The sequence below is a fragment of the Hydra viridissima genome, unplaced genomic scaffold (genome assembly GCF_058129835.1).
Source record: "Hydra viridissima isolate aposymbiotic clone 2 unplaced genomic scaffold, HvirCarnegie_v1 scaffold_6, whole genome shotgun sequence".
Classification (NCBI taxonomy): Eukaryota; Metazoa; Cnidaria; class Hydrozoa; order Anthoathecata; family Hydridae; genus Hydra; species Hydra viridissima.
The window spans coordinates 17,363,298-17,423,343 of NW_028324305.1; the positions used below are offsets into that span (position 1 = coordinate 17,363,298).

The 60,046-nt window shown below is 29.3% G+C and overlaps 5 protein-coding genes, 3 long non-coding RNA genes, 1 other non-coding gene and 1 pseudogene across 15 annotated transcripts in view; 6 read left to right on the top strand and 4 right to left on the bottom strand.

Moving 5' to 3' along the window:
• The window catches only part of LOC145189854 (uncharacterized), a 1,327-nt gene extending 190 nt beyond the window's left edge, over positions 1-1,137 (bottom strand). Inside the window, exons 1-2 of the mRNA XM_080066539.2 lie at positions 1,049-1,137; positions 1-797 (exon numbers count right to left, since the gene is read on the bottom strand). The exon at positions 1-797 is cut by the window's left edge and continues 190 nt beyond it. Of these exons, the coding sequence (XP_079922665.2) occupies positions 1-766 (766 nt within the window). The 5' untranslated portion in view covers positions 767-797; positions 1,049-1,137. The remainder of the gene's footprint in view (positions 798-1,048) is intronic.
• The window catches only part of LOC145189853 (uncharacterized), a 23,068-nt gene extending 12,954 nt beyond the window's left edge, over positions 1-10,114 (top strand). For 2 of the 5 annotated variants that reach the window (XM_090090206.1, XM_090090207.1), the window contains 7 exons: positions 2,659-2,823; positions 2,911-3,013; positions 8,501-8,556; positions 8,657-8,821; positions 8,906-8,975; positions 9,370-9,532; positions 9,615-10,114. In XM_090090206.1, the coding sequence (XP_089946332.1) occupies positions 2,659-2,823; positions 2,911-3,013; positions 8,501-8,556; positions 8,657-8,821; positions 8,906-8,975; positions 9,370-9,532; positions 9,615-9,752 (860 nt within the window). In that variant the 3' untranslated portion in view covers positions 9,753-10,114. Of the gene's footprint in view, positions 1-1,180; positions 1,293-2,165; positions 2,322-2,658; positions 2,824-2,910; positions 3,014-8,500; positions 8,557-8,656; positions 8,822-8,905; positions 8,976-9,369; positions 9,533-9,614 lie in introns of those variants that run through there. The other 3 variants (XR_016453298.1, XM_090090208.1, XM_090090209.1) reach the window with 3 other exon arrangements.
• Positions 10,115-10,820: 706 nt separating this feature from the next.
• On the bottom strand, positions 10,821-19,192 carry LOC149887315 (uncharacterized). 2 transcript variants are annotated; one of them, XR_016453386.1, is made up of 2 exons: positions 19,063-19,192; positions 10,821-12,860 (listed from the first exon to the last, which is right to left on the bottom strand). It is a non-coding gene; the product is annotated as an uncharacterized LOC149887315 (long non-coding RNA). The 2 variants fall into 2 exon arrangements; XR_016453385.1 differs by lacking the exon at positions 19,063-19,192 and adding an exon at positions 13,583-13,673 and having other exon boundaries at positions 11,388-12,860.
• On the top strand, positions 13,324-17,327 carry LOC145189865 (uncharacterized). The gene is made up of 5 exons (XM_080066551.2): positions 13,324-13,915; positions 14,101-14,182; positions 14,460-14,486; positions 14,621-15,916; positions 15,989-17,327. Exons 2-5 carry the CDS (start codon positions 14,137-14,139, stop codon positions 16,924-16,926), a joined length of 2,307 nt encoding a protein of 768 aa, XP_079922677.2. The 5' UTR covers positions 13,324-13,915; positions 14,101-14,136; the 3' UTR covers positions 16,927-17,327.
• Positions 19,193-19,646: 454 nt separating the features above from the next.
• LOC145190299 (uncharacterized) lies at positions 19,647-22,320 on the top strand. The gene is made up of 3 exons (XM_090090588.1): positions 19,647-20,414; positions 20,563-20,948; positions 21,602-22,320. Exons 1-3 carry the CDS (start codon positions 20,274-20,276, stop codon positions 21,654-21,656), a joined length of 582 nt encoding a protein of 193 aa, XP_089946714.1. The 5' UTR covers positions 19,647-20,273; the 3' UTR covers positions 21,657-22,320.
• A 3,142-nt stretch (positions 22,321-25,462) lies between these two features.
• Positions 25,463-42,648, top strand: LOC149887316 (fibroblast growth factor receptor 3-like). The gene is made up of 13 exons (XM_090090687.1): positions 25,463-25,794; positions 33,173-33,535; positions 33,783-34,082; positions 34,392-34,706; positions 34,823-35,110; positions 39,084-39,262; positions 39,443-39,650; positions 39,733-40,034; positions 40,276-40,398; positions 40,522-40,595; positions 41,054-41,191; positions 41,383-41,488; positions 41,610-42,648. The coding sequence occupies exons 1-13, from the start codon at positions 25,716-25,718 to the stop codon at positions 41,988-41,990; spliced, it is 2,856 nt and encodes a 951-aa protein (XP_089946813.1). The 5' UTR covers positions 25,463-25,715; the 3' UTR covers positions 41,991-42,648.
• A 2,074-nt stretch (positions 42,649-44,722) lies between these two features.
• Trnaq-cug (transfer RNA glutamine (anticodon CUG)) lies at positions 44,723-44,794 on the bottom strand. Its single transcript has one exon. It is a non-coding gene; the product is annotated as a tRNA-Gln (tRNA).
• A 469-nt stretch (positions 44,795-45,263) lies between these two features.
• LOC149887317 (uncharacterized) lies at positions 45,264-51,432 on the bottom strand. The gene is made up of 3 exons (XR_016453706.1): positions 51,310-51,432; positions 50,972-51,063; positions 45,264-45,969 (listed from the first exon to the last, which is right to left on the bottom strand). It is a non-coding gene; the product is annotated as an uncharacterized LOC149887317 (long non-coding RNA).
• LOC145190198 (uncharacterized) lies at positions 46,389-49,020 on the top strand (annotated as a pseudogene). The gene is made up of 2 exons (XR_016453427.1): positions 46,389-46,747; positions 46,856-49,020. The product of XR_016453427.1 is annotated as an uncharacterized LOC145190198 (transcript).
• A 4,105-nt stretch (positions 51,433-55,537) lies between the features above and the next one.
• Positions 55,538-58,318, top strand: LOC149887318 (uncharacterized). Its single transcript, XR_016453508.1, has 2 exons — positions 55,538-57,901; positions 58,081-58,318. It is a non-coding gene; the product is annotated as an uncharacterized LOC149887318 (long non-coding RNA).
• Positions 58,319-60,046: the final 1,728 nt, after the last annotated feature.

Genomic DNA, 60,046 nt, shown 5'->3' on the forward strand with positions numbered 1-60,046 from the left:
GTTTCTTAATACTTTCAAAAAAGCGCTCCATTTTTTCTTCATGAATCTTGGCCTTAAGGAAATCATATTCATCACTGGAGCTGTTTCTAAGTGAACTCTTTCTCCAATTGTATAACTTTTCTGCAGTGTTTCTGATTTTCTTATTTTCGCTCAAATCATTTTCGTCATTTGTATCATTATTTTGAATGCTGCTTTTTTTCACGATTATATTTCTTTTTTTTGCTTGATTAAATAACTTTGGTAGTGAACTGTCACTTTTGCTTTTTGTTAGTGTTTTTTCGCCATCTAAATTCTCCAAAACTCTATTGTGAGTTGGTTGTTGCAATTCTTCAGCAAGCTGACTTTTATTGTAAGGGCCTACTTCATTGGGCAAACTGCAGGTAGTGAATACTGGCGTCTTAGTAATCCGGTTTTGACTGATTTGTGGTATTAACAGTTGTGTCGAAATGCATCTTCTAAGATGTATAGGAGATCTGACAAGTGTCTTCATAGAATCGTATTTTGTTTCTAAGTATGATTGTTTTTCATAACTATTTGACAATACTGGTATGTTCCCCATAGACTTCATTTTTTCTCTCCTTAAGTAAAGTTGTTCATTTTTTTTGCCTATCTCTTTTGCAAATTTTTGTTGAAATTTTAGGGCTAGGTGCCTTTGGGCATTCTCTGTATTTCTTAAGAAATCTTGTCTTTGTTTCTCGTACGCAGTAACAAGAACATTTAAACGGATTTCTTCTTGGATGTTAAACCTTTCAGCTCGATCTTCCATTTTTTTTTTCTTGTTTTTTATTGTTATTTATCTTAAGAAAAAAATTGTATAAAATATTTGCATATTACTTTTACTTACAAAAAATGCTAACATAAAAGTTTAAAAAATTTTCTATCAGAAATAATTAAAAATATTTTTAAATTTTAAACTTGCTAAAATGTAATAAAAGAGTGAAGTTGTGAATACGATATGATTGATAATATCACCAAATAAAAATTTTAATTGTCTATTTTATCAAATGTCAATTCTTTTACAATTAAAAGTTCTAAAATGAAAAACCACCTGGCATTCTGTAATTAATAAGTGTATATGTAAGTCTCCCAAACTTTTTTTTTCCGCCGCTGTAAATTTTGATGCAACTCCATTTAGTATGTGCAGCTTTATATTTCTTCATCTTTATCCTCATTAATATAGTTTAAACATCTGAAGATTAGCCGCCTTGTTTACCGACAAGTTTCAACATGGTTTAAATATCAAAGCTTTATTTTTATACTTATATATACTTAAGGTTAAGAAAACACGTCAGAAAACCATGGATATTAAAAGTAATTTTTGAAAGTATGTATTGTCCATTATGAAAACAAATATAGTGTTTGTTTGTTTGTCAAAAAACATTTCAACAGTTTTTTTTTTTATATTATCGTTTTTTTTTTTTACAACAAGACCCAAGAGTTAACTTTAAAGTTTTAATTTCTAAAGTAAATTGAAACGATGTGAAATAGTTTTTCAATGAAGTTCTTTCAATTGTTGTTTATTGTGGTTTGATAAAAAGATTAAAGATTATACCCGTTATGTTAATGATCTTTTCATTGAATGGTTTCATTGAATGGTTGACACTTAAATGCTCCTTAGTGACCTTTTTGATGATTGGTCGGTCGCGTAACTTGTTTTTGCTTAACTTAGTTTTAACTCGTACGACATCTTACCATTACAAAGATGACGGTATAAGAAAAAGTCATGTTTAATTTGTGAGAAAGCGTTGTTTTTTTTTGTAGGATTTTAAAGCAAGCGTTTTGAGCAAAATTAGACTCGTAATTAGAAAAATGATAGTAATTCAATAATTATGTTAAAAAGCTTTTTGAAAAGAAAAAAATCTCTCAGCAGAATACAGGATGTAGATGAATGAGAAAAAAAAATGTTTGGTTGTTGTTTTTTTTAATCCGATAATTTTAATCGAGGTTGACTCAGATAAAAATCAAATATTTTTGGAATCCTCGTCCATATTTGAGAAATTCAAAAAATTTCTGTAAATACATAACTGTTTACTGGTATTCGAGTCTTCCGTGTTGATTGACTTATTTGGAATCAATTTCTTAAATGAAGAAACACCCTTATTTGTTATTTATTAAACACCCTTTATTGTTTATATTTTTTACTAAGGGTTATCTCTTTATTATAGTTAAGCACCCTGCTCTGTCGAGCTCAACTCGACGTCGGACTTGATATTAACGCTGAGACTGTTACACCGCAAAGGGTTTAATCATTCAAAAAGATTTTTTTTACTATGACTTTATATAACATATAAGTGTTCAAAGCAGGAAAGATTTTATGTAAATAATAGAATTTTGTCTTCTATGACTTCCTATAAAATCCAGCACCAAATATTTGCTCAGTCATTTTACTGAATTACCGACATTTGCACCTCAAAATAAATGTTCGCAAACATTTCAAATCAGACCATGTTTTTAGAAGTCTGTCTTTTCGTTCTTCTTATTGACCAGCATAAAAAAAGTTGACATGTTTATAGAAATAAAAAAAATATATATATGTGGTTGACGTGATTAATAAAATAATAAAAATATGTGAGTTGCGTAACATACAGCTGCAATTTTTACAGATATACACATGAAGGCAAACACGTTGCTTTATAACAATTTGAATTTTTAACTTAGCATTAAGTTCTGAGGGTGAGCTCTTTTCTTTTGGTAAAAATGATTGTGGACAACTGGGTGCAGGTCATTTTAATGATATTGAAGAACCATATCTCATTAAACATTTGAAAGGCGTATGCATCAATAAAATATCATGTGGTTCGAGACACGTCGGCGCTGTTACTAGTAAGTAGTTGCTGGATTTTTTTTTGATACATATTTTTTAACATCTCTTAGTAAAAGTATTTTGTGCGTTTTTTGTTTTATGTTAAGTAAACGGAGATGTGTGGCTATGGGGCTCTAATGAATTCGGTCAACTTGGAACAGGTGATCAAGAAACACGCAATGTTCCCTATGAAGCACCATCTACATTTTGGTAAAACTATTGGTGATGGTTAGGATCGTAAAAACAAATTATGTTAATTTGTTGTTGGGTTTAGATTATTAGCATAAACTGATTCTTCTTAACGTAACGTAAAGTTCCGGAAAGCGTCGTAATTATTCCCAATAGGCAATTTTAGATAAAGCTCGTTCGTATGGGTTAAAAATTAGCCAAAAAAAGGTTAAAATGAAATTAAAAAAGGTTTCCCTGAAATATTGGTCACAATTACGAGTCGGCCTAAAATTTTAATTATGAATTACGAAAATGCGAAACGTCTTAAGTGATTTTGTTAGCAAATTAGAACAGATTTTAGAAAAACTATAAAAGCCACTTTGAATTATTATATAGAAATGTCATACATATTAATATTGTAACGTTTCACCCAGATTATAAAAAAATAAACTCGGTAACATTTGGCCCAAAGGAGTTTTTTGATGGCCGTTTGCAGCATTATTAAGGTGTGTTACAATAAACCTGAGTGGTAGTTGACCTTTGGTCCTGAAAACCAAAGTTTTTACAGTTCGTTCACGCTTTCTTTACTAAATAAGCAAATAGAGAAAAACTTAGAAATGTAAAATGAATAGCAAATAGAGAAAAACTTAGAAATGTAAAATGACACTGATTATATCAAAAACTGAAGTTCGAGTTTTAAGTAATTTAAGCACGTCATCTTGCCTACATGATGAAAAAATATAACGGTTGTGAGGTTTTCCTCTTCTTCCTCTTTTGATCACTTAATATATAATTAAACAGAATTTATAAACATTTATACAGGCAATCGTGTCTTAAATAGGGGGCGCGAATTCCTGGGCTGTTTCCATTCCCGGAAAGTTTCTTATAAAGAGAGTACTGATATACTTTTTTAAATTTTCATGATTGATCTCTATTTCTTATGATACTAGTAAAACTTAACTAGTTAAAGTATTTATATGTATCATAACTGAAATTTTAAAGTTATATTTGTGGCAAAAAAGTAGCTTTTTAAGAAAACTATTGCACCTAAATGACAGTTTGTCAAACTAGTTCTGAATTTCGGAAAAAAAACCCAGTTGAGCTAAATGCTCTTTTAGTGTCAACACTACAGTATTGTGAAAAAGTTAATAACCACTAAATAAAAAAAAATATTTTTTTCAAATAAGTTTAATTTTTATTCTAAAGATAAAAAAAATACTCTTTTTTTTCACATTAAATAGAACATGAGAAAAAAGAAGATTTTTTTTTTGAAAATTAATTAATAGAACCTTTAAAAATAAGGATTAAATATTATGTGTTATTTTTTTTCTTAATTTTTATTGTGAAAAAGTTAAGAAACACAAAGAATTTTTTGTGCTAAATGCGGCGGAAACGTCTTTTTTAATTTATTTTTACCTTTTTTGTTTAAATATTTTATTAATGACCTGAGTCATTACCAAAAAACCAATAAAAGTATTTAATTCCAAACAAAAAATTCTTTTATTTTGAAAAAAATGAGCAGAAAAGCTATTACCTACGAAGATCGTATAAAAGTGGTCATTTTCACCAGGAAGGTAAATCCGCTCATGAAATTGGAAAAATAATAAAGCGATCACATAGTTCGGTGCTAACAATCATCAAAAGATTCAAAGAGACGAATTCTTACGTTGATCGCCATCGTTCTGGAAGACCGCATTTGACGACACCCAATAATGATTGCCTTTTAATCAGGTTGGCGTTGAAAAATCGAACCATGCCGTCGAATGAACTTAGAAGGGAGTGGAAGCTTTCAAATGGAAGTCAAGCATCGACATCACTTGTGCGTAGGAAACTATTAGCTAACAATGCGTTATGGAAAAAAGCTGTTTTAAAACTGCGACTTACCAAACATATGTTGTTTGGTAAGTCGCGTTTTTAGAACAGCTTAAAAAAGCGAAAACAATTTTGTGAAAGCGTCAAAGAACTAAACAAAAATGGAGGACAGTAATGTTCAGTGATGAGATGAATATCGAGGTTGATAACCGAAAAAACCGAATTATGATTCGCAGGTAGTCTTCAAAAAAAGTCGGCCACCAAATAGCCCAGATCTAAATTGCATTGAAAATTTTTGGAGTTGGCTTGATAAAGAGATTGCCAAGAAAGCGCCAAGGAGCCTTGAAGTGTTACGCAATATTTTACCAGCAATACTTGGAAATGTTCCCAAACATATTTTAGAGAATTTAATAGATTCAATGCCAAATCATATAAATGAGTGCTAAAAAATTGATGGTAGAATTACGCGGTACAAGGTAAAAGTTACTGTTTTTTGTTTTCTGGTTCTTAACTTTTTCAAAATTTTTTTTTAAATAAAAATTACCTATAAAACTTTAAATACATTTTTTTTATTTGTTTAAAAGTTTTTATCATTATTATTTTTTTTTATATTGTTTGTCTATTTTCTAAAATTTATTATTATTATTATTATTATTTTTACCAGAAAAATATATTCAGTTAAATAAAAATTTAAAAATAAAAATAAATTATGATTTGTTTTTTTGGTGGTTTATAAATTTTTCACAATACTGTAGATGGAAAAATATTCAAAAAGGCATTATAAAGCATTTCCAAGTTATAAGATCTTTTGTGAGTAGCAAATTAAATTCTTTATGCCGGGGGTTGAGTTATTGCAATAAAATTCAATCTTTTTTGTTGTTTTTTTTTTTGACACACTTTTTAAATCGTTCAGCACAAGATTCAAATGGCTCATCTGTAGTATATTGCTATTTTTATCATCAACATCTACTTCTGTTACTATTTTGTCATCATCGAAAAAAATCCTATTAGATTTTTTTTTTTGCTAGGTTTACTATTGCCGTTTTAGATAACAAAGAAATTAAGTTTACTAGTGCAGCTTTAGATGGCTTATGAAGTCATCACCCAATTCATTTTGCAAGGAACTTGAATTATCTAAAAATCTTAAACCAAAAAGATTTTCCTTCTATAAGCATTTTTTTTTTTTTTTAATCACAGCATTTTTGAGATTTTTTTGCAAAAAAAAAGTATTTTCTTGAACATCAAGTTCTTTAACCATGTGACTTCAGCTGTCATTATTGTAGCTTCCCTTCTTTTAGGATCTAAGACATTTTTGCTAAATTCTCAATCACTTTAAGTTCATCATCAGACACAATCCACAATATAAAATCCACAAAAAAAATTTTTTTTCAGCAACTGCTTTTTTAGTTTTAATAAATCATGGCCAACACTGAATTGTAGGGAGTTTTTTAATCCGAAATTAGTGCTAGCTCTCGCCCAAATACATCTTTGGAATAATGCTTTAAAGTGCCTATTTTTAAAGGTGATCTTTAAAAAGCTAAAACTATTTGTCTAACCAAAAACCTTCAGGAAGATTTAGGATCTTGCTCAACAACTTCATCCTCATTGTGATCACTGAAAAGATTAGATTACTTAACTTTAACGCTTCACCGATTCACAACCTGAAAACTTATAAAATTATCTTTGACATTCGTCTCGATTCCCTCTGACATTCCCTCTGACATTCGTCTCGACTCCTTTGACACGCAGAATAGTAATGATTCTCAGAATTTTAATATATATAAATTAGACAAACAAGAGTTTTTTTCGGTTTTTTGTTAATGAAAACGCAACATCATATTACATAGCATAAAGTTAAATATATGGTCTATAAGCATAGTTCACATAAATTTTTTTTCTTCTATCTATGCCTGTACATAAACAATGACACCAAGATCTGCATTTTTGACAGCAAAACCATGGTTCTTTAGAACGAAAATAAAATTCATTAAAGTATGTTGTATCAGATAAAAACTAAAATGACACCAAGATCTGCATTTTTGACAGCAAAACCATGGTTCTTTAGAACGAAAATAAAATTCATTAAAGTATGTTGTATCAGATAAAAACTAAAATGCAATAATACATAGCGCCTAATTTTGTACATCAATAAGTCTTATGATGACATACCTAATTGCATCAGTGGACAACTATACATTAAACAAGTTTAAATTTTTATTCACTAGTTCAAGACGATCATTTGACTTAAACGATTCTTTCATTCTTTCTAAATCAAGATTAAAAAGTTCTCCATTCAAAAAAAAGATTCATGAATACTCTTATATATTTTGAATATTCATCTTTTTTTTTTTTTTTTTTTTTTCCTACTATTTCTTTGCAATAATTACATGTAAGATTCATGAGGTCTGTTTGAGCTTTTGGGAGTTAGGTACTCTTTTCCTCGAAGCAATTCACGAATTAAATCAGATTTTGTTATTCCTTTTATAAAAAATAATCTACAGCAGCAAAACGAGCCAACCCTTTCACCCGATTTTGTTCTCTTTATCGTAGAATCAAAAAATTGACTGAATGCAATATTTTTTACTTGGTGGCTCATCTTACCATTCTCTTTGCGGAGTAATATATATTTTTCTTCGATCAAACTGTAGAATCGCTTTTGCATAATAATAGTTTAGGACAGTTTTCCCATTTTGCTTCGTAGTTTTTTTGGGGGTCAAAATGATTACAATATTTGAATGCAATTTAATGTTACTTTTGTTTTTTTTTTAAAGTCGTTGCAATAAGATTTAATCAAAATTCAGAAGTTGGTTTAAAAAAAAAATCAAATGCCACTTTTTGCCAGAAAAAGCTATGAAGTTTCAAAGATTTTGCGGGAAAGTTTAAAAACTTTATCAGGATTCCTTGACACAAATATATTCCGGGATATCGGGAATTCCGGGATATCGGGAATTCTCAGTTTTAATTTTCTCGGGAATCTCCTTGGAACATCTAAAACAACAAAGAAAAAAAAAAGTCTCGACGATTTCTTAACGATTTCTTAAATATTCTTCAACATTAACGCATGTTGACAGGATGAAAAATAATTTAGCCATAAGAAAAGTTGGGTAATATTCCAAAGATAAAATGTTTTAGCAACCTGGTGCAATCAAATTTTAAGTTTCAGTTTTTGTATTTTGTATTGAGTTAAAGTGTGCTGTGCTATTTCAGCAACATTAGCAATTCAGCCAAACCTAAAACCAAAAGAAAAATGATCAAAATGGTTGTCTCTGTCAGATTTTCTAAGGGAAGCAAGATATTCATTTGGAACTTATGTACGAATTTTCATCAATGAAGTCTCGCACATAGTATTAGAGTACGTGATTAGCTTTTCTTTGTAAAACTTACGAAGAACAAACTATGCAGCTCATGTTGTATCCTGTTTGCAAGCAATTTTCTGCAATTGCTACAACTTTTTTGAGTAAATTATTTTTTCTTAATTCTGATTTTTTGGCCGATTCGTAATTGCGAACCAAAATATTATCAAAAATAAATATCATATTTTTTTACTGTAACTATGATAAATTGTTAAACTCAGAATTGTGATGCTTCCCCCAATTCTAGCTATAAACTCCACCGTGATTTAAGTCAAACGAATTGCAAATTCCTTGAATATGTTGTAAATGAAAAAAAATTTTTTTTTAAACTTCTTTTAAGTAAATTTTTTTGTGTTTCGTTAAGGAATGAAGAAATCCAAGATATCAAATGTGGTGGAAGTCACACTGTTGCTTTATCATGTATGTTTTTTAACTTTCATTTTATATATTATAGATTTTTTTTTTTTAATTTAAAAATAATCAAAAGGTTTTTATCGTGATTTTTTTTTTTTTTAAATAGGCACAGGTGTTCTTTACGTTTTTGGAAACGGTCAATCAGGTCAATTAGGCTTAACAGTGAATCAAACGTCGTCCTATTTAACCAATCCGTGCGCTTTGTCTATGCCAAATAATGCTAAGGTTGTTCGTATTGACTGTGGTATAGATCATACTGCTGCAGTTACGGGTACCTAATTTTTTTTCTTTTGTGAAAATCAATTTGGATTATTTTTTTAAAATTGATTTTTGTAATTGTTTTATCATTACATAGAATCAGGAAGTTTATATACTTGGGGAAGTGGATCTAGAGGTCGTTTGGGGCACGGCAATCATCAAGACAGGTAATTTTAAAGATAAATTAATACTGTTTGTTTATATTGCAGATAAATCATCCTTTTAAATTTTAACAATAATCTCAATGGATTGACGATTTTGTTCGAGATGCTGATCTAATAGACTTCTGATAAACATAGATTTTGTTCGAGATGCTGATTACACTTCTGATAAATAGAGATTTACAAAAGTTGGTGTTGTATATTCAAAAATTAAAATTGTTCTGTAAAAAACCTTTTATTAAAATGAGTGTTGCATGTATTTTCTTGCGAAAATCATGGGATTTGTCGGCGTATTATGTTTATCGTAGGAATCATCTGTGCATTGTATTTCTCATGGGAATCACCTGTGTATTAATTTTATTTTTCTTTGTTAAATTACTGTTTTTCTGTTACTTTTAAGGCCTGTTCCGACTCTAGTTGAATCATTAGCATACAAACAGGTGCAAAGTATTGCATGTGGAGCGTATCACACTGCAGCTTGTGTCATTCGAGCGTGGGTGCACGATCAAGAAACCAAAAGCTGCATGGCGTGCAAGCAACGCTTTACGACTGTGCGACGAAGGGTAATTCACAAAAATGATTTTTTAGTTTTATTTTCCGTAATAAAATGCTTACGAAATTGCAATAAAATATTATTTCTTTTAGCATCATTGTCGTAAATGTGGGGGGATTTTCTGTGGTACTTGTACCCAAAGAAAGTGTCCACTGCTTGAGATTGGATACAGTGAGCCTGTTCGAGTTTGTGATCGATGTTATTTTATTCTTACTGAAAGCACCCTGTGAACGTTTCTTTTCTAGGAATTGAAAACGTTTTTATAGACTTATGTAGCTACACCTCCAACATTCTTGCTGCGATTCGTTCTACATTTTTGGCTGCTTACTGTTATGCCGTTTAATACCCAGATATCTTTTCTAAGATTTCATATCTAAGATAATTATTTGGAAATCTGCGAAATCCGGTTGTGATACAAAAGCCATGTGCCAAATTGAATATTTCTACGGTGAATTAAATGACAATCTATAATTCTAATGCTGTAATACACATTTTTTCTACTACTAATTTTATAAAAAATAATAAAATATTTTGTAATTACTTTTATATTAAACTGTGAATTCTTAATCAGTAACTATTAGCTTATGTTTTTTTTAATACGTTTTTCTTGCTGTTGGGTTCAAAGGGTTCTTTTGATCGATTTTTTTTATCAGTTTTTGCATTCACATTAACCTTTTTAATGCATTTGTGTTTCTGAAGGATTTGGCCGCCTTCATACTGCCAAAAGAAAAGCCTAAAATTTTATCTACTGGTTTCTGTATGTTTTTTTGGTTTTAGTTGGTGTTTTTTTCAAAGAATCTTTGTGAGTTTAAGAGAAAACAGAATCACCACGTAATTTTGTCGTTCTCCCAGTTGTTAATTTTCCTCTTTTTCTATATTTATTCACTCTCCATACTTATTATATTGCCGTCGCCTGCTTAATTGTTGATGGGTTTGATTCCCGTAGTTCAGTACAGTAGCAGTTTCTGGCATTCTTCATTCCCGTAGTTCAGTACAGTAGCAGTTTCTGGCATTCTTCATTCCCGTAGTTCAGTACAGTAGCAGTTTCTGGCATTCTTCATTCCCGTAGTTCAGTACAGTAGCAGTTTCTGGCATTCTTCATTCCCGTAGTTCAGTACAGTAGCAGTTTCTGGCATTCTTCATTCCCGTAGTTCAGTACAGTAGCAGTTTCTGGCATTCTTCATTCCCGTAGTTCAGCACAGTAGCAGTTTCTTCATTAATGAAACCGTGCTTTTTTTTTTTTTTTTTTTTTTTTTTTTTTTTTTAATACATATATATAATTTAAATAAGCAAACACGTTTGTTTTGTTTGTCAATGTCAATCATATCAATAAGGTCAATTATTTAGTTAATTTTCACAAATACACAAGTATAGAAGAAAAAATTTGTAACATGTTTTTGTTAACAACTGATAGGGTTGCTCAAGTCGTACCATTGCTTAAGTCGTACTTCTTGAACTTTGGAGGAACTATGGATACATCTGCATAAACAATCACAACTCAAGTGTCAAAGTTCTTTGGAGAATTCTTGCCTGTTGTAAACCAACCTCGTTACAAATCCTCACCGCAACTAAGTTTATTGTAATTTTTTTATATAGTTTTCTGTGTGTGTAGTGTTTCTTGCAAGTTAATCACTGATAAAGTTGTGAAAATGTTCTTAACTGAATATAAATTCAGTGTAATTTTACGTAAAAATCTGAATGTGAAATCAGTGTAATTTACACGAAATCCTATTCATTTTATTATATGTTAGGTTATGTTTACTATAAATTAGCTTGTATCGTACCCAGATTCCTAAATCTGGGTACGATTTAAAAAAGTCCTTCTTGTTTTTACCTACTCTCAGTTGACGTTGCTTTCATTCTTCTTTTTAGGTCATAATTATGTCATAGCTGTCAAAGCGTAGTTATAGTAAATAAAAAAACAAGAAGACAGGGAAGAGGCATTAACCAAATCATCGAAAGGAGTTATTGTATTCAAAGAATCTCAAAGACAGTTTAACATCCCTAAGCCAACGTTACGGTGTCATTTTAAAGGATAAGTAAGAATGTAAAATTTGGAAGACCCAAAGGTATCACTTTAAATAAGGAAAAGGAATTGGTTGAACAAGTTGTCAATTCAGAATCAAGCTAGATAAATAAAAATTACATTGCCGCTTCAATAGAAAAAAAAAATTTTTAGGGAAAAAATGGTACTATAAATTCATGAAAAATCATCCTTGTTTATCTCTGCGAACTCTAGAAGCAACATCAACAGTTAGGACTAGGGCTTTTAACAAAGAATTAATTTACGGATTTTTTTATAAATATCAATTCATATTAGATAAATACAAGTTCACTGCTAAGTCGGTGTACTTACAAATAGTGAAAGAAGTTTGACCACAACTGGTGTATTTTGTATGAATACTGCGGGTAAATTCATTACTTCTCGGATAATATTTAAAAGTGGGCGGATGAGCGATTGCTTGAAGAAAGGAGAATTAACCGGATATTGTTTTGAATGGTTTTTATGGTTAAGTTTTAACGTTTTTTTACCGGTGTTTGGCCATGCAACAGGCATGAATTTTAATGATAATTTTCAATCTTTACCCACTACTTCGTTAAACATCTATAATCAAGAGGAGCTTCCTACAATAGTTACACAAGAAAGTAAAGAAATTCGTGAATAAGAAGCGGGCGCGCTTATTAAACCAAATAAAACAACAATTAAATGTTTTAACTTTTGTTCCAATAATAAGCTAAAGAATAGTGTTCCGTGGACACTAACTCATCAATAGAAATAAAGTCAACGAAGAATAAAGAAAACAAAAATGAGCCTGATTCAAGAAACGTTGCGATTAACAAAAATATATTGGCATAGAAAAGTAAGAGGAAGAAAAGCGATTGGTTTTTGTTTTATTTGTGGAGAAGATTTTCAGAATTTTCGAATTTCGTTAAGATAAATAACTATTTTAAAATTTTGGAAAACACGTGTTTTTCACGTGATTCTTTCTGAAGGGAGATTATCTCATGCAAACTTACCCTAGATGCAACTTGATCAAAAACGGTTCCGACTTGAACACGATCAGTTGTTGAAATAAGTTATTCGACAGCTTCAAAATAGCTTCATTTTTATGCTAAATAAACAATTTATGAGTGAGTACGATGTAAAAAAACAGCTAAATGTATATACACATATCAAACATTTTTTAAAATTGCCATTAAATTTTGTTAAAGTAACGTCTGGAGAAATGGGTACCACAATTGTAGCACAAACGGAATAGCTTTTAAATCTTTGTGTTTGATTTTTCATGTCTAAGCAAAACTCAATCTCATATTGATTTCAAGGTCATTGTAGATTCCTGAAAAAAAAAACAGCCTTTAAGCGAAAAAGCTCTCCTAAAATTCACGAAGAACCTCTACAATAATACAGAACATGGGAAAATGTTTCAAATTTATACACTTTTAATTTTTGTATTTTCCTTGTACATTTAAATGATGTCTTTTTTTAGTGGCCAGAGTTTATGTTTTTCATGTAAATTTACATGAAAAAATCACGTGCATCGTTTAACTCAGTCAGCCAAAAAAAAAAAAATTAACTATTGAGATTAATTACAATAAGAGCAATTACTTGCACTTGTATGTTCTAGAAATGCTACACGTTTATTCTATATTCTCTTTTTTAATCTTAAATCTTAGTTTTAACCATATTAAGTTTTCCTGCTTAACGTTATTTTAATTTTAATTATTTGATTCGTAAAGAAAACAGTAAAACGTAGAACTTTAATGGAAATTTATGTTGATATAATTACTCTAAATTATGTATCGGACCTTATTTTAGAGACTGGATCTGATAAAAGCTGAGAGTCAACTACTACCAAATTGGGGAATAGACTTCCATTTGTTGGTTGTTTTGCTTTGAATAGATAACAAGCTTAAACTATACATAAAGCTTACATAAAGTACCATAAGAACATGCGTTTGTTATTTTTTTATGTGGCTGTCTTCTCAATAATGTTTCAAATGTCATTTATTGAATAACTTACGGCTTTCATTTATTCGAAGTCTAAGCAAATAGCGTTACCTTAAAATTTTGAAAGAAGAAACCACACCTTGAAATGAGTTGCGCACGCTTTATAAACGCATAAGAGCAATTAAAACGATATGTTCCAGATGACTGAACAAACATAATAATAGTTGAATCGATAGATTTTGTTTTTCAAACCGCTCAAATGACGTTAGAATACAATTTTCGATGCGACTTATGCAAAGAAAAGGAAAGTTTAATATATTTCTGAATATTATAAATATTTATTATACTTTATATAAACTATTTTTATCATTAAATATAAGCTAAATTGAAAACCCATCAAAATAGCTGAATTCTGATTCTCAGAAGAACTTTGTTGGAATAAAGGTTTGTTAATCATTGTAGGAAATATTTTATAAGTGTGTAAAAAATTATAGCTTTTGGGAGAATTTTGAGTAACACCGTTTACGCGTTTTCTTTTTCGAGAAAGTCTGAGAGTAATAGACATTCTTAACTAACATCCGAATTTCTTTAATTTGTAAGCTATGATAAGGATTGTAACTGATTTTTAGTGTTTGTGTTGATGGTTTGCACGAATCATTGAGCTAATGACGTTCCGTCAACGGACCGTCTTCTTTCTTTTACTAATATCGCGTAAGTATTAGTTACTTCTTGCTTTTCTTTTTTGTTTTTGTTTTTGTTTTTTTTGTTGTTATTTTTTATTTATTTTCGTTTAAAATTTGTTTGTTTTATGTAAAACAACTGCACGATTTTTGTTCGGAGTACGTTCGCAACAGTAGTTTTTTGCTGTATGAATTTTAAGTTTACTTAGAAATGGCTTTAACCAAGTAACGGGCTTTGTTTACATTTTTGTTTGTTTGCGTATTCTAAACAAAGGTTCTTGCTGAAAAGGGTTCTTGTTCTTTTTCAGTTTTAGAAGTTTCATTGGTTAAGAGAGGTATTCTAATATTTTTTTTTTTCATAAATGCTTTTTAATTCATGTAGAGTAGTTTTTCAGGGGTTTGATATTTTTTAAAAGTAACATTTTCTATTGAAGACTGAAAAAATATTTTATGAGTGTTTTTGGTACAGGTTGTGGGAGGACAGCCCTTCATATGCGCAATTCTATACTAAAGCGACCCAAATATCACGTAATAACAGATCTCGATGAAGTATTCAAAGGAATAAGACGCTCTATTGACGATGAATGTGAAAATCAAAGTAAAGGTGAGAGTCTCATCGTAGAATCATCAGTTGGTGCATTGTCATCAAAGAGACGCACACCAGATATAACGTTAGATGAGATAAGTAACAAAGCCAAAAATGCGATGTCTTTATTTACTGCAAAGCGAGCAGGTATATTACCAAGCGAAAGCTCCCTGCTCAACGAGTTCAAATCAAACACTACAGTTTTATTAGATACAAAAAGGTTAATATCAAAAAAATTTATGCCTTCAGTGAATTCTCTATATAAAGACAATAAACATGTATCAGAAAGCACTGATTCATCGTTAAAAAGGTTTTCATTGTCCGACTCTAATAAAGAAACTGTAAATCTGAGCAATGACAACGACAAAGTTGCTACCTCTCGACAAACATCTGCTGATGTTATATCATCGAAACTTGTCGATAAAGATATACACTTAGATCATGTAAATAACAACGCGGAAACTCCTGAGCTACTTAGCAACAAAAAATTTCTTCCATCAGATTCATTAAGCCACATTTTCAAAGATGTCGATCCAAACGATAAAAGAACATCAACAAGAAAACCAAACTTAAGAACTCTAAAAAATTCTCCACTCTGGAGCTTGTCAAAACTAATTGATGATGTGAGCCTGATAACAGGAAACAAAAAGATAGGACATTCCAGCTCAATACTTGAATCATCAAAGGCTGCGGAAGAAAAAACCAAACTTAAAATCAGTTTTGCCGAGGCCTTGGATCCTAATCTTCATAAAACATTTGACAAAAAATCTGTTTCCAAAGAAAAAAAAATTGATAATTTAATTGACAGAGCGTTGCCCTCTTCCTCATCCTCCTCCTCGTCTTCCTCCTCGTCTTCCTCATCCTCCTCCTCTAAGTACTCTTTGAATAAAGATAGCACAAAAAACGGTGCTGTAAATCTCACTTCATCTGAAAAAAATAAAAATTTAACAAATGAAAAAATAAATGTGACCAAGCAGGAGCCAAAGGAAGCTCCTGATCCTTATGCGGAAATAGCAGCTGGACCAGATCGTCCGAAAATTCCAGTATTAAAAACAGATGATCAATCTTCAGATCTATCACCCATGAAAATGGAGACTATGAAGAATTTCAAACCTCTCAGTGGTCAGCATGATGTAGGAGGACTACTAGATAGTCTTACAGATAAACTCAACGCTGGAGGTAAGCATAAATTTATTTTTAGTATGTAACTGTAATATTATTTGGCGCTAATTTTATAGATTATGCTTTTAGGTGGTGATGTTGCACCAGAGCAGCCGATCACCTTACCTCAAGATATTAGTAATCAATTTGGTGATGATGGTAGCTTGCCAAAGGACCCCCAAGACCCCTCACTTATTGAAAAATCAGTAAATCCAGATATGGCCCCTTTGAAAGAAGATCCAATCATTCAAGATCAGCTTCCTAAAATCTTTTCTGAAAAAGAAAGCGCAGGGTTAGATCAGCCACAGCCTGTGTCTGAGGCTAGAATGGAACAAGCTGCTGCTGCTGTTGGTCTTGATAAGGAAGTAATGGAAAAACTAGCATCAACTGATGAAAGTTTTTCGAAAGCACTTACTGACAAAGATGGTGCTATAAATAAATTTGGTTCAATCGACCTGCTCAAAGATTCTTCAAAAAATGATGGTCAAGATATGTCCGATTTTGGAGGAGCTGATATATCTCCTGGACCAGATCCTTATTCTAATCCCGGCGGAGCTGATCAAGGTATCTCAAATGATGGAGATTCTACAATAGGTACGGAATATGAAAGGCATCCAAGTATGAATGATATAGACAATTCTGAGTTGCTAAATGGTGGTGGTGCAGGAATTACAAGCATTCCTGAACAGGGAATAAAAGAAAGTTTTAGTCAAGAGGTTGGTTACGATCAAATGGGAGTACACGGTTATGAACAAAACGAAGAAATTACAGGCAACACCCGGACCCATACTAGTAGAGACGATTCGTACCTAAACGTAGCATTAGGTGCAATGGGTGTCGCAGAAGGAGGAGCTTATATGCGCCAAGCTATCCCTCGATGGGATATGCCGTATGAAGCTAATGACCGTAACTCTTTTAGCAACAGCTATAATACCCATATGTTTAAGAAAAACGTTATTTTAAGGCCTAAACGCGACAATTACGTTTCGCCCTTCTATGATCAAGCTTCTTTTGATAATGATTGGTAATGTTAAATGGAAACAACTTAGAAGAGTAAAAACCTTTCGTTATCTTCACAATGGCTTCTTGTTGTCGTAAATCAAAAAAAATTCCAAGCATGCGCAACGGGATAAATTAGCAAGTATGAGAGCTTGAAGAAAACTTAGTATGCAAATCTTTTTACACATGATGAGATGACATGATGAGAATAAAATCGGGTTTGATTTACAAAGCTCACAAATCAAATAATAAATGTATACGAAAGAGATTAGCATTCAGTCAAGTACATAATATAAAGTGGGTTAACCATCTGCAGTGGTGGTAAAGAATCAACCGAGATTGAAGCTTGAAATCGTTGGAATCGAGCTTTTACTAGTTTTCATGATTTTAGCATTTATATTTGATGTAAATATAAAAACCGCTCGTTTTATGGCTTTGTTTTTTTTTTAAGAGCGTTCTCCACATGACAAAAAATCTCATGCAGTGAAATTTTTCTACATCAAACATGCGCAGCAGAATTGTTTGTTAAAACAAAAAAATTTCTTAACAAAAAATCGCTAAATGATAATTGAAGCTACCATTTTGACCATTTGGAAAAATACAATTAGTTTTTAAAATATGCAGAATTAATTTACTTAAAATTGAACTAATTATGCTTTTCCTTATTCGTGTCTTTTTTACATTAAAGAAACCAAGTTTATAAATTTAGAGAAAATTGATTAAAACCAACAAATTTTTTCAATTTCAAAGTTCAAAAGTCGGTGATATTTTTTAAAGAGATTGTTCTAAAGTTTTTTCTAGATATTGTTTACAATGGAGAGCACAATACTATTTATAGCATTTATTTTGGGCTTTTCTTCGTGGAAGCAGTTGAGAACCTCCTATACCAAACGAGAACTTTCAGACAAAAAAATATATTGGAGCGCCAAATTTGTAACAACATGCCTTTTTAGATTTTCCAAATTTGGCGGTCACGATTTTTTTTTTTTTTTTTTTTTTTTTTTTTGAAATAACGCGAGGTTAGAATTATTTTGTTCTATCTCCAAGTTTAAATGTTGGGAGAAAGTTTTTGATTTTTCAAAAAGTAAAAATTGTTTAAAGTTTTAGCTTTTATTTTTAAAGAAATAATAACTTATGCTTTAATCAATTTATGTTTAAGCAAATTATTTAGAAAAAAAATTATAAAATAAAGCGTATTTTAAAAGTTATTATTACTAAAATTAATAAATCATTTTCTCCCAACTTTTAAAATTGGAGATAGAACAAAATAATTCTAACCTCGCGATAATTCCGAAATAATTCATAATTTTTATGAGCTTTATATTTATGAGTATATAAAAGTATATTACAAACTGTTCTTTTTTTTGTTAAAAACAAAATTTTCTTCAATAATCTAAGAATTTATCAAAGTTTTCACAGCAAACTTGTCTGCTGTAAAATAACTGTTTAGTTCAACATGCCGAAGTTGTTAAAAAAAAACAACGCGAGAATACTTATTAAAGATTGCTTTTTTGAAAAACGTTTACGTTAAAAAATTTTCAGCTGTAAAAACCTTTGAAGATTGCATCAACACTTGCCGATCTCTTCGCAAAAAACATTCCTAATTGATTGACCATTTTAATTATCACGGGGAATTTTTTATGAATTATACCAGTTTTAAATTCTAAAATTTGGTAATAAACTTCAGACAAGTAATGTTATGCTAAAGTTGTTAACATTTTGTATGCAAATCCGAACTTACGAAAACGTATTGTGTATTTCGGAATTTACTAATATCTTCGCTCTACGAGCTGTATACGTCACAGTTTTAATATAAAGCAACAATAAATCAATAACCCTAGCACCTCCTCAACGGAAGCAATATTTCGCACAATTATTTAAGTACGCATAATTTGACCAGTAGACCTCATAATATTAAAATTCGATAGAAATATAAGAAATGTAATTTATACTTAGAAAAAACTTTTCTTATAAAGATAAATACTTACTGTTACTATTTACACACGAAATGAAGAATCGAACAAAATAGGTATAAAAAACTAAAATTCATAACGAATCACCTAATGCGACAAAATATCTAAGTTCCAATTATGTTCCTATGGGATTTATAAAAATAATTTACGACATTCTTAAAAAGCGGTACAAATTTGATTGCTGTCACAAACCTTTGACAGTTCCACACGACCGTTTTGTTAGCATTTAACAATTAACACTCAAGCGCCATTATTATAGTTATTACTTCTCTTGTTGTAGCTGTCGTAAGTGTTGTAGCTGTCCTTTACGATGCTGTTAAAAAAATTGTTTTTATCATTTTGCGTTGTTTAATTCTTTTTTTTTTTTTTTTTTTTTTTTTTTTGTTTATTGTTTTGACTTTTTGACTAATACTTTTTATAAACTACGCAATAGTTGTTTTCGTATTATTTTATAATTTGTTTATTTAATTTTGTTAACCAAAAAAAAAAGTTTCACAGCTGATGAGTTTTAAATATCTTTAGTTTGCACAATCTCTATAATCCAGCGCTGTATATTTTTAAAATCGTTTTATACAAAGCTCTCTTAATTTTAATTCGTTGTCATTTAAAAATGACTTTAATTATTCTAATTATAACCTTTTTTTTTTTTCCTCCAATCCGCTAATAAACGTAGATAAAGACGTCCTTTCAGATTAGCACTAATTAATCCAATGTTTTCTTAAGGAAACTCGCAAATAAAGATAAAAAAGGAAGATTGACATTTACATTGAAAGTCATGGCCTCCTTTGCATGCGCAAAAACGGTATACCGTTAAGTAAATAGGGCATGCACAATGCTGGTATATGCAATTATCCTCAACTTTTAAAAACTAATCCACGAAACTATGTTTGTTATGATTAATACGCCTTTGTGCTGAGTTTAACAACACCCGTCGTGCGCGTTCTTAATTTATATTGAATTTTAAGTTTTGCCCATAGCGAAAACTTGCTTTGTTGCCTAGATACGTTACCGTATCTTCTTCATACAAAAAACCTCCTGCCGATGTCTATATCTTTGCGTTCTATCAATAAAAAAAGACCGGAGAACCTTTTAAAGAAGTCTTCACAACGCTAATATAGACTTTAAGTAAACGTAAAAGATTAAAAGTTGTATAGACTGAATTAATATGGTCCCAGTGTATGTTGCCGTTATCCCTCCCATTTTGAATAAATTTTCCTTCCCCTTCTATTATAACGGACGTGTTTTTTAGTTTGCCTTGAGTTCATATAATAAAGAATGAATACAAGATAATAGAAGTTTGAAATTATTTACATTTGCGAGTAGCGCTGCGTTCGTAGACAAACGTCCGTTTTTTATATCTTGCCGAATTATAATTTTACATCTAGCCTCGAACTCTTAGTAAAATGGCAGTGGCGTTCAGAAGCTACCAGATTGCAAGCTTGGTATTTTTTTGCTACGTGGTTAAATGTGCAAGCTGGTTAGACGTTGTAAGAATATTCCCTTTGAACAAAAATGACAAAGTCAACTTTTTAATAACAAAACAGGTAAAAATAAAAAATTTGGATTTCTTGGAAGTAATTTTTTTTTTTTTTTGGCTGACCAAAAGATGTTTTTTTTTTTTTTTTTTAATTTTAAATTTTGAAAGATATTTTTCGGTACTTTTTATATTGAGTGTATTTCAATTACTTTTAGGCACCTGAATGCAGTAAAGATCGACAGTGTCTCGGAACTCAGTTTTGTAGCCGCCACGAGGCAATTTGTATAAACTGTCGCAAAGCATCCGAAATGTGTCGTCGAAATAAAATGTGTTGTCGTGGATACGAATGTGTTAGTGGTCGATGCAAAAGGGTAAAGGAACTAGCTAAAAAAGGAGCGTTTTGTAAAAAAGATAGAGATTGTGAATACGGTTTTTGTTGTATCCACCAAAAAGGACAATCGATTTGCAAACAAATGCTAGAGGATGGTGATTTATGTAACCTTCACGCTTCTGATCGCAAGCGCTATATGTCGAGCTATTGCCCATGTCCAAATGGTTACACTTGCAAACAGTCAAATATAAGTTCATCTTCTATAACAAAGTAAGAATCTTTCATACGAGTTTTTTTTTTTAATTTGAAAAATGGTTCAAGGGCAATTCTTTAGTTTAGTGACAGCCTGCTACTTCCCAGCAAACATCGAGTCTAAAAAAGAAGTCTTTTAGAAAAAACGTCTAATACGTCTAAAAGACATATTTAAGACGTCTTTTTTTTAGACTAAATGTTTGCTGGGTTTCTTAGTTATCATTTCACTTGTTATCTTATGCAACAAGTTAATTCCAAATATTTTCATCAGTTATTGAGCGAATTTTTCGAAGCTTCAGCTTGTTTAAGATGATTGCAAACGGAACTGATTACAATAATGTTAAAGCAACTCTCAAATGAATAATTGTGTTTCGTTTTCTTTGTAAAGTTTTTTGGTGTCGGAGTTTTAAAAGTACGTAACAAGCAAAATAAAGTGGTTCGAAGAACTAACGTAAAATTAATTTAAAATGTTGTAATATAAAAGAAAAATAGAAAAATAAAGTAAAGAAGATTGTTATGAAAAAGCAATAAAAAATTTAGGCATGAAAAATCTAACAAAACCTTAGTTTAATTATAAGGATTTATTTATTCTCTTTATTACATTGCTCATTATATTGTTCATTATATTGCTCTTTTTTACTATTCTTTATATTGCTCGTTGTTGTTTTTAGCATTTTAACCGATTGGCGTTCACAAAATTTCGGTCGGTGTGCAAAGATCTCCTAAAAACTGAGATTTCTTAGGGAACGAAGCAGAATTACCAACGATATGGTCAATTTGTGGAAATATGTTTAACTGAAGTTTGATTTAAACTGGTTTGGAGCATCATGATTAACGGTATCATCTCCAGCGTCAGTAAAAAGTGAACCCAAAGATAACAGATATGAATAAAGATAAATCAAATTTAATTAATAAACTGTTAGTGCTGCAGTCAAATTTTTAACAAGTTCTTTTGTTTTATACGAAATAAGACATTTTACTGCTATGAACATTATGTACAAATGGAGTATTTTACAATTATGAACATTATCATGAATTTAAAACATAAATTTGAAGCATATTTAATGTAACATTTAGCATAAAAGTTACAATAGTTTTCTTTATCTGAAATTTTATTTTTTTGCAATACTTTTTATTGTTAATAATTTCTATTTTTAAAACTATAAACACTTCTCGAATATGCCAATCGATACATTTTCGGTTTCTGTACAAAACTTTTACGATAGTTCGAAAAACTTCAGAACAACAAACAACCGAAGTGTAACAGTTATGCTCATCATCATAATAGATATTTTAATGAATTTGTAAATCTTATTGTTATTATAATTATTATTACATAACTATTATTATATTTTTTATCATTATTTTAAGTATTTTTATAATGTACTGCTGCTTTAATTGTGGCTATTTATGCTCTACTGTTTTTTTAGTAATATTTATAAAAAAATCTCACATACATTTCTAATATATCTAATATGTTTGAACTCTCATCATATCATTTTCTAATTCCCATGATAACTATTAAATCTTAATACTCGATCAAAGAAATTTCCATCACTAAGAAAACACCAATAATAAGATAATATTTATAGTAAAGCAACCTGGCACCGGATTGCCATAACGGCTTATCTCCAAAACTACCCAATTTACAAGTAGTTCTCAATCATATCTGCATTTAAGACATTATATAACCGGTTATTTCTGAAACCGTAACAAATACGAGTTTGAGAATTTATGACATTAAAGATAGCGTGTAGATGATGATAAAAACTGTATTTAAGCCTTTTTGCCCGAATTGGCGATAAAGATGGTATGGCCTCAGGTACAAAAACAATTCAATAAATAAGTTTGATAAATAGAAGTATCAGCTTCTAGAAAGTTTGAAAAAGTAGCTTAAACGTTAAAAAAAGGTTTCTGAATAATATTTAGCATGAACAAATTGGGGTGGCAAGAAAATAATTTTGTTTTTCATTGCGTTTTGTTTGTCTTTAACTCACTTTTAAAGCAAATTTTTTTACGACTGTTATTTCTGTTTAAATTTTAGTGAGTTCTTCTCAAACGTTTCTGACTTATTTGACTTCTTTTTTCCGTAAAAGGTTTCAAGCAAAAAAAAATCAGCAAAAAAAAAGGCAGCTCACATTTTTTATTGACTTAAACTCAGAAAAAAAAAAAAAAATTTTGCTCTCTAAAAGGAGTTTTAAACATTATCCAGAATCCAAAACCTAAAATAAAAAAATGCAAAGAAAATATGTCAAATCATAGATAGAATATATCATAGATATATATTAAAAAACCTCCCTTAATGCTATTCCACTCCTAAAGTAGTTAGCCATAATATCAGCTTCCCATCTTTTTTTGATACAATTCAATTCGTTTTTTTCTTGATGACGTCTCGATGGTATCGTTCACTGTACAGAACCAAATTCAGTAGAGAATTTTTCTGGGAATCCCTAAAATGTAACTTGAGAAACAGCGATACCTACAATATGAAAATAGTATTGTAGACAAAGTAACTTTGTTTTTCAATTTTTTTTATTTGTAATTTTCAGGTTTGCTTTTACCAAGAAAACTTATTAAAACGTTTTCTTGGTAAAGACAACAATTCGTTTACTTTATTATTTATTTATTATTTATTATTTATTATTTATTATTCACTACTATAAGTAATAATCAAGTAAACCTGACCTTGAAATATAAAAATTAATCCGATAAAAACAAGAGTTTGACGTTTACCGTAATAATATACAAAAATGTTCCCAATATTTACGATGTTAAATTGCACAAAACCTAAAAATAAAAGAGAAAAATTGATGTTATTTTTGAGCTTACTTTTTTACATGTGTTGTCAAACATGTCTTGGATTATAGTTTAAAAAAATAGGTCGTATTTGATTTTATAATCAATTTTCTGAGAATGAAAAAATATTCTTAGAAAATTTTAAATAAGTAGGTTTAAAATTTTCTAAGAATGTTTAAATTCTCTATGAATGTTAAAATTCTTAAAAAACCAGGCACCATAAGTTAAAGCTTCTGCTAGCAAAAAGTATAGTAAACGAAGTTGGGAGAATGTAGTAAGATAAGAAGTTACGTAGGTTTAGGTTGTCCTGTATGGTAATTTCTTTCAGGTAATTTGAGGGTTTTTCAATGAGAGGTTTTTCAATGAGAGGTTTTTCAATGAGAGGTTTTTCAATGAGAGGTTTTTCAATGAGAGGTTTTTCCAATCCATTATCATTAACTTCCTAATCCATAATGATTTAGTTCAAAAAAATTTTACCAAACTTTCGTCACTGCATTAGTAGTCCCTCTAAGTCTCAATGAAGTTTAGTAGAAGGCTTTCATAGCGTCCTTCGTAGAGACTTTCATAGCGTCCTTCGTAGAAACTTTCATAGCGTCCTTCATAGAGACTTTCATAGCGTCCTTCAATGCTTCTTGGAGGTCCTTCAAACTGCTCTTTTGCCATATAGAAATAATTAATGCAAGGCACCAATCTTGATTTAACCGATCGGCTGTTATCAAAAATTGGCTGCCTTACTTGATTTTCTAACTAGGATTATTTTTGGAGATTACTGTTCTTTGCCTACTTATCATGCAAGTTAATCCTCCCACAACACCCTTATAAAATCTAACAATCAATTTTGTCGTATTATTGTCGTTACACAAGCCGTGTTCCAAACAGTATGCCTAAATTAGCTTTTGATAATTTGCAAAACTCATTATCAATATTTTTGGAATTATATTTAATATATTTGTGGAGAAGGAAAAATTGTTATTTTCTGAAAGAAGTCAGCATACAGTCATAAGGCAGTTATTAGAGAGTGACGTGCAACGGAATTTGCTAATATCCATTATGCTCTTCAGTAAAAGCCTCATTAACGTTAAATTCTTTAGTATTTAAGAATTGGAGACCACATACGTAATAGGTTATGTCTTGCTCAATTGAAGGGTTTATGGGTTACACGGCCCTGCATATATACATTTTTTGTTTTCTCAAAACTAGGTATTCCTCTCATTTTACCTCTAGATTTACAACTCTAAATTTATATATATTCAGTATTATGTATAACTAGAGCGATATATATATATATGAGGTGGTGAGAGTCAAAGTGATATAACTCCATTTAAACGTTAATTTTATTATTACCTGTAAAAACATTAACAGTTCAAACAGTTCCAATAAATAAAACAGTTTTTTTATTAAAAATCATCGAATATTTTCAAAATCTCTAACATTAAACCTGATTTTTTTTACTTAATGGGATAAAACGCTCTGCCCTGAAAAGTTGTAGTGAAGTGAGTTATACCACTTTGATTCTCACCACTTTATATATATATATATATATATATATATATATATATATATATATATATATATATATATATATATATATACATATTCTATAAAAAAAGTTTTTTTTAACAGCTTCTTTTGTATTCATTCCTGATTTTGTATCAACTTTCGCTAATTTGACACCTCTTAATAACATCCTTTTGAGCTTTCATTGATCCTTTGAATAAAAATAACCAAATAAAAACATTATTGTTTGTCATAGTGTAGAACTTGGTAAACAGTATAGAAATGACAAATAATATTTTTAAAAGACTGTGTTAAGGAAGAACCATTTATTTAAAAGTTAATTTTTTTTTATCTGTTTTTTTTTTTAAAAAAAAAATTCTTCTATCGTAAATAGAATATTGGTATCTCTCTAATGAAGATATTGCGAAAAGTAAAATTTGTTGGCGGAAGACAATTTAAAATCATGATATGTTAAAGAGATAAGTAAAAAAAATGGTTTTTGAACTTAAAGCATTAGTCTACATTTTGAGTTCATGGATAGTAACGAAAAGTTCATCTGCTCAAAGAAAAGGTAAAATTTATTGTTAGCGTTCGAATTGTAAAATTTATTGTTAGTGTTCGATTTGTAAATCGTAATTTACGAAACTTTCACGATGTTGATTAGAAAAAGCGAAGCTGAAGAGAAAGTTTAACCTCGACTTATGAAGTGATAAATTTGAACACGCTAAGAGTATTTGTAAAAGTTCATTTGAAAAATATGCTCAACCATAAATATATATATATATATATATATATATATATATATATATATATATATATATATATATATATATATATATATATATATATATATATATATATATATGTATATATAAATTTACTTATTTATATGGATAAATTTAGTTTTAGTTTAATTTGTGGTTTTAAACAGTTTTTTAGTTAAATTATAAAACTGTTGAACAATAAAAATAAGTCTAGAAACTCATGTTGTTAAAGTCATCGTTTTTGGATCATACGATATTTGCACTACAAAATGAAATTGACTATTCGGTAGAAAACAAACAACTCAATGTACTTGGGTACACGTGACTTTAAATCAAATCGTGACAGTTTTTTTTTCTCTACACTTTTCAACAAATTTAAAAACCAATCATATTTCCATTTAAAAACAAAGAAGTTATTAATTTATCTTTTTATGAAAAAAGAGTGATTTTGAAGTTGTATAGGCATGCACTTGAGCTAACTCTTACTAAAAAGTATGCAATTACAGTATTTAATGCAATGTTGTAAAAACGCAAGCAAAAACAATGATATGAATTTACACTGATTAGCTGCATCCTCAAAATGTTCATTAAAAACATTTTCCCTGCGCCTTCAAGTCAGTTAGCAATTCTCATGCCAATGAGAGATTTCTCAGCAAAATAAAACTTAATTAGACCGGAGCGGTGGCCTTGGTGCATTTTATCTCGGCGTTGTGTTTAGCTTTAAAATGTTAATTTCATTTTTAAAAAATAGGAGAACTTTTAGACTGGTAACGAATCAGTTTGCCGTTATGACTTTTGAGTGAAATCTTAAACTATTGCATTACATCTTAAACTAATATATTACTAAGCTTCTCTTACTGTTTTCTTTTTCATTCTTAGGTTCCACTCTTTAAAAATGTGGCATAAGAATAAGAATTCTTATGGTTAAATCGAACCTTATGATGATTTTTAACAACACTTTTAAGTGTCGTATTTTTTGAATTTATGAAAATGGAGCTTTCTTGTATAACAAATTTATGAGGACTATAAGGGAAGACTCACAAATGTCCACTTTTTTTTACTTTTGAGAAAAACGAAACTTTGTCTTTAAAGGCTTCAGTAGTCTTTAAAATTAAGCATTTTTAAAAGTTCGATGGAGCCCGAAAATGGTGGTTTTTAGCCTCGTATATTGTCAGAAGTAATGGATGAGCACCAGAAAATGATAAAAAGGACGCAAATGCGAAAATTAATGAAGTTGGGCATCTGTTATTTTTTCCGTGCAGTCTTCGTATACAATACTTAAATCGTCTGAGGCTTTTATTTAGTTACTTATTAGAATAATTTTTAAGATTGTAAAAACTATCGGAATTGTTTGTAAAAGTTTTTTTTCCACTAAAATTTAAACTATTATACTTTAAGGTTAGAAATTATAGTAAAAGGTTTATCAATTTTGCAAAAGTTGATATTCCCGAAAATAAATTGACCGTAAAATTATAATTATTTAAATGATATTTTTCTCGCAAAATTACGACTCGTCGAAAGTCGAAGTTGGTCGACTTCGAATAGTTGATTTAATCGACTATGGGTTTCCTACTAATCGACTCAAAGTTGATTAAGTCGGGTAATCATCCTAATCTCTTTGTTTCTATTTTTTCACTTGATTTCTCTTTAGCAATCTTTAATGTTGTTATGATGCTGACCAATTAGTAAAGAGATACCTTTATAGGCAGTTTATCTTGTAAAGATGAATTATTTGTAAAGATTGAGCCATGTATAAGAACATCATTCATAGCGGTTTTTTTAATTCAACGAAAAATATCTGAACATTGAACCTAATTTGCGGTATCAAATAAACTTAAGTCTTAGCTTACTGTATGTAGTACCACTTCATTAATGTTTCCTTTTTCTCATTATAGTAACCAGTTGATACTTTTTAAAAAAAAGTGTTAAGTAATGTGATACGGTATTCAGTTAAGGATGCGCAAAAGTTTTATAAATCTGCCACCCCAAAAAAGTTTAGCCCCATCTGCCTCCATTAAATTTTTTGTTAGTTTTTTGCTTTAATTGTTACAAAAAGCGATATAAAATGTCCATCTTGTTTTTTTTCTTTACTTTGTGATTGTAATTTTCATTTTAATTTGTTTTTTTTATTCGATTTTAACTCATCTATTAAATTAGACGAATTAAAATTGAACAAAGAAAATGCTCTTGATATAACAGCAGCATGTGTTATTACAACAGTATTACATACCAACAAGTTTTTTTGTTTACTCTCTTAAAGTATTTGTTTCATAGCATCTAAAAAATAAATTGTCAAGCAACATTAAAGTACATGATTGTAATAAAATTTTTGTTCAAATATTTCGACTAAATCGACTTTTAGTCGACTTAGTCGATTTTAAAAATGTATTAGTCGATTTTGGTCGACTTTGAAAAATGCATTAAACGATTTAGTCGACAATCGAGAAATTTTAAAGTCGTAACAACACTAGTTTTAACTAAAGAATTGTTGCGATCTAATTTTAAGACTAAGTTCTTATTTACAAGGAAATTAAAAGTGGAGAATCGAATTTTACCGGTAACCAATTATTTTAGAGTCCTTATGTCTTATTTTACTGTGGCACCACTTTACTCGCCCATTTTATATATTGTGTTAGTTTGATCAAAAACAAATATTATATAGATCGAATTTATAATTCGTCTTTTTTAAAATTTAATTAATATAGATTTGTTCATATTTATTGGATTTTCGTAAGTCTCAATAAAGTATTCCTGTCTCTGAGGGCTATTTTATCAAATTCTATCATTTAAAAAAAAGATTAAATGATCCCATTGCTTTTATTCCTCTTTTCAGGATCGTATTTTGTACATATATCGATTAAATAGATTATCGATAAACGATCAATAAACTAGTGATAAAAGATAAAACTTGCAACATTCGTAGGATTTTCATAAAAACTTTTCGTAAAACTGTAATCGAATTAATGTCAGTTTGAGGTTCAGCTTCTGGGTTTTAACCTGTGAAAACATTTAGTTTTCTAATTTTAAGAAATCTCGAGCAAAGTAGCTACTCTCTGGTGCTACCATCTTGTTCTATTTTTTCTAAAGTCATTAGAACTAGACAAGAATGTCCCCTCACATTACGATTATGTAGTTCTGTATTTTTGAATATTCATACATGAATATAAAAGTTATCATTTTTATTCATTGTTATTATACTTTCTGTACTTTATTGGGAAATATTTTTTAAAATAAGAAATTTAAAAATTTTAAAAAGAAAATTTTTCTTTGTTATCCTTTCTATCAAAGATTTTTAGATTTAAGTTTTTGATGAATAGGACATTAGATGTCAATTTTGACAAAGTAGTAAATTTCCGGTCAATCATTAATTGTTTGTCATTGTAATGGTTTTCTAAACAAAATGTGTGCATTCTTTTTCTTCGTGTGCCCTTTTTTGAGGGCTTCTTTAAAAGGTTTGATCAAATTTTTTACTGAACTAAAAATGGCAGAAGCAATTTTAAGTTAAATACCTTTTCTTGCATTAGAGGTAAACAAAAATTTTGTGTGTTTAGTTAAGACTTTAAAGTAATTTTATGTACTTTGTGCCACTAATGATTGCATTAAACTTAAGAAATCGTATACACTATACATACATACATACATACATACATACATACATACATACATACATACATACATACATACATACATACATACATACATACATACATACATACATGCATGCATGCATGCATATATATATATATATATATATATATATATATATATATATATATATATATATATATATATATATATACACGTACCACATCTTTATTTTTTGGATTAGCGTATTGCGATTTACACTTATTTTTTGCATACTTTTGTGTAATATTTTATTTTTCATATAAATAAAAGATATCTTTATATTCATAAAATTGACGAAAGATATCCTTTATTTGTATGATGCAAACATTTTCTCTAACTATTTTTCATGGATTATGAAATGATTTAGCCAGATTGGTTTTAATACCCTTCATTTGAGCAACAATCAAAATGCTAAAAACTATGAAGTTTAGTCACTGTCGAGGCGCTTTTGACAGTATATTCAGTATATTCTGTATATTCTGCTTACAACTTTTTTTTATTACGAAAGATCAAAATTATTGATGAATATAACACTAAGGTTCAATTTACTATGATGGACGTTAGAGATTTTGTAAGACATAGGTGACAGACGGGTATTTTTAATCCAGTAATTGTGATCAATTAAAAGAAATTGAATGTCTCGAGAAAATCTTAAATCAATGAAAAGAAAGTCGATTCTATAAAATCAATCGGATCAATGAAAATAAGTTGAATATCTCGAGAGAATCTGGGAATCGAGAATCGAGATCGAGAGAATCTTCATTTTTTTAAATTACAATATTTATCTTGATCTTATTTACTTCGTCAATTATTTATATGTAAAAAAATTTTAAGATGAGTAATAAACTTACAAAAAAGTAAGTAGTAAACTAATTTAATTTCTTTTTTTTTACTTTAAACTTATGGGTCAGTCACAAAATTACAAATGATTTATTTGTTTTAAGATTTTTTGACGGTACGAACAAAATTCCCACATTCTTGATAACAACCTATTGACTTCCCTTAAATACCAGATTTTCAAGTCATTTTTAGCAATACAATTCATTTTCCAGCAAGATAGTTCGAGTGACTAAAATTATGCAATTGCTTAGAAGCATTTGCTCTGACTAATTGTAAAAGCCTATTAGCGCATTTGCTCATAGCAAAAGTGAAGTAAAATTGTTTATTAGTATTTTAGGTAATTTGTATATATTTCTTCAAAAAAAGTCAATAGACTAATGTTAAAATAAAGAAAAAGCAAGCATTTTTAACTTTGCAAAATCTTTCGTTGCAATCAACAGAAGCTTTGATTTATATAATATTTTTAATCTTAAGTTTAAAAATATTTTTTAATCAATTTGATTTAGTTTTTTTTACTTTCACAAATGAATGGCAGATTTATAAATTGACTCACTTGTACATTGAATGAAGCAAACCCTTTTTCATTGATGTATTCATCAGCAAAATCTCCATGAGGTTTCTTGATTCTTACATGGTTACTATTGTACAGGGAAACCCTTTTTGTGAGCCCATGCATTTTTTGCAAACAATATTTGTTCCCTGGTATGTGAAAAAACTACCCTGTGAGAAGCTTTTGTCAAATTTTTCTTAACTTTAGAAGAAACTGTCTTTGAAACAGTATTACGGTACATCACTGTTTCCTCTGCAATCCCAGTTTGAAAACAAGGGCTTGTAACATACCTAATGTTAATTTCATTCTCTGCTTTTTTGTTAGGGCTCTGCCACAAGTCTCAGTACATTCACTTTAAAAATGATCTGCAATCCAAGAAACCTGATCTGTAAATCTACACAACTTAAGACATTTATTATTAGGTGCTGATGATGACCTTTGGATGTTAAAAGTTTTGGTTTTTTGTACCATAAAAATAATTTGAGCCAACTATGTCAAATATACAGCACTATCTGCAGAATTTAAGATAACGTTTTGTAATAAATATATAAATGCAGGTGATAAATAAATGCATACAGAAAGTTACAAAAATATGTTATTCAAAACAAAAGCTCATAAGCGATTGTTATTAACTATTATTTATGTAAAACTGATTAACTGCTCCAAAGATATGCAACAAAAGCAGTTGCTTACTTTTATTTATACCCTTTACTGTCACAGATACAAAAATGTAAACGTTTTGCACATGGAATTCAGAGCAGGAGCAGAAAATACAAGCACTTAAAACAGATTGGTTTAGGAGTTAACAAAATCTTGTGTGGTCATAAACTCTCGATGTGTTGATAAATGTTTTACACATTCACTGTCCACTACAAGTAAGTCACTGGAAATGTGTGTATACTTGGAGTAAGCCCTACTAATATTCTGTTGACTGTCATTGTACCACTAAGTTAAATTGAAAATCAAGGAGAATTTTAATTTTTACAGCACTATTTAAATGTCTGTTAAGTAACAGGTGAATACTGAGTTACATAATGGTAGTTGTATCAGCATTCAGTGATCATAATTTTTGTTTCTATTAATAAATACCAGTATGCAAAAATATCAGAACATGATTTTGTTTTTGTTGGAGCTATCTGTGCTTGTCAGTTTTGTTTGCACTTATAAATGTTGTTATGCTAAAATGCTGGAAAATTATTTATCTGTAAAAGTCTGTACAAACTTTGCTGAAGTCTGTATACCAAGAATATCAAAACATGGTATTTTTCTCTGAAGTATCAAATTTTCATAATAATATTACATATTTAATAATTCCTTGCAGAAACATTTTCATAGCATTTCTTGTACTGTCAGAGTTGGAATACTGCTGGGACTTAACTCAAAGTGTGGGTCAGTTCCATATTTGCCAATTACTCAAAGACTACTATCGAGTTTATGCACACACATAAAATGGCAGTAAGCATGTTAAAGAAAACTAATCAACCATAATTTAAACATTCCCTCAATTTTGTTATCTTTCCTATTGCAGCAATGTTCTGGTGAAATTGGCTCACCGCTTGTTACTAAATTGACCTAAAATTTCTGACAAAAGAAAATGGATTTTGGTTCTCCTTTTTGCAGCGAGGCATTATAAGTTATATTGAAATATACCACCTTCAAAATATTTGAACAATATGAAAACCAGTTTTTTTATCTTAATAATTTGATGCATCTGAATTAATAAAACAAATAGAAGTTAACAGTATATCATTGTTCAATAAGTGGGTTGCATAAAGCTTCTGCACAAATGTAACTATTCCTCACACTTTGTTTTGGAACAAATAAGTTGAAAATTAAAATATAATATAATCAATTTACTGATATTTTATTCATCAATCAAAATAATTATGCATTACACAAATTACACATCCCACAAATTTTTATCTGCAGTTGTTACTTAAATTTTTTAAAAATTGCTGGGTCAGTTTTGCATATGTATGTATGTATGTATGTATGTATGTATGTATGTATGTATGTATGTATGTATGTATGTATGTATGTATGTATGTATGTATGTATGTATGTATGTATGTATGAGTGTATGACTAATTTGTAAAGCCAGTCTAATGTAGATAGACATTTTTGCAAATAGTTTTATAATTCATAAATTGATTTTGTGCTTATTTTAGTCCCAATTAGGGTGGATGTTCCTTTAAACAATTCTACTGAACTTCAGTGTGGTAATTTAAATCAAACAGCAGTTGTGAGTATTATCTGGCAAACAGCTCCTCAAAACAAAACTTTACGCACAGTTTATAGTTCTAACTTATCCACCAAAGAATACATAAGTCCTTTATTTATTGAAAAAAAAAATAATGGTTCATCATCAAACTTTAAAAGTAATCCAAGAATTTTTATGGTTAATGAAAGTTCTTTTAAAATTTTAAATACTCAGATGACTGACAGAGGAATCTGGGAATGCACTGCTATTTATTTCAAAGAAGGGAACTTAGAGAACCAATTAATGTCATCATATGATATAAATGTAATTAGTAAGTTAAATATTCATATTGTATAATAACTAGCAGTTTATTATTGTAATCATTTTTTTTTTTTTAACTGTTTCACAAAGATAAAATGCTGCATTATAGTTTTTAAAGAAAATAGTATAACTCTGACTTGGTAATTATTAGTAAATTTACCTACAAGTTTCTTAAACAAATTTTATACATGTACAATCTATCAATAAGCATATATGCGTTTAATTGTTTCTGTAAAATTATTTCCTTTATTTTACAGGCAAGCCAAGTCCTGTAACTGTGGAAACTAACATTTTGGCTGTAGTTAAAAATGGACATGCATCTGCTTATTGTGACAGTCAGTCACTTTCTCCATTTTCATTAACCTGGGAAAAAAAAGGTGGAAAAATTTCAGAACATGTTTCTTTTAAAGAGGAATATAGCACAAAAGATGGACTCCATATTTACAGAGTAAACATGGTTATTAAAAATATTGATGAAAATGACTCAGGGGAATACACATGTTCAGCATACAATCTTGCTGGAAAAGCTTCTGAAACTGTACTTATCAAGTTAAAAAGTAAATTTTATACTTAAAATGTTATAACAAAATAATCAAAGATTTATTGTCAAATTAACAACTAATTACATATTAACAGTCTTGCCTCAATCTTACCTATATATAGGCTTATTTTATTGAACTATGTTTTTTAACTTTAGTTCATAAAAGTTCTGCAATTTTCAAGCTTGTTATTGCTTGTTATTTATTTATGGATCCTTTGTATAAGTTCTTTTTTTTTGTTTATTAATATTGCTAAAACTTATAAGGAGAAAATTAACAGCAGTGAACTATTATTTAATTAAATCATCCCATTTATTCACAACATAGGTAAACCAATTATTTCAAGCAAAAACAAATACTTAATCAATATGCTTGCAGATGGTAGACTTGAGTGTAGTGCTAAAGGCTATCCAAGTATTGATTTTACATGGGAAATACCGAGTAAGTTACCATTTACATTAAAACCAACAGAAGTTCAAGGCAGATACAAAGTATTGTCTACAACTCTAGATAATGTTAATGACAAAGAGACTTCAGTTTTGATAATTAAAAATTTACAACGCTCAGATATGAGTTTTTTTACATGCTTTGCACAAAATGAAATGGGAAAAACTGAGTTTACCATTGAAGTATCTGGTATCAGTAAGTTAGCATATAAATAGTAATGTTGTGTTGAAAATGTCTTTTTTTTTAATCAATATAAATTTATAAAATTATACAATTTATATGGAATAAGTTAGAAGAAATATTTATTATAGGAAATCCTGAGGCTCCCATTATTCTTGGATTTGATACTAGTATAGAGAGTGTAACATTATATTGGAAGCTTGCTGATAATGGTGGATCAGTAGTGGATTTAATTATTATTGAGTATAAAAAAAACTCATCTGAAACGTGGAAGAAAGAAGAAATCAAAGAAAATTTAACAGAGTACACAATTAGCAGTCTTTCTGAAAGAGTTACTTATGATTTTAGAATGGCTGTTTCAAATTCAATCGGAATCAGTGAATATACCAGCATTATCACATTAGTAACTACTAATAAAAGTAAGAAATCACTATTATTTGAAATATTTTATACCCTAAATATTTATCAAGTGTGTGTATGTTAAGTATGAAGACTTTTATTACTGAAGTCATTAATTTTATGATTTTGTAAAATTGCTATGGTGATTACTATTATCACTATGGTGATTACTATTATCACTATGATGATTATTATTACCACTATGATAATCACTACAATTACTATTGTAATTCTTTACCAAAAAAAATGACCTTTACAATTAACATCTTGTTAAGACAAGCAATGACAGTTTCAGAAAAAAAAACTATTTCAAGTGTGTTTTATATCAAAATGCGGTACATTATTAAATGCGGTGCAAACACTGAATTTATTGGTTACAAAATGTGGTACACTATTTCATAGTGTGGAAAAAAATTTATAAATCTTATGTCCTTACTAAAATTTCTGATAACCAAACCGAGTTATTAACTTGAAGATGTGTGTTCCAAGAAAAAATATCATTTTTGAAAACTTTATCGAATTAACAGGAGAACTTTTTCGAAAATTCAAAAAAATGAGAAAATGCTAATGTGAGATTTATTAGAAAAAATTAGTGAAACACCTCATAATACTTTTCATTTTTGTCTATAAAAAACATATATATAACATATATCAATAACATATAATCTATAACATATTAGATAATTTTCTATTAAATAAAAAGTATTTATTATTTTAGTCGCAGCTTGGAGGTGCAACTAAACTGTCAATAAACCAGTTTTTCATCAATAAATCAACATTTCTCAGGCTGTAGAACCATGATCATATAGGTTTCAAAAAATGTCATAACTCTCATATACAGTCTCGTTACAATGTCAAGGGGTAAAGCTTTTGATATTTTCACTTTGTAACTCATTAAGAAAATGTCAATGTTTTGGTCTTGAAGCCATGATTTAAATCTTTTTTGCTAAGGTGTGTAATGTTGAAAAATGGTAGGGAAACCTGGTTCTTGGGGGAAGTTAATTGATAGCATACACAAATGTGTTTTCAAGAATCTTGATGCAACAATATTATTTAAGACGATCTTTGAAGTTTCTATATCAACCAACTATACTGTGATTTGCTCACATATATGTTAAATGATTTACTTCCTTGCTTAGTACATTCCATCAGCTGCAATCAGCTGTTCTACTTTTCAGCAGAAATTATAGACAACAAAGTTGTTTGTTTTTTTTTTGCTATTTACTTTTAGGTTAATTTTTTACATACAAATGATCCTAAATATTTAAATTGGGCCAAAAGTTCAAAAACTTGAGAGAATATTTAAATTCAGCTAAAGGTAATTTTTAAAAAGTCTGCATTTGTCCAATAGAGAAGAGAATCTTAGCAGCTTAGAATTTGTATGTTTATTTCTTTAACTGCACGTTGCTTTGGTAAATGATATTGGCTTCTTACCTTATTCATTACTTAGAAGAAAGTAATGAATAAGTGAGTCCACCAAAACAGAAGGGAAATGTTTAATACTGGATACAGATTCCTTTGACTTCTCATCATCTGCACTGAATTTATTAGTAAATTATTAAAATTTAATACTTTAATTAGTGACATTAAGTTTTTAATGAAATAAATCTACATAACAAAATAAGTAATCCTATTTCTGGTGGAAATATGTTTTTATTTCTGGTGTGTCAAAGTAAACGCTTGATTGATTTGCATTAGAAAACATATACATATAAGATAATGGTAGTTATCAGCAAAAGAAAACAAAAAGTGTTTTTCTGGAGAGTAAAACCTGGGTCAAGTCCCAGACCTAACCACCAGATGGCGCCACTAATAAAAAAAATCTGTATGATATTTCAGTAGTACCAACCCTCAAAAGGCATCTGTCAAAATTTCATAATAATCAGATCATTAGTTTAGAAAATACAGTGAATTGACACTTATTTTCAGAAAAGTAAGAAAAATATATCATTCAAGCAGATGGCTTCAAAAGTGTCACCTGGTCTCATTTCCATCAACAGCAACAATCAAATGTTGGTTTGCTGATTTTAAACATGTTTATACACTCCAAATGAGGTTATTAATTCTAAAAACATCAAAAGTACCCTGAAAATCACTATGCGTAATAACTATACAATGTTGAAAAAGATAGCTGACACCCTGAAGTTGTCAAAGGCAGTGTTTTTATACTATACATAAGCATTTGGGTATGAAAAAGTTGTTTTCTAAATTTGGTGCTACATTTGCTCACACCAGAACAACAAATAAAAAAACAAAAAAAACAATAGATTGATTATTTAGAACGTTGTTTAAACATGTTTAAGAGGAATAAATCTGGGTTGGTTTTTTTTTTCCATCATGTCACAAGTGATTAAAAAAGATGGGGAAAATGTACGAATCTGGCTTTGAAATGGTCCCACACCCACTGTACAGTCCAGATCTCTATGGACAAGCACTGAACAAATACTTTTGTATATAAGTTACGTGTTGTTTTGTTATTTTTCTCTCTTGAATTAGATTTTAATTTTTTTTACTGAACAAAAAACCTCAATTTAAATCATTTGCTTTCATTTAAATGTGTTCTGTTACTAAGGTTTCTAGTAAGAATATTTTTGGTATTTTAAAAAAGAGTAAAAAAAAAAAAAAAGAAAATGGTGAGGAATATTGATAAAAAAAAACAAACAAAAATAACAAGATGATTATTTATTCCTGGGATCATTCTTCAGAAGCCCTGGTATGATGAGCTCTTTGATTTTTATTTTTACTTTACCTCTTATTTGAATTGGCATCAAACTGTGTTTGTTTCTTGCACTTGGGCTGCTTCTTTGTTTTTCTACTGCTAAATGATGTTTTTCTATTATCCATTTAATCATAAAACACGAATATGCTGTAGAATAAAAAGGAATGAGTGCATCAAACTTAGTAAAAAACAACCACTAAATTTAAGTCAGCAAAAATTGTGTTGGCCAGTGTTATTGATGGGCTGAAAATCCTTGTTTGTGCAGTGCTAGGACTCTAGAACAGTTGTGATTTGCATTTGTTATGTACAGTGTTATTTGATGAAGTTTCTTGTTAAAACTCTCTTTGTTATGTATAACTTTTATATAGAAGTAAAAAAATAATAATTTATTTTTAATTTTGTTTTCTTGATAAGTTGTGTTTTCATTAATAAAAAACAAAAAAAATTCTTGTTTGTCTAATTTCTTTAAAGTGTGCCATCATAAGAGCAGTTAGTTGCCTATGATGGCATACTTGTACTTTTTTTTTTAATGGTATAAACTTATAAAAAAGCCAAATAGTAAAAAATAATTTACAGCTATCAAGTTTCACACATGATTTCAAACATTTGTGTGAACTCTTGTGTGAAACTTGATAGCTGTAAATTGACTGTCCCTTAACTTTATAGCAAAAAAAAGAATCTAATTTCTTTTTAATCCTCTGTATCAAAAAAAATGCACATGTTAATCATTTTGATCATTTATTGACTACTTAATTTCAGTTAGTTTAACAGAAAACTCAAGGAATTTAGTTAATCTTAAACTCATTGATTTAAAAGAAAGATGATACTTGTTGATATATATAGATGATAGTGTCTTTTTTGAAGGTACCAGTTGTATCGGGATTTTTATCTTAAAATTGATAATTGTTCTGCCCATTCACTAATTAAATGTCTGAAAGCAAATGATCTGTAATTATACACTCAAGACTAAATCTGAAGTACAACCAGTTAACAATGCTTTAAATCTAAAAGTTATAGCAGGTTAAAATTTAAGAACCCTCTTCTGGTTTATAAATTAAAGGATTGTAGTAAATGTTTCATTTAACTATGACAATCATACTCTATAAAAATTAAATATTTGGCATCATGGCTGTTTATTGTAGCAAGTATTATAGCATTTATGTATTTATGTGTATTCTGTTTGTGTATATATAGATGTTTAAAAACAAAGAAATTCTATTTTTCTTTGCTACTTAAAGTTTGAAATATTGTGTAGTGGCTTAAATTTATTTTAGTGTTAACCTCTTCAATAAAAAACAATGTGGTTAGTGAAATGGGTTGGAGTTTGATTGTTATAATTGGAGGAGTAGTGGTTGCATTAGCTTGTGCAGGAATATGTATTGGTTTTTTTGTGAAGAGCATTCACAAAGCTGATGGAGGATTTCATCTAGCAAGCAATGAGGGAAGCAATACAGTATGTAATTCCTCTTTTTTACATAAGGCTGAAGAAAAAAAGCAGCTTTCAATAAAAATTAATTGCAGTTATAAAAAAATAGTTTAAAAAAAAGGAAAAAGTATTTGTAATAAATAAAAACGCAATACAGTGCAATATGGTGCATCTGAAGTGTTAAACACTTATTTTGTTTTGTTTTAGAATCCTATTATTTATCCCACAAGTGCTGCAACAGCTGTTGAGCTTGAGCCAATGTTTCATCCAATAGATGAATGGGAGTTTCCCCGTGAAAAATTGGTCATAACTACAGTGTTAGGGGCAGGTGCTTTTGGTATTGTTATGTCAGGAATGGCGCGGGGAATAAAAGGTATTGCTGGAGAAGTTAAAGTGGCTGTCAAAATTGTTCGAGGTGAGATTAAATTTTTATAATTAGTTGATATCTAGTATTATGTCATGAGTATTAATTACATACATAAATCTTTGTTTCTTAGATGATACAAATGAAGCTGCTAAAAAAGACCTTATTGCAGAACTAAATCTCTTGAAACAGATTCCTGAACATGAAAATGTAATACGTTTACTAGGCTGCTGCACTCAACGAGAGCCACCATATGTTATTGTTGAATTTTGTGCAAATGGTGATCTACAAGGGTTATTAAGAAGTAGTCGTGGAATTTATGAGCGATATTATAAGATTTGTTATGGTGGCTCAATACCCAGTTTAACGTCAAAAATGCTTTTAATCTTTGCTTTACAAATAGCTAAAGGAATGTCACACTTATCATCTATGAAAGTAATTTTTATGTCTTTTATGCGCAATATTCTTTCATCAATAATAGTCCAGCCTTTGGCTTTATTGCTTAAATAATTAAATCCTCAGCAGTCTAATTTTAGATCTAAGAGATGTTAAGCAGTTTTTTTTATAAAATCTGCTAGAAAAAGAATTAACACTTCGATAAAAAACTTTCTAATAGATCTAAAAAAATTATTGTAATGACAACATCCATGGAAATAATCTTTGATTCATTTTGTAGGTTATTCATCGAGATTTAGCAGCAAGAAATATTTTGGTGAATGAAAATTTAATTTGTAAAGTCAGTGATTTTGGGTTTGCAAGAGATATATATGAGGATGATCATTATCTAAAGCGATCTGCGGTATATTCAATGAATGTGTTTGACTTTAATTCTGATTTTGTGACAATTCTGATTTTGTCAACAATTTTGTTATTTAGTAACTGTATCATTTAACCTGTATGATGATGGTGTCTTTATATTTAGGGTGGTCGGTTTCCTATTAAATGGATGGCAATTGAGTCTCTTTTAGATGGCATCTCAACCACAAAAAGTGATGTGTGAGTTCTTTGCAATATAAAAATTTGATAAAAAGACTTCATATCTTGTCGATGACAAACTTCCAATTTTGTCCTTATTATATGGTCTTAGCAATTAACTATATAAATATATTATATATATTTAAATATATAAATGTATTAAATATATAAATGTGTAAATATATAAATATATAAATGTATAAATGTATAATATATAAATATACAGATATATAAATGTGTTAAATATATAAATGTGTAAAGGCCATAAGTTAGAAAAACAGCAGTCTACACCTTTTTTCACCTAAAATTTGATTTAAAACAAACTTTGTTGGATTATCTATTAGACAAGACAAAATTTGAATTTAACTGTATTAGCTGTTTGCATTTTAAGTTTTTATTGATTTTGCACAAATTAAATAAAACCAATCCGTTTGAAAATTGTTAGGAAAAACTAATTTATCCAAAAACTCTCTTTCTAGTTGGGCGTATGGTGTTTTGCTATGGGAACTTATCACTCTTGGAGCATCACCTTACCCTGGAATGAATTCTTATGAGGTTGTTAGTTTTCTTCAAGATGGTAAAAGGATGGATAAACCAAAGCACTGTTCAAGTGAAATGTAAGCTGACATTTTTGTTAATAGAAAACGTGACAAGGACGAGTCGTGTTTTTTATGGTTCATAAAAAAGTTAGTTTGTCAAACAATCTTTATTCTTTGAGTTTGATGCACAGTTTTTTTCAGTTCAATAAGTTCTTATAGGAACAGTGTTGCTAAGTTGTTTATTATTTGAATTCCCGATTCCTTTTAAGATACGCCATTGCAATGGATTGTTGGAATCCGTCTCCTGGAAGGCGACCTTCTTTTCCGGATTTAGTTATAAAATTTCAAAAGTTAATTGATGAAAGCGATACCAAGGTAGGCAAGAGTATGGTTTGCTCAAAACAACTTTTCTTCTTAAAACATCCTTTTAGCTCTAAAACACTTTAGAGTCACTTGCCTTTTTTATATTCTCGTGGTATTCATTTGTTTTATTTAGGAGTTTATCAATATGAGTTTTTATCAGGACCATTTATATGTAAACTTTGATACGTCTGTTTCACTGTCGAATTCATCGTCATATGTCGGAACACCACAGAGCTCTTTAGGAAGAAACCGAGTCAACTCAATACATTCGACAGTTCGTCGACCTAGTAACCCCCAAGGTTTTAGCAGCTTGCCGTGTAATATTGGTTCTTCAGTTTTGCCAGACCGTACCTGGACGAGAAGCGGGTCGAATTCTATCAAAATTCCTCAAAGACCCTCTGAAAATATAATTAATATCGAAGAAACTGAGTTGTCAGAAAGAAGAGACACAGGTCGCTCAAACATTTCGCAATCGAGTGAAAGCTCCTCACTTTTGCCAAAAAAATCAAGCTGATCATGGAATGGTTATTTTCAGAATCCTATTGAATTTCAAAAGCTATTCCTTTTGGAAAACGAGCGATTCAACCTGTGTTATTTTCTTTATTTTTATTTTTAAAGTATATACGCTAAAAGTAAAAGTAAAGAAACAATTCTTATAAAAAAAGCGACAGAATTTCATACTAATTTATGAAAAAAATTTTTTTTTAAAAATGTTCGTTTTATGGATATTTTTAAAAACATTCGTTTTATGAATATTTTAATGGCCGAAAGATTTTTATTATTTATGTAAATTTTTGAAATAGGCGGTATAATGATAAAGTTAGAATGAAATATTATGGAATTATGATCAACTTTCGGTGAAAAATCTTTTATCAGGATTTTTTTTACATAAAGTTACACATCGACATACACATTTCGTGCCGAAAGAAAATTGAGTTTATTTGATGACTCCTTCAAAACTTCGTGTCATTCTTCTTTTTCTTTTTGGTCATTTTTTACAATTTTAATGCGCGAAATTTTCATATTGAAGCGATAGAAGAGCATATGAAGTGATTATTGTTAAATAGTTTTTCTCCGTGGTTTTTTTTATTTACATAAAAGCGATCTCTTTGTCAGTTTGCATCGCGTGTAATTATTTTTAAAAGCTGAAATATATTGGATTAAAATTCAAATAATTAATAATTATCATGAATTTTCTGTCATCTGATGAAAAAAACTGTTGCTTTGATGAAAAGCACTTCATCACAAAAAATTCACTTCCAATATAAAAAATTACTCCAGTTTCCAATCGATCAGTTGTCTTACATGTCTAAATGTAATGGGAAAGTGCAATCTGTAAAAGCACCTCAAACAATCTGAGCGAATTACGTGGAATGTAAAAATGATCCTCTGAAAAGACGCAAGATAAACCCAGTGAGCACGCTACGAAATGTAAACGTTTTATTCACGTATTTTATTCGTGTTTCCGAATAAAATACGTGAATAAAACGTTTATATTTCGTGGCGTGCTCACTGGGAAAGGATAAAAAATTACAAAGATTTGACTTCTTGTTCTTATATTTCAAAACTACAAGCTCAACATTTATAATAAAGAAACTAAATCGAAAGTATTGATTCGCTTTTCTTTTTATACAATTACATAAAAGTTTAGTTACCGTTCAAAAAACGTTTTTTTTTACACAATTTACACGTTAAGTAAAGCTATATCCAAAACTTGGCAAAGTTTTTTAAATTTACAGTTTTAGAATGAAAGAAAAAAAAAAATAAAATAATGGCGAAATAAGTATATTTATTGATAAGATGAATGTTAAAGTTGAAAGTTGTAAAGGTCGAGTTATACTTTGTCGAAAAGCCAAGGTAGCCTGAAAGATACAAAAAAGATAGTGTGCCAAAATCAACAAACAAGATAGTGGCTCCATTGGTAGTTAGGCTAGTATGTCAAATGAAGGTGCCGGTTTTTTTTACTTGTTTGATGGTAGATTTAATGCTGAAAGATGTCAATGTTCTTGGTCATTATCTTTTGCCATCATTACATATTCCCGGAAAACCAATGAAAGTCCTGGGTTTTCAGCAAAATTAGCCTCAGATCATTGAGCAATAGTTGTCCAAAGTTGGTTAAAACAAAAGAAAATTTTTTAACAGGTTATAACAAGATTGATTGCGCAAAAATTATTTTTTGGGGATCTAACATTTCAACCAGTGTATAGAAAAGTGGATTACTCAACTTTTTTTATCACATTTAAAAAAAAAATACTTGCCTTAACTGTCATATCGAGAGTGTCACTGATAATTTTTTACCGAGGGTCACTATGCAGTGAAACACTTAATGTTCAATATATAAATAATCGACCACCCCACTCCCCCTATCCCACTACCCCACGCCCACTAATCATTTATTTCATTACATAACATTACTATTACATTATCTTATTAGTCATAACGAGGAAAGACGTTCTATATGAGTATTTGTATCTGACAGCTGTTTATCATATTAAATCAATAGGATTTATATTTTGAGTAAGTTTAAATATTCGTTTAAGAGACGAACATTTTTGATCTAGAGACGAAAAAGTTTGCGCATAAAATAATGATAACAAACTCAAATAGCAAGTGTGCTGCAAGTATTTTAACTACGCGGCAAAGACATTTTTTGACATTTTATTGCGCGGGCGCGCGCTATTTGGAGGTAAATTACTTCAGCACGATACTTTTAGGCATTGTTTCTTCGTCGCTTTTCTCCCTCGAAACTGCATTGAGTAGCGTCCTTTGTTAATAGAATCACATAAACACCATATATGTAGATCGAAATATTTTGTCCTTAGTTCAGATTTGTCTTTTATAAACCATGTCACTAAATATATTGAAAAAATCAATATAGAAAAAACAGGAGTGGGAAGAAGTTCAATCTTACAGAAGATAAATAAAAAATCGCTTTACATAAACGTGATATTCTTTCAGTCAATTTTTTAAGGATATCTACTTTAATATCACTTCACGAATCCTGTGACATCTCCCAAAGATCGGATTTTAATTTTCGATTTTCGCCCTTTGGTCGGCGAACAAAAACTAGGCATTTCGATCCAAGAACTTAAAACAGTGACTAATCAGTCTAAAGGACTTTATGCTTTTACAAATTGTATTTTAACTAACTAGACTTGGGTACAAATATATTTTAAACGACTGAGTTAACTTTAGATTTATAAACTGATCTGTTGTATTTTTAAAGCAAAAGATAAAAAATGAAATAGGTCCCACCGAGATTTGAACTCGGATCGCAAGATTCAGAGTCTTGAGTGCTAACCATTACACCATGGAACCTCATGCATATAGGAAATTGTAGTTTATATAAACTTTAAATATTGTAATATTAGTAAATGGTGATAAACATGAATATATAAGAATTCAGTTTAATATCGACACTATTGCTCTTTTGCAACCTCCCTTTTGAAAAAAACAAAAAGTCTAACAACCTGTTATTCTCTATTTTCTTAACGCGAATAATTTAATTTCCATAATGCAAAAACCTCTTTCGTGTAAATCAGGTAATTGACTTGTTTTTATTTCTTGTTTTATTCTTATATTGTGAGCAAAGTTTAAACCAGATAATTTGAAATAACTTCGCTCCAAAAATGAAAGAAGCAGGTTTCTCTAGAACGGTGAACCCACTGTCCTCCAAAAAAATATGGCAACTCTAAAATGATATGGTTTTCCAGAAAAAAATTTTTTTTGAAAATTATTATAAAACAGTTTTGATTTAAAAACCTTTATTAAATATACTATTGGCTGATAAATGTGGTATATATTCTTCTTATGTTCCCACTTGGATGACTCTTTTTACACATTTCATTTACAATCTGGTAGGTTATATCTTAACTGATTACGAAAATACAGACCATGTCGAAGCCATTTTTTTACTTGCAAATATTTTACTTCTTTCAAATCAAAAATATATGGTCATTGTTTCATGCTGGTTTAAATTTAAAATATATAGTACGTTGTTTCATACTGGTTCAACTGCATGGTTCACCTGCATTCACGAACGAAACACGTCTATGATTTTTTTTGATATTTCTTAAAATTTTTTCACACACTATAATTTATTCGAAGTTACTAATTGTCAAAATAATGAAAAATACTTTTGTTCTGATCGTGGTATGTCCGAGCGATTGTTTCGTACTTCCAAGGCTGTAGCAATCAATCTGAATATGAATAATTGTTTAGAAAAAAAGAGTTCTTACATTCATTCACAAGCATCATGTCAATTTGAACTACTTATTTCAATTTATCAAATTCTTATTACTCTAAAGATTCTCTAAAATTGGATGGACGAATCTGTCAATTATCTTGATAAGGAATCCAACCCATCAAATGTGCCTCAAGCCCAATCAATTGAGAACTTTTTGGGACTTTTGACTCAAAAGGTTTACGAGAGAGGTTTACGAGAGAGGTTGCCAAGTTTCGGCAGAGCAACTTTAGATCGCATCAAACTAAATCTAAAAAAATTGATTTAAATTTTTTACAGTCGCAATTGAATGGTATTATGTATGTGTGTGTGTGTGTGTGTGTGTGTGTGTGTGTGTGTGTGTTTATATATATATATATATATATATATATATATATATATATATATATATATATATATATATATATATATATATATATATATATATATATATATATATATATATATATATATATACCTTAGGCAGGTCCGTTTTTAGGGGTCAAAAAAACTGTAACTTTGCCACTTTATTTTCCCATTCTACGTTGATATACAAGACTTTTTCTGAAAAAATTTTTGAAAAATTTTAAATTTCCTGACCACCCTAGGGGTTTGAATATTTTACATTTAGTACATTTTTAGTGAATTTTTTTTTTTTTTTTAATTTGCTCTGCCAGACCTATGCGGAGTTATAACCACAGCGAGCAATAATTTATTTAATGAAACTGCGCTGCGTTTGTAACTTTTTAAATTTAAAATGGCAATATCAACACGTTCAAATACTGAAATATATTTATTAGAACAAACCCACGAAATTGATTGCAGAAGTTTGCCTACAAAAGGCGACGTTTTAAGATATTTTTATCACTGCTGCAGATTACTAAATTTCAATAAAAATAAAAAACACAGCGAAATTATATCCTGTCCTCTTGATATAAATCACGAGCTGCTTTGTAATGATAAAACTGTCAGCCCAAATGCGTTGTTTCTGCTCTTAGAAAACCGTGGCTTATGGGTGGTATACCACACATTAGTTGTAGAAGTATTAGGTAGCTATCGATTTAAATAATATTCATAGTTTATTACATAATTATTGATAATTATTGATATAAAAATGTAAGCTAAATGACAAATAAAAATTTGTTAATTTATTTTAGGGAAAATGTTTCCAAATTAATATATCATCACAAGAAACTGGTATCTTATTGTTCAAAAAAAATGGAAACACAAAAGCTCCATGAAAATATTTTTTTGGCATTAGAAAAAGAATTGTTTGACATAGGGCACCCAAAACTTTATGAATTAATTGAAAAAGATAGAATTTGATCAAAAGATGCAAAAGAATGCGATATTTTGTTTTATGAAGACCAAAAAACTGCAAGAACAATGGTATTTGACAAAATAGACAAAAAATATCAAAAAGTTTATTCCAACAGAGAGTTTCGCAAAAGGAAAGCCAAGGAGTTTGAGCAAATGGAGGAATCTACCACAAAAAACTCAAAGTTAAAACAATTTTCACCAAATAGCAATTGTATTAATGGAAATTAAAAGTTATTTTTGTTAGAAAATTTTGATAATGATAAAAAATCAATAATAATTGAAAAACAATCAACTAACATAAAACGAAATAAAGTGACAGTAACAGTAGATATTGATGAACTTATCAAAAAAACTTCAATATTTTGTGGGCGTTTTGGAATTTCTGTTGGAGTACAGACAGGATTATTAGCATTATTTTTAAGATGTGGAAATATCAATTTTAATGAAGTAAAACTTTCAAAGACAAAAGTAGAAAAAAAAGAAAAGATTTACATTTAAGTGAATCAGAATCAATTAAAGAAAAAATAAAAGAAAAATATAAAAATAGTAATTTAATTTTGAACATTTATACAAAAAAAGTTACAGCTTTAAATGAAGACTATATTTCTGAAGTAAATGAACGTCTAGCTATTGTTGTTACAAGTCCAGACTGGGATTTAAATACAAATGGAAAGCAACAGGATGAGCTGCTAGGCATAGTTAAATGTCAATCAGGAAAAGGATATGATCAAGCATTGGCATGTTTTAATGTTATAAAAAAAGTTTGGAATTGAAAGCCTTATAATTGGAATTTGTGCTGACACAACAGCATGTAACACTGGTTGTAATAAGGGTTATATAAGTATTTTAGGAGAACTTTTAAATTGACCTCTGTTAAGGCTTCTTTGTAGAAAACATTCTCAAGAATGACATTTTACATGCAATAAATGCAATCACTAAAACAGAAAGCAAAGGTCCATCAAAATCTATTTACACAAGATTCAAAGCTGCTTGGCCAATGAATTATGGAAATGTTCAAAAAAATATGGATCAGTTATCAAAGTTTCTGTGGTGCAAAGTTAGTGGAACTCCATTAGAAGATATGGCTAAAAAAAGTTTATCTTTTTGTAAAAAAGCTTTGGAACTTCATACTTTCCCCAGAAATGATTATAAACATCTGTGTCAATATGTCATTGTTTTTCTGGAAGGAAGGGAGGCAGTTCCTGAATTTATTATACACAAACCAGCTGCTGAATATGAAGCTAGATTTATGGCAGATGCTTTATACATTTTGGCAATGAAGCTTACTCAACCAATCATAAAGTTTTTAACCCTAAAGGAAGAAATAGTATTTTCAAAGGCTGCAATATATGTAGCTTCAGTTTATGCAAAAAACTTTCTCCAATCAAGTTAAACTGCTTCTGCTGCTCATAATGATTTGTGTACGGTTAAGGAGATGATAAAAATGAAAGATTTTGATGCTGATGTCCCTCAAGCTTTTATTTCAAGCTATCTTAGACACAGTCATTATCTTTCTGAAGAAAAAGTTGTCTTTTGTTTATTTGATAAAAGTCTTGACAATAAAGTTAAAGAAAAAGTTGCTCAGCAGTTGTTAAAAACAAATTTACCTGAAGTCTTAAAACCTAAAAGTTTAAGCCTGTAGAAATAAATGAAAATTCAGAACTTAATAATTACGTTGGTCAAAATTCTTGGCTAATATTTAAAATAGTTCCTTACTTACCAAAGTGGTTAGAAAGTCCACCTGATTTGTGGACTCATAATTCTGATTATAAAAATATGCAAAGGTTTATAAAGAGATTAGTCTGTGTCAATGACTGTTGTGAAAGAGCTATTAAATTGGTAAAAGACTTTATCGATTCAACAATTAAAGAGGAAAAGTTACAAGATATTTTACTGGTTTTGAAGGAACACAGAGTTAATTTTCCATTTTATAAATGTAACTGGTCCAAAGAAATACTTAATAAATTGTAAGAAAAGTTTTTTTAAGAAAAGTTTAACTGAATTTTTATGTATATTTACAAAACGTGTTTGTAAAACCTTTAGTCAAAGTGTTTTACATTTTTAACAGTTTACTTTTATTTATCTTTATTAAGTACAATATTTGGATTACTTATTTAACAAACTTCTTAAATGCAAATTTTATTAAGTTTTTTAATGAATATTTAATAGTATTTAGATAAATATACAATTAAAAATATAGTAAAAACCAGGTCTTTAAAAGAAACCAGGTCATATTTCAAAATGTGTTATCTTGAGAAATTTTAAATATTTTGAGCTTAAATTTTATACGAACCTTCCTAATAGTAGAGCCAACTCACCCCAAAAAAAAAATTGTTAGTTTTGTTGGTCTTTGATCCAATTAAGATAGCAATTTAACGAATAATTGGTCAAAAATGACTTTTTTTAAAATATTCAAACCCTCAGGGAGATCAGGAAAATTGAAATATTTTTAAAACTTTTTTTGGAATGGTCTTGTATATCAACGTAGAATGGGAAAATAAAGTGGCAAAGTTATAGTTTTTCCGACCCCTAAAAACGGACCTGCCTAATATACACACACACACATACATAATACATGTAAACTTTAGCGCTTATGGTAAACACCAATCTTGTCCCTCACGGGCCATAAATTGCTCACATTTAATTTTCTAAAAAAAGCTGCTCTAAATTTCGGTAAAAAAAAATTTGCGCAAAAATTAAGTCATAAAAACATTGTGGCAATTTGTTAAAAATAATTTTTAGACCAAAATTTTCAAATTATTGGCTGAAAATAAAAATGAATATCAATTGGTGTAATCATGATCACCACAAAAGTTTTCTTGTCATAATAAAATTAAATAACTTGAAAAAACTTTAAAAAACCAGACAGCTGTGTAATAAAAGAAACTTTAAAACTGTTTTGTTGCAGCTTGTTTTGTTCCAAAATTGAATTCTTTAATTCCGTTTTTTATTTAAGACAACAGGACCAACATTATCACCGGCCAAAATTTATAAAAAGTTGTTCACCATTCAGCTTTTTTGAGGCTTGATCAAGAGTCGAGTCACACATTTGTGCATAATATTTTGCTTTATGCATTCTTTCTGGCAAACTATCACGAACAGTGAACTCGTTCTGCAGTGAACTGCTGACTTTGTCTTTGAATTTGCTCGTAAATTTGCTACATTAATTGTTAGAAGTTTTCTTTTCATGTCGTTCCACTGAATTAAGCATTGTCGATGATTTTGGAATTTTCATGAACACTCGTTCTCTCAGGTGCTTCCGATTGCTTTAATTTGCTTTCTTTTCACTCCAAATGAGTGTTGTTCTCTTCTTTTTTAACTTCTTTTTTTTTTTATCGAGCCGGTAAAAAAGAAGAGAACAAATACAAAAAAAGCAGACTTTTTGGAGGGTGAAACAAACCATGGACGCATTACTTGCTCACCAAGACCATTTCCTAACTTTTCTGAATAAAGTTTTGTTTATAAAACGGTTGTTTGTGGGCTAAAAAGGACCTTTGATGTTTTGAAAATATTTAGAACGGATTTTTATTATTTCTATTCTCATCGAATCAATTACAATTTCTTTTTCCTATTCTTCACTAAACTTAAGAAGTCCTTTTCGTGTTATTCAATATCTCGTGTTCTTCTAGATATGAGATTTTTAACATTTTCTGCGTCTTGGACATCAAGCTTTTATTTACTTCAACGTCATCAGTATTTATTTCTTTGTCAGACTATCATTAAACTCTTTAGAAATAACAGACTTTTTAAAATGAAGATTCTTTAAAAACCTTGCAAGCATCTTTTCTGCATTATTAAATGCATTAACAAACTCTTTTTTGTTTGAACTTTGACCCAGCATTTTCTAATTTTACTTAATTTGGAGAATTTTTAGGATATTCTGAATAAGTCGTGTTTGGGTTTGATTTTTTAAAATTCTAAAAAATTTTTCTTCTTTTTTTTTCTTCTTTTACCTCTAACAAGCGTCTTTTCAACCTGCAGCTCCACTTTCCTTCTTCAACAAATGTTTCGTAGTTCTCATTTCTCAGGTACTATTTTCTAACGTCTAAAAAAAAACAACAGCTATTTATAATTTTCGATTTGCGGAAAAGAAAATTGTTTTAAATAAGAACTACAATTAATAGCCAATATATGATTTTCTTTCTCTTTTCAAAATGTACATCATTTACAATTTCGCTACTAAATCTTTCTAGTAAAAAAAAATTAACATTTTTCAATGTTTCCTCTGAAGTAGAATAGAATTTAAATCTAAAACTAATTTTAGCCACTTAAAAAATATATATATATTTACCTTATATCAAATAAAATATATATCTTTTAAATTTTTTTAAAAAAACGCTGGCTACTAAACAACTTTGCTTAAAACGTAATTTAGATGTTATTCAATATCGGAAAACTATCGACAAAGTATAAACGATAATCAAATGCGAAAGTTATCTGGAGCTTTGAGTTGAGCAACAATGAAAAACTAAAATGACCGATTCTCGCTTATCCTCATGCTACTTTTTTTGCATCATCTTTTTAAAAGTAAAAAATCATATTTTAAAGAAAGAGAGCTAGAGGGCTAGAGAACACGGACAAATAGCGTGTTTATTTGTCCGTATGTCCGTGTGTCCGTGTGTTTGGATCTTTCTTTTTCATACTTTTAATAATTACATCTATAAAACATTTTTTATTTAAATTTTTGTATTTATAAGTTAACGATTGGCTTAGACGTTTTTTGCGCTCCCTCTTCAGAGAGCGCAAAAATATGCCAGCCATATCCTAGGTACGCCTCTGCCTAATGATAGAAATACACTCCCCCCCCCCCCAAAAAAAAAAAAAGAAAAAAAAAAAGAGGATTGTCTAAAAGTTATCTTTTCAAAGTATTAACAACCTGGTTTTTATTTTATCATAATGAAAGTTTCGAATAATAAAACATGAGAAATCATTCATGTTTAAAATATCACGCCAATTTGCTTTAACTAGGATTCTTACTTTGTTGTCTAGAATATCTCTTAACGTTTTTATGGAATAAGTTGAAAAATTCTTTCACTGATTTTATACTAAAATTAGTTTTAAAACAATTAAAATTGTTTATTAGCAAAGTATATAAGATTAAAACTATCGACTTTTTTTTAATACTTCAAGTTAACCCCCCGTAAAAAATTTATTTTCATTATATCTGTCATACAAAAAAGACTATTTCAAAATAATTTTCTGTTTCTTCATTTATCTACATGCCATTGTTCTTCAAAAACCAACAAACAATGGCAATAGCCCTTATGCCTAGGATCATGCTGATTAAAAACGGCTAGTTTCATAAAACATTTTATTTAGAAAATATTTTTGCAAAAAACATTAAAGAATTCCATTTTTTATTACTCATCTTTTTTATTACTTTTTTCTTTAATAATAATGCAAGTTTTTATAGCAAAAATAGTAAATTCTTTTATAAAAAAAAATTGTCAAGAAAGAATCACATATTTCACAAGAGTAAGATGTTTTATAGCTCGTTTGTATATCTGATTACACTCTAAAGAACTTTCGCGCTTACAATAATCCGAAAAACATACTTCTGTAATAAAAACCAGCCTGGCAATACTTTGCTTTTGAGAACAAAATCAATACTAACGTTACTTTATTCAAGATGGCGAATATTAAGGATTTGTCATACAATTTTGTACTTCCAACTTCAGTTTAGAGCACTTTCCATTGATTTTGAGACCTATGTTTTTATCCGATTCTTAATCAGCATAAAAATCTCCATTAGAATCAATCATAAAATTAGGGGAGTGGGGAAGTCGAGTAGCGCCAAATTGTACTTTGTTTAAAAACCAGCTCTTTCTGCTTTTAAAGTTGGATTAGCGTATCATTAAATAAATTCTAAATCCCAACAAGGTCCTGGTCTACTCAGTTTTTAAATATTGTTAATTTACTTTATAATTGTGATTTTCATGTAAAGAATGTTGTTGAAAAATGATAATGATTCTTGAAGTGAATGTTTTCAAAGTAATTGATGTTTACAAGAAGAAAAAAAAAAAGAATTTCATTACGAGTTAATTAAACCTCTTGTGTGACAATTCCTTCTCTAGCTGATTACTGAATTATATCCTGATTGCAGCTATGATAAACTCTGTGATTTAGTGCAAATAGTCGCTTAGTCTGAGGAATTTTAAAATGGAATGGCAAAATGTAATCCAGAATCCAAGGCAACCTCTATGTTATGTGTCATCATAAAAAGCTTACATGTTAAACCTAGTTTCATAGTTTCTGTTACCCCTGTTCACACACTAGCATCATTGCTTCAATTCATTGTTGTTAAAGAAGCTGCTGTTATAGTTGAAAAACATGGTGCCATTTTTTTACAATCTTCGATAACCATAAAATCAATCATCAATACTACAAACTGTTCAACAGAATTACTGACTCTCAGGCCAATTAACTGTTAGATTATCAGAGTGTTTATTTTGTTTGATATCATTTATCTTCTTAAATGTATAAACAACAACTGGATTGCTGAAAAGTGTCAAAAGTTCTTGCTTACAATATAACAATTGGTTCATTTTCCAATGTGAAAAACCTGTATCAAGAGAATATTTTGAAGTTGTTAGTTTTATTACTTTGTGTTGTCTATTCCTCAAGACTTCAAATCAAGAAGCAACATGTTTTAAAAACATTCAATAAGAAAGTAGTAGGCGCTCTTAAACTAAAAAAAGCTTATGAAACATCTACTTTTATTTAACAGATTTTAGATTGGTGGAACACTGTTGGTATTTTTGCTAAAGGATAGGGTTTTAAGTTGAGATACCCCAGAATTTATCTATACTTTGTGAAGAAAACGAATCACAGAACATGTCTTAGAAAATGACTTATTAATATTCTGTATATAAGGGACACATGATTTTGTTTTATCATCAAAAGACCTTTTCGAATGTTTGGCAAATGTTATTCTGCATAGGACTTTTTTGGAAAAGGACCAAGAAAAAAATTATTCTCTTTATTAGATATTAAAAAAGTTCAACTGGCTGAATAATATATATTGCATATTTTTTTATATAGAGGTTTACTAGACTTATGCTTTTAAAATGAATTTTTACTTTAATTTATGTTAAAGTTATACATAGGTTTGGCATAGGTTTTGTTAGACTTATTAATAATGTTAATAGTAGTAACTGATTTTTCTTGTAAAGCTAATTCAGTAATGTTATTTGTATTAAAATGTGTTTTGATGCTATTCAATCAAATAAGTATTTAGTTATAATTATCTAATGGTCTCTGCCAATGAGGGCAGGAAATCGATTCTATGCATCCTTTCATTGAGTAGTGTTTATATATATACATATATATATATATATATATATATATATATATATATATATATATATATATATATATATATGGCAAATTAAATACGTGTTATTACATTTAACTTGCCTGGTCACAGCCTTGTAAGTGCACTGTATTTATCCCTCTAAAGAATGCTTACAGAAAAGGATGTGAAAACCTGTTTATCAGTCTGCAGCAAACATAAACGTTATAGAAAAATACATAGAAAATAAAATAACTTTAAATATTTTGGAAAAAATGAAGCAGAATTTGTAGGAGCTCTGTATGCTGCAGTTATAGGAGAGTCACCATTAAATTAATGTCAACAAAACTATAATCCATTAAACAGAAAAACTATCAAACCTACCCCAGCACATGATGAAGACCAACTGGATCATATCACAGAAAATACTTTACTGATTGAAGAAGGCACAAGTTTAGGAAGGGTTTAGAGGAGGAATTATGAATTTATGTATTTCATGTAAGATGATTTATGGTTGATTTTAGATATTATTAATTGTTTTACATAGTAAAGTGATTTTTCTTTTTTTATAAAGCTAATTTTTTCAACCAATATGCTGCAGTCACTGATATATTTTGGTTTTTACTACTACTACTACTACTACTGCTACTGCTACTGCTACTATAGTTTTTCTATGATATACTATAGTTTTGCTTTTTTTTCTTCGTTTAACTTACATTCAACGACATTCTGCACGATATGTACTAAGTACAACATGCGTATGTAGGGTTACTTAGTTGTAGTTAAGTTGATTAGAGGGGGGAGGCGCGGAAGGGAAAGGTAATAAGTGGCGAAACGAAGTTTAAAATTTTTTATTAAATACTAACCCGCATTTACTAAAATAAGAAAATTTCTGGACCATTCTTCGGATAAGGGTGATATGACATCTCGGCGTAGAGTTCTACCTGAAGCTGCACTATTGCTAATTATAAAACCAATTGCCTGGTTATTTGGGTCGATATAAAATTATGTTGTCCGCTTCTCCACAGGGTCTTGTTAATGTTCTAGTTATTAAAAAGTAAACATTAAATTTTCAACAAAAGTTTTTTTACTGACTAGATAAATGTCTACTTAGAGAAAATCGTGTGGGACAAAAAAAAAGTTGTCCACTTTCCGGAGGTTCCACATAATAGCAGATGTTAAAGTATTTAATATTTGATGAGTTTCCATGGTTTCTGAGAAATTTTTTCTCTCATAAATTGCTGCAAACTATTCGGCAAATGGACTTTTTAACCTTTCATATTTTATGCAGTTTAAAAAAGATTGGCACAAATATTTAACGTTAAAAAGTTTAATTGACGAATTTTTTGTAGTGATTAACTTAATCTAATTATCAGCGATACGATATAAAGTTAGTTAATTTTCGTTCCCAATTCATGATAGTAATTATTTTTGGAGTCTTATTTCAAATTTTAGAACTTTCTGCAGTTATTTGACATTGCAAAAAAGTTTGTTTTATAATGGTTATTGACACTAAAATCCATCAAGCAAGATAAAGCAAGCAAGATAAAGTAAGCAAGATAAAGTAAGTAAGATAAAGTAGGATTTAACGTCTCAATAAGAAAACAAGCTTCCAAGAGATACACAAAGGTAATCGATGAAAAAGTTAGCTTTTAATCTCTCTATATTCGATTGGGTGCAAAACACAACAAAAAGGTATGCTGCTTTTAATTAGGTATAAAGCTATAATCATGCAAAAGGTTAGATTTAATATACGAGGAACTTTTGATGCTTGTTGCCATTTTAAATTCTAAAATTTACGGTACATTTATCTATCTGTAATATTAAAACTTTACATCTCTAAAAAAAATTTTATATGCGCATATTAACTATAATTGCAGTTGTCCTAAATCAGGGGTTCCCAAGCTTTCAGAAAAGAGTATCAAAATCTATAAAATATTTTTGAAATAAATCACATCTTCAAATCATGATCTAGTCTTTTGGCCTGTATTAACCAGTATACCACTGTTAAAATATTTAGAAAGTTCATTATAACTAATATGTGATATGTAACACATACATAGTATTATGTGCATTATTCATTAATAAATCACAGCTGTACAAAACTCATAAAGTATAGAAAATGCACAGAACTCATGACACAATGTATGGCAATTGGAATGGAGACTGTTTCTACAGGCCACCAAATGGAGGTCACTTTTTTGTACTTATGTTGTTCATCTTCTTTGAGTGTAGGATACATTAAATCAAAATATTTTTTTCACCTTTAGTATAACAATAATAATACAAATGTAAATAAAATACACATATGTATTAATCTTGAGATTAAACAATATAATACTTTAATGATCAGTATATTAAAAACTGTAGAATATTCTAGTATATTCTAGAGTCTGGGGTTTATTCTTCACCCTCACTCTAACTTCTCACATAACACTAGCAATTAACATATGTATTTTCTTTGAAATATCTAGGCACTTGTATTCATAGTTTACAGGTCAGTTGCCCAATGTTTATTACAGTTTTTTAATTGATCTGCAATTTTTTATTTTTTTTTGAATTCCTAATACTAATGGGTGGAGTAGAATTATACATAACTTTTTTAAATCCAAATTTTAACTTGTATCTGGTAATAGTGCTGACCCAGCTGCAACTTAGATTGCTAGAACTTTAATTGTTTCAAAAACATCCGGTTCAAATTCTTAGTGATCAAAATTTAGCAAAAGTTCAGATTTTTTCTTTCTTTATTTGAATTTTAGTTTCTCTCTTTGATTGGCTGATTTAATTCTCTGAATTGGCTGATTGATTTTAATAAATCATTGATTTTTATCACTCAGCCAACTCAGAGAAATGACTAAAATTTAAATAAAGAAAAGAAAATCGAATGAATAAATTTAAATTGCTAATTTTTTAAGTGATACCGTGAAAAAATTCTGACTATTGAAATCTATTGATGAAAAGATAAACATCGAGATTTACAGTTAATAAATTAAGATAAGAAAAATATAATTGACCTTGAGATAGTACAACATGGATGAATTTTTTTTTTCTGCTACACTTAAGAACTATAGCACAATATAAACATTCATATTGTAAGCACAGTGTAAACATTTTTGCTGTGCTCGAGTTCTTAAGTGTAGCTGAATATCCGAGGAAGCCCGCGAGAAAAATTCCAAATAGGGACGAATAGGGGGGGGGGGGGGAGGGAAGAGAGGAAAAATGTAACTTTTAAAAAATAATTTAGCAGTATGCTTAAAAAAAGTGACGTGGTATGGGAATGTGTAGTATTCTCTCCTTTTTTTTTTATCCTAATTTTATCAGAATATTTTATACATCAGACAATGAAAAGTAAACTGTGAACGTTTTATTTTTTTTATGTTTCAGGAAAAGCAAGTATACAAAGTTTTTTTCTGAAATATGCTTCTGATATAAGAAGAATGATATAAGAAGAATGCTCAGAAGAACTTGATAGATGTTCTGGTGTCGCTGTACGTTTTCCGGTTTCAAGTTTTGCTAAATCTTTTGCGGGAGACGACCTTTTTTTTTTTTTTTTACTATCTAAATTGCCGTTATTTATAGTTCTAGCTAATTTGTAAGTCAAATATTATTTTTTCGTGATCTTGATATTTGAATTTAAAAACAGAATTTTATTTAATCATGTCAGTTACAAAACATTTAATTTCTTCGTTAAAATAAGAGCGATCGTCAACCCTAACTTCATGATTTCTAAATCTGTGTTTATTTGATTGATATTTTGTTTATTCCCCTCAGAAAGTTACATAATTTTGATTGGCTAATTGGCGAACAAAATCTCTCGTTGCTAATTGGTTTATTATTACAAAACTGTCAATCATGCATTTATCTTGGTTTTCTTATGAAAAGGTAAACGACTCGGTGTGTTATATAAATTTCGATTCTTGTAAAAATCCTTCAGAGATCGTTTCAATTTCCATATACTTGTATTTAGTATATTAATAACTCAATAAAAGACTTAAGTATATTCTGAAAAGTTTTTTTTATTTCGGTTATTACTTGCCAAAGCATTCAAGAGTTACAATCAACAACTAATCAAACAAAATGATATTAAAAATGAATATGTATGGATCTATGTAGGATTGCTTTTTTTTTAAAAATTTATCTTTACTCAGTGATGGCTTGAAGCAACCTGTTGACTTATTTTCATATGCCATTGAGTTCGTTGATATTTTTCATCAGATACGACTACGTTAAGGCAGGAAATTTTCGGATGGCTAAATTTGAACAATAAATTGTTCGATTTTTTTTTTTTAGTTTTGTCCGAGTTTTTATGTTGTTTGTTCAAAACTTCTACTAAGTATAAATAAAGTTAAAATTTTTCTTTCTAAATATAAGTCATCGTTTACAATATGCGTATGAAGTCATCGTTTACAATACGTGTTGAAATAAGAGAAATCATAAAGACCATCAGAACTGTCAAGAGGGTTTTTTCTAAATAGATAATTTTATAAATTTTTTTAAAGAGGAAAAAAATTTTTACAAACGTCAAAAACAAAAAAGGAATTGAGCCCAAAAAACGTCAGCATATGGTTTGGGCTCCAGAGGCCCACCAGAGTAAATTGCTCCGGGCATAAATCTCGACGAACCTGTAAAGCATTAAAAAATAATCTCTTCAAATGATTATTTCTTTATAGTTCGAAAATTTTTAGGTTACATCATTCATAATTTTATGGAAAGTTATGATGGTTTATTTGTAGGAGTTGATTTATCAAAGTGTTCGTCTCCATTTCGAAAAAAGCTTTCATCAAATCCACTTTTTTTTTTTTTTTAACTATGTATTGTTTAGATTATTTTTGGTGGGTACTGATAAATCTTTCTTTGTTAAATCGTTAAGAAGACCTTCTACTATAATATATTCATGTACTGAATTTACTAAACGTTTTATGAATATTCTTTTTTTCAAATCTTAAGTCTTTATTAACAATATATGTTGTTGAGTTTCGATTAAGGATAAGATTTACTTTTAAAAGTTTCTTAAAGATTTTTGAAAATATGTAAGATTGAAAAATTAACTGCTAACTTAAAACCTGATCAAAAGATTTTTAGTAAAATTTAATTTTCTTAATGCACACTTATGGTACTGAACAGTGATTTTCAGTAAACGCAAAACGAAAGGTCTTAATGGTACAATTGTCAAATGACCTCATTGCTGTTGTTGACTTATCTAAATTAAAGTTAATCTTTTTTTTCTCAGTCACGTGCAATCAATTATTAAAGACAGTATGTGCTTAGTTTTGCCTGCATAAACAGTTCTTTTCGGCATTTAGCTGTTGCTTTGCATAATGGTGAAAGTACCTGGAAACTAAACACCTGTCATGGTTTTTGGGCATTTTATGGAAATACTTAGATCAAAGTTCAGTTTTGCAAGATCGTTTATTAGATTTAAAAGTAATCTTGCAGAGCTCAATGAATTGGTTTGTTATAAAGTTATGAATAAGAGAGCAACTTCAAGTACTCATCCAGTTTAAGAAATAAGTTCTACTATATCTATAATTGATGAAAAAGGTTTGTTTGCTTGTTTTTCTAGAGTCGTCTTTTTGTTTACCCATGTCACTTTTCATAAGTCTCTTACTGATTACAATATTTTAATATATCTATGCAATATTAAGCAGACTTTGCAATTCATGGTAAAATTGAAAACACTTTCTTAAAAGCTATCCCCACAATGTCAACCATAACTGAAATAGAATTTTAAACTATA

Excerpts from the sequence above, each read along its gene's own strand:
- LOC149887316 (XM_090090687.1), top strand. The coding sequence starts at position 25,716 with ATGGTTTTTGAACTTAAAGCATTAGTCTACATTTTGAGTTCATGGATA. Across the intron at positions 25,795-33,172 it reads TTCATCTGCTCAAAGAAAAG|TCCCAATTAGGGTGGATGTT; the intron begins GTAAAATTTATT and ends TGCTTATTTTAG. Across the intron at positions 35,111-39,083 it reads ATTAGTAACTACTAATAAAA|TGTTAACCTCTTCAATAAAA; the intron begins GTAAGAAATCAC and ends AATTTATTTTAG.
- LOC145190299 (XM_090090588.1), top strand. The coding sequence starts at position 20,274 with ATGGCAGTGGCGTTCAGAAGCTACCAGATTGCAAGCTTGGTATTTTTT. Across the intron at positions 20,415-20,562 it reads ACTTTTTAATAACAAAACAG|GCACCTGAATGCAGTAAAGA; the intron begins GTAAAAATAAAA and ends AATTACTTTTAG. Across the intron at positions 20,949-21,601 it reads AGTTCATCTTCTATAACAAA|CATTTTAACCGATTGGCGTT; the intron begins GTAAGAATCTTT and ends TGTTGTTTTTAG.
- LOC145189865 (XM_080066551.2), top strand. The coding sequence starts at position 14,137 with ATGACGTTCCGTCAACGGACCGTCTTCTTTCTTTTACTAATATCGC. Across the intron at positions 14,183-14,459 it reads CTTTCTTTTACTAATATCGC|TTTTAGAAGTTTCATTGGTT; the intron begins GTAAGTATTAGT and ends GTTCTTTTTCAG. Across the intron at positions 14,487-14,620 it reads AGTTTCATTGGTTAAGAGAG|GTTGTGGGAGGACAGCCCTT; the intron begins GTATTCTAATAT and ends TTTTTGGTACAG.